Source organism: Callospermophilus lateralis, chromosome 3 (assembly GCF_048772815.1).
Source record: "Callospermophilus lateralis isolate mCalLat2 chromosome 3, mCalLat2.hap1, whole genome shotgun sequence".
NCBI lineage: Eukaryota > Metazoa > Chordata > Mammalia > Rodentia > Sciuridae > Callospermophilus > Callospermophilus lateralis.
Genome location: NC_135307.1, coordinates 150,265,981 through 150,338,069, shown reverse-complemented (window position 1 = coordinate 150,338,069; position 72,089 = coordinate 150,265,981). Strand labels below are relative to the sequence as shown.

The 72,089-nt window shown below is 38.8% G+C and overlaps 2 pseudogenes; both read right to left on the bottom strand.

Moving 5' to 3' along the window:
* Positions 1-39,885: 39,885 nt before the first annotated feature.
* On the bottom strand, positions 39,886-41,381 carry LOC143395667 (calcium/calmodulin-dependent protein kinase type II subunit gamma pseudogene; annotated as a pseudogene).
* A 3,982-nt stretch (positions 41,382-45,363) lies between these two features.
* LOC143394842 (mitotic-spindle organizing protein 1 pseudogene) lies at positions 45,364-51,715 on the bottom strand (annotated as a pseudogene).
* Positions 51,716-72,089: the final 20,374 nt, after the last annotated feature.

Below are 72,089 nucleotides of genomic sequence, written 5' to 3'. Positions count from 1 at the left end.
TCTCCTCAAATTCAAGAGACAAATAGACCACAACACAATAATTATGGGTGACATTAACACACCTCTCTCACCAATGGACAGATCTTCCAAACAAAAATTGAATAAAGAAACTATAGATCTCAATAACACAATTAATAACCTAAACTTAACTAACATGTATAGAATATATCAACCATCATCAAGTGGATATACTTTTTTTCTCAGCAGCACATGGATACTTCTCAAAAATAGACCATATATTATGCCATAGGGCAACTCTTAGAAATTATAAAGGAATAGAGATAATGCCATGCATCTTATTCAATCATAATGAAATGAAAATGGAAATCAATGGTAAAATAAGGAAGAAAAAATCCTACATCACTTGGAGAATGTTCAATGGGTTACAGAAGACATCAAGAAAGAAATTAAAAAATTCTTAGAGATAAATGAAAATACAGACACAACATATCGAAATCTATGGGACACAATGAAGGCAGTTCTAAGAGGAAAATTCATTGCTTGGAGTTGATTCCTCAAAAACAAACAAACAAAAAAACCCACAAATAAATAATCTCACACTTCATCTTAAAGCCCTAGAAAAAGAAGAGCAAAACAATAGCAAATGCAGTAGAAGGCAAGAAATAATTAATATCAGAGCTGAAAACAATGAAATTGAAATAAAAGAAATAATTGAAAAAAATTGACAAAATTAAAAGTTAGTTCTTTAAAAAAATAATTAAGATTGAGAGACCCTTAGCCATGCTAATGAAGAGAAGAAGAGAGAGAACTCAAAATACTAGCATATGGGATGAAAAAGGCAATATCACAACAGACACTACAGAAATACAGAAGATAACTAGAAATTATTTTGAAATCTTTACTCCAATAAAATAGAAGATAGTGAAGGCATCAATAAATTTCTTAAGTCATATGATCTGCCTAGATTGAGTCAGGAGTATATACACAACTTAAACAGACCAATATCAATTGAGGAAATAAAGAAGCCATCAACCAACCAAGAAAAGCCCAGGACCAGATGGGTATACAGCAGAGTTTTACAAAACCTTTAAAGAAGAACTAATAGCAATAGTGTTCAAGATATTTCAGGGAATAAAAAAAGAGGGAGTACTTCCAAATTCATTCTACGAGGCCAGCATCACCCTGATTCCTAAACCAGTCAAAGACACTTCAATGAAAGAAAACTACAGACCAATATCTCTAATGAACATAGATGCAAAAAATCCTCAATAAAATTCTGGCAAATTGGATACAAAAACATATCAACAAGATGGTGCACCATGATCAAGTAGGATTCATCCCTGGGATGCAAGGCTGGTTCAATATATGGAAATAAATAAATATAATTCACCATATCAATAGACCTAAAGATAAGAACCATATGATCATCTTGATAGATGCAGAAAAAGCATTCAACAAAGTACAGCTTCTATTTATGTTCAAAACACTAGAAAAACCAGGGATAACAGGAACTTACCTCAACATTGTAAAAGATATTTATGCTAAGCCTCAGGCTAGCATCATTGTAAATGGAGAAAAATTGAAGGCATTTCCTCTAAAATCTGGAACAAGACAGGGATGCCCTCTCTCACCACTTCTATTCAAATAGTTCTCGAAACACTGGCCAGAGCAATTAGACAGATGAAAGAAATCAAAGGCATAAAGATAGGAAAAGATGAACTTAAATTGGCACTATTTGTGGATGACATGATCCTATACCTAGAAGACCCAAAAGTTTCTACCAAGAAACTTCTAGAGCTAGTAAATGAAATCCTCTGAAATGGAAATGAGGACAAACACCCCATTCACAATATCCTCAAAAAAAAAATACTTGGGAATCAATCTAACAAAAGAGGTGAAAGATTTATATAATGAAAACTACAGAACCCTAAAGAGAGAAATAGAAGAAGACCTTAGAAGATGGAAAGATATACCTTGTTCATGGATAGGCAGAATTAATATCATTGGAGACCCAACATGGTGGCGGGCGGGGAGGCAGCGCTTTCAGTACCTCCTCAATAACGGGGTCAGAGAGATGTATTAATATGTTCAGATTCTACCCAGTGAGAAACTTCTAGCAGAATTCCACTGAAGTGAGACCTGCTGGTGAATTTGTAGGATTATTGGAGGTGACAGTTTGCCCCAAATGAGTGAATCTCTGCCATGCGGCGCAGAGGTCCAGACCCACCACCTGCCGCTGCTGCGCAGTGAACAGCACAGTAGGAGGCGGTTAACCAGGCGTGGCATAGGGACCCTATGAAGAGGTCTCTAACCAAGCCTTCATGAAACAGCAAACAGGAACCGAAACCAACTGAGACTGGGTCAGACGAGAGACAGGCTAGACCCACTCCTCCCTTCGGACACTCCAGCAAGGAGCCTGGGGCCTGCCATAGCATAGAGGTGATGTCACCAGAATTCGACCAACGGGATTCCTTCCCAGTGGAATCAGCTTTAGCAGGTGTGTGACTCCCACCCCCACCAGATACATACAGTCGGGAAAACTCAAAAATCTCGACCCAGAGCTCTGTGGGCATGACTGTAGGGGCAAGGGAAATGGAGGAGACTCCCGACCCCCAATTCCCACTACCGCCAGCGGTGTGGGTGGACTGTAGGGGCCGAGGAAAGCAGAGGTGACCCCCACCCCAACTCCCCCTACCGCCAGCGCCGTGGGCGTGTCTGTAGGGGCCAAGGGAAGCATAGGGGACTCCTGACCCCCAACTCCTCCTACTGCCAGTGGCATTGATGTGACTGTAGGGGCCGAGGGAAGCAGAGGGGATTCTCGATCCCCAACTCCCCTTACCACCAGCAGCGACACCCAAGGTCTTAGCCACCAGTTCCTGGGGGCATGCCCACCAAAGGAGTCCAGAAAAATTAAACTGTTGGTTCCCAGATCACCACTCCACAGCACTGGGGCTTGGATGAATGACAGAGACAGTGCTCAGTCGTTTGGGAAATAGGGCATGCAGTGGGGCTGCAAGTGTAATCAGATCCTTGGAGAGCGCCTCCGGTGAGTGGGGGGTCTAGCTGGCTGACAGGAGGAAGGGGGGAGGGGCAGGAGAAGAGAAATGGCTCTGGACTAACAGGATTGAGAGACTCCCAGGAGCCACCTTACAGGGATTTCTGTCAGCACATAGAGGGCAGAAGCTCGGATTGGAGGGCACAGCTCCGCCTACTGGAAGAGAAGAAAATGGATCTCTAAGACTTCATTTTTTAAAAAATATTTCTATTTTATTAGTTTTTTTCTCTCCCCTTTTCCTTACTTCTTTCTTTCCCTTTTCAAGTTTTAATGTTCTCTCCATTCTTCTCTATTCTATCTCTCTCTCCCTCTTTCTTTTTAAGAGCTCCTTCCTTCCCCTTTCCCCCAACTTTCATCCCAAGCATTACGTCTTCCATTATGTGTAACTGTCTAAATGCAAATAGGTGATTGTTTTGAGGCTGTCTATAGGGCTCCTAAATACCGAGCTATTACCAAACACCCTGATCCAATCACCTATTAATATCCCCCTTCAGTAGAGCAATCTTCCTAAGTAGCCAAGACATACTAACCTTCATACCATCATAACACCTAACCTAAACATAAAGTCCTAAGACCAAACAACAAATCACTATATGCATACAGAATCCGTAAGCCTTTTATGAATTGAAGGAATCAGCTTTAAAGTACAATAAAGCCCAACATTTCTAGGCATAGTCTCCCACCACAAAGGAGAGACCACAGAGATATACAAAATGAAAACAAATTTATAGGAAAAAAACAGAAACACAGCAGTTAAACAGAGTTGGAAAGTAACGTGAACACCATGAAAAAACAAGGGAAAAAATGATTACAAACAATGCAGGACAACTTAAATTTACAGGAGAACCTAGAGGCATCAGAAAAATGGACAGAGAAAGAACTCAAGGCATACCTGAATCAGATGGAATGGAATCTTAGAGAAGTCATTAAACAGCAAGTCCAAACAATGAAAGAATACTTTGAAAACGAATTGCATAAGCAAATTCAAATAGTAAAGAATGAACTCTACCAGGAGATAGAGATTTAAAAAAAATTAAAAGTAATCCTAGAAATGCAGGAAACCATAAACTAAATTAAAACTCAAACGAGAATATTACAAATAGACTAGATCAATTAGAAGTCAGAATATCAGATAATAAAGACAAAGTTTATCAACTCGAAAAGAATATAGTCAATGCAGAAAGGATGGTGAGAAATCACGAGCAATCCATTCAAGAGATATGGGATGTCATAAATAAAACCAAACTTGAGAGTCATTGGGATAGAAGAAACTATAGAACTCAAAAACACAATCAATAACCTAGACTTAACCAACATATATAGAATATATCAACCATCATCAAGTGGATACATGTTCTTCTCAGCAGCACATGGATCCTTCTCAAAGATAGACCATACATTATGCCATAGGAAAACTATTAGTAAATACAAAGGTGTGGAGATAATACCATGCAACTTATCTGATCATAATGGAATAAAACTGGAAATCAATGATAAAAGAAGGAAGGAAAAATCCTGCATCACCTGGAAAATGAACAATATGTTACTGAATGATCAATGGGTTACAGAAGACATAAAGAAGGAAATCAAAAAATTCTTGGAGATGAATAAAAATACAGACACAACATATCAGAATCTATGGGGCACAATGAGAGCAGTTTTAAGAGGGAAATTCATTTCTTGGAATTCATTCCTCAAAAAAAGAGAAAACCAACAAATAAATGAACTCAAACTTCATCTCAAAACCCTAGAAAAGGAAGAGCAAAACAACAGCAAATGTAGTAGAAGGCAAGAAATAATTAAAATCAGAGCAGAAATCAATGAAATTGAAACAAAAAAAAATATTGAAAAAATTGATAAAACAAAAAGTTGGTTCTTTGAAAAAATAAATAAGATCAAAAGACCCTTAGCCATGCTAACAAAGAGAAGAAGAGAGAGCGCTCAAATTACTAACATACAGGATGAAAAAGGCAATATCACACCAGACACTACAGAAATACAGAAGATAATTAGAAATTATTTTGAAACCCTATATTCCAATAAAAGAGAAGATAGTGAAGATATCAATAAATTTCTTAAGTCATATGATTTTCCCAGATTGAATCAGGAAGATACACACAATTTAAACAGACCAATAACAAAGGAGGAAATTGAAGAAACCATCAAAAGACTACCAATCAAGAAAAGCCCTGGACCGGATGGATATACAGCAGAGTTTTACAAAACCTTCAAAGAAGAATTAATACCAATACTTTTCAAGTTATTTCAAGAAATAGAAAAAGAAGGAGCTCTTCCAAATTCATTCTATGAGGCCAACATCACCCTGATTCCGAAACCAGACAAAGACACTTCAAAGAAAGAAAGAACAATATCTCTAATGAACTTAGGTGCAAAAATCCTCAATAAAATCCTGGTGAATCGAATACAAAAGCATATAAAAAAATTGTGCACCATGATCAAGTAGGATTCATCCCTGGGATGCAAGGCTGGTTCAATATACGGAAATCAATAAATGTTATTCACCACATCAATAGACTTAAAGATAAGAACCACATGATCATCTTGATACATGCAGAAAAAGCATTTGACAAAGTACAGCAACCCTTTATGTTCAAAACACTAGAAAGACTAGGGATAACAGGAACTTACCTCAACATTGTAAAAGCTATATATGCTAAGCCTCAGGCTAGCATCATTCTAAATGGAAAAAAAATGAAGGCATTCCCTCTAAAATCTGGAACAAGACAGGAATGACCTCTCTCACCACTTTATTCAATTTAGTTCTCGAAATACTAGCCAGAGCAATTAGACAAACAAAAGAAATTAAAGGCATAAAAATAGGAAAAGAAGAACTTAAATTATCACTCTTTGCAGGTGATATGATACTATATCTAACAGACCCAAAAGGGTCTACAAAGAAACTACTAGAGCTAATAAATAAATTCAGCAAAGTGGCAGGATATAAAATCAGCATGCATAAATCAAAGGCATTTCTGTATATCAGCGACAAATCTTCTGAAATGGAAATGAGGAAAACCACCCCATTCACAATATCCTCATAAAAAATAAAATAAAATACTTGGGAATCAACCTAACAAAAGAGGTGAAAGACTTATACAATGAAAACTACAGAACCCTAAAGAGAGAAATAGAAGATGATCTTAGAAGATGGAAAAATATACCCTGTTCATGGATAGGCAGAACTAAAATCATCAAAATGGCGATATTACCCAAAGTTCTCATAGGTTTAATGCAATGCCAATCAAAATCCCAATGGCATTTCTTGTAGAAATAGATAAAGCAATCATGAAATTCATATGGAAAAACAAAAGACCCAGAATAGCAAAAGCAATTCTAAGTAGGAAGTGTGAATCAGGCAGTATAGAGAAACCAGATTTCAAACTATACTACAGAGCAATAGTAACAAAAAAAGCATGGTACTGGTACCAAAACAGGCGGGTGGACCAATGGTACAGAATAGAGGATACAGAGACCAATCCACAAAATTACAACTTTCTTATATTTGATAAAGGGTCTAAAAGCATGCAATGGAAGAAGGATAGCATCTTCAACAAATGGTGCTGGAAAAACTGGAAATCCATATGCAACAAAATGAAACTGAATCCCTTTCTCTCACCATGCACAAAAGTTAACTCAAAATGGATCAAGGAGCTTGATATCAAATCAGAGACTCTGCATCTGATAGAAGAAAAAGTTGGCTCCGATCTACATATTGTGGGGTCTGGCTCCAAATTCCTTAATAGGATGCCCATAGCACAAGATTTAATAACTAGAATCAACAAATGGGTCTTACTCAAACTAAAAAGTTTTTTCTCAGCAAGAGAAACAATAAGAGAGGTAAATAGGGAGCCTACATCCTGGGAACAATTTTTTACCCCTCACACTTCAGATAGAGCCCTAATATCCAGAGTATACAAAGAACTAAAAATTAAACAATAAGATAACAAGTAACCCAATCAACAAATGGGCCAAGGACCTGAACAGACACTTCTCAGAGAAGAACATACAATCAATCAACTAGAACATGAAAAAATGCTCACCATCTCTAGCAGTCAGAGAAATGCAAATCAAAACCACCCTAAGATACCATCTCACTCCAGTAAGATTGGCAGCCATTAGGAAGTCAAACAACAACAAGTGCTGGTGAGGATGTGGGGAAAAGGGTACACTTGTACATTGCTGGTGGGACTGCAAATTGGTGTGGCCAATTTGGAAAGCAGTATGGAGATTCCTGGGAAAGCTGGGAATGGAACCACCATTTGACCCAGCTATTGCCCTTCTTGGTCTATGCTCTGAAGACCTTAAAAGAGCGTACTATAGGGATACTGCCACATCGATGTTCATAGCAGCACAATTCACAATAGCTAGACTGTGGAACCAACCTAGACGCCCTTCAATAGATGAATGGATAAAAAAAATGTGGCATTTATACACAATGGAGTATTATGCAGCACTAAAAATGACTAAATCTTGGAATTTGCTGGGAAATGGATGGCATTAGAGCAGATTATGCTAAGTGAAGCTAGCCAATCCTTAAAAAGCAAATGCCAAATGTTTTCTTTGATATAAGGAGAGCAACTAAGAACAGAGCAGGGAGAAAGAGCATGAGGAAAAGATTAACATTAAACAGAGAAAAGAGGTGGGAGGGAAAGGGAGAGAGAAGGGAAATTGCATGGAAATGGAAGGAGACCCTCATTGTTATACAAAATTACATGTAAGAGGTTGTGAGGGGAAAGGGAAAAAAAACAAGGGAGAGAATTGAATTACAGTAGATGGGGTAGAGAGAGAAGATGGGAGGAGAGGGGAGGGGGGATAGTAGAGGACAGGAAAGGTAGCAGAATACAACAGTCACTAATACGGCATTATGTAAAAACGTGGATGTGTAACCGATATGATTCTGCAATCTGTATTTGGGGTAAAAATGGGAGTTCACAACCCACTTGAATCAAATATATGAAACATGATATGTCAAGAGCTTTGTAATGGTTTGTACAACCAATAAAAAAGAAGTAATATCATTAAAATTGCCATATTACCAAAAGTACTCTATAGGTTTAATGCAATGCCAATCAAAATCCCAACTGCATTCCTTGCAGAAATAGAGAAAGCAATCATGAAATTCATCTGTAAAAATAAAAGCCTCAGAATAACTAAAGCCTTTCTAAGCAGGAAGAATGAAATATGTGGTATCCCTATACCAACTCTTAAACTATACCATAGAGCAATAGTAACAAAAACAGCATGGTAAGTGGTACCAAAACAGGCGGGTAGACAAATGGTACAGAATAGAGTACACAGAGACCAATCCACAAAATTGAAACTACCTTATATTAGACAAAGGCTCTAAAAGCATGCAATGGAGAAAGGACAGCATCTTCAACAAATGGTGCTGAAAGAACTGGAAATCCATATGCAACAAAATAAAATTGAATCCCTATCTCTCACCATGCACAAAAGTTAACTCAAAATGAGTCAAGGAGCTAGGAATCAAACCAGAGACTATGCATCTAATAGAAGAAAAAGTTGGCCCTAATCTCCATCTCATGGGGTCTGGCTCCAAATTCCTTAATAGGATACCTATAGCACAAGAGTTAAAATCAAGAATCAACAAATGGGATGTATTCAAACTAAAAAGTTTTTTTTCTCAGCAAGAGAAATAATAAGTGAGGTAAACAGGGAGCCTACATCCTGGGAACAAATTTTTACACCTCACACTTCAGATAGACCTCTAATCTCCAGAATATACAAAGAACTCAAAAAATTAAACAACAAGAAAACAAATAACCCGGGGCTGAGGATATGGCTCAAGTGGTAGCGCACTTGCCTGGCATGCTTGTGGCTTGGGTTCGATCCTCAGCACCACATACAAACAAAGATGTTGTGTCCACTGATAACTAAAAAATAAATATTAAAATTCTCTGTCTCTCTCTGTTTCTCTCTCTCTGTCACTCTCTTTTAAAAAAAAAGAAAACAAATAACCCAATCAACAAATGGGCCAAGGACCTGAACAGACACTTCTCAGAGAAGAACATACAATCAATCAACAATTACATGAAAAAATGCTCACCATCTCTAGCAATCAGAGAAATGCAAATTAAAACCACTCTAAGATACCATCTCACTCCAGTAAGATTGGCAGCCATTAGGAAGTCAAACAACAACAAGTGCTGGCGAGGATGTGGGGAAAAAGGTACACTTGTACATTGCTGGTGGAACTGCAAATTGGTGCAGCCAATTTGGAAAGCTGGGAATGGAATCACCATTTGACCCAGCTATTCCCCTTCTCGGACTGTACCCAAAAGACCTAAAAAGAGCATGCTACAGGGACACAGCTACCTCAATGTTCATAGCAGCACAGTTCACAATAGCTAGACATTGGAACCAACCCAGATGCCCTTCTATAGATTAATGGATAAAAAAATGTGTCATTTATACACAATGGAATATTACTCAGCACTAAAAAATAACAAAATTATGGCATTTGCAGAAAAATGGATGGCATTAGAACCGATTATGCTAAGTAAAGTTAGCCAATCCCTAAAAAGCAAATGCTGAATGTCTTCTTTGATATAAGGGGGGTGACTCAAAACAGAGTAGGGAGGAAGAGCATGAGAAGAAGATTACCACTAAACAGGGTAGAGAGGTGGAAGGGAATGGGACGGGGAAGGGGAATTGCATGGAAGATGGAAGGAGACCCTCATTGTTATACAAAATTACATATATGATGGTGTGAGGGGGAAGAATAAAAAAGAGAGAGAAATGTGTCACAGTAGATTAGATAGAAAGAGGTGATGGGAACAGAGAGGAGGGAAGGGGAGATAGGAAGGGCAGCAAAATACAACAGTCACTGTATGTATAAACATGGCTGTATAACCAATGTGATCCTGCAATCTGTACATGTGAAAAAATGAGAATTCATACCACATTTGAATCAAATGTATGATATGTCAAGATCATTGTATTGTCTTGAGCAACTAATAAAAAAAAAGAAACAATCTGGGAAGTAAACAGAGAGCCTACATCCTGGGAGCAAATTTTTTTTTTTAAAGAGAGAGTGAGAGAGGAGAGAGAGAGAGAGGGAGAGAGAGAGAGAGAGAGAGAGAGAGAGAGAGAGAGAGAGAGAGAGAGAGAATTTTAATATTTATTTTTTAGTTATCGGCAGACACAATATCTTTGTTTGTACGTGGTGCTGAGAATCGAACCTGGGCCGCACGCATGCCAGGTGAGCGCGCTACCACTTGAGCCACATCCCCAGCCCCCTGGGAGCAAATTTTTGCCCCTCATACATCAGATAGAGCACTAAACCTAGGGTATATAAAAAACTCAAAAAGCTAAGCACCAAAAAAACCAAATAACCCAATCAATAAATGGGCCAATGACCTGAAGAGACACTTCTCAGAAGAGAATATACAATCAATCAACAAATCTATAAACAAATGTTTATCATCTCTAGCAATTAGAGAAATGCAAAACAAAACTACTGTAAAGTACCATCTCATTCCAGTCAGAATGGCAGCTATTATGAAGACAAACAATAATAAATGTTGGCAAGGATTTGGGAAAAAGGTACACTCATACATTGCTGGTGGGACTGCAATTTGGTGCAACCATTATGGAAAGCAGTATGAAGATTACTTGGAAAACTGGGAATGGAACTCCCACTTGACCCATCTATCCCTCTTCTCATTCTATACCCAGAGGACTTAAAAACAGCAGGGACACAGTCACATCAATGTTTATATAAGCACAATTCACAGTAGCTAAACTTTGGAGCCAACCTAGATGCCCTTCAGTAGATGAATGCATAAAAAATGTGGCATATATTCACATGGAATTTTACTCAGCAATAAAAGAGAATAAAATCATGGCATTTGCAGATAAATGAATGGTGTTGGACAAGATAATGCTACATGATGTTAGCCAATTCCCAAAAAACAATGCTGAATGTTTTCTCTGATATAAGGAGGTTGATTCATAGTGGTGCAGGGAGGAGGATCATGGGAGGAATAGACAAACTCTAGATAGAACAGAGGAGTGGGAGGAAAAAGGAAGGGTCAGGGGGTGAGCAAGGATGGTGGAATGTGATAGACATCATAATCCAAAGTACATGTATGAAGACACTTGCTGCCACTGTTTGCCAACCCGTCCTCCATCTGATGGAAAAGCACTGCCCTGTCTGCCCACCTAGGATGTGACATTGCCTGCATCCTAGCACAGGGGTGGGCACCTTGTCTGTCCATAATAACTCAATATTCCAAATTCTTGTTGGTGGCTGATTTGTTGAGATGGCCTGAGTAAACTACTACATGAATGGTGATCCTCATAACTCTGATTGGCCTGTGGGCAGGGAACATTTTGTGGAATGACCTTCTTCCACTCTGTGAGCAGGTGCAGTCCCAGTGTGATGTGTCCACACAGCTAAGTTTGGGACATGCTCTGGAATCCTTGGTATGTGACTTCCAGGTAGCTTAGCAAATGTTCACTCAGCTACAGGTTTTGGAAATATGATGCAATTTGGGAGAACACAGAAGGCCACCTGCCATCCCTGATCATCTGGGGGTCAAGGGAAAGACCTTACAAACTCCATCACATAAAATAAATAAATAAAATAAAGGTATTGTGTCTATCTCCAAGTGAAAGAAAAAGAGAGAGATAAGGGCTTAGGGTATGTTTGAGAATGTAAGGGCATGTTTAGTGATTAAAGTGGTGGATGTAGTTTGGGCTGCATTTGGTATTAGCATTGGTTTGGCAATAGTATGGAATTCTGTCAGATAATCTGCTGCATCAATTGGTAATGCATATTTACTCTTCCATTCTTTTTTTATTGGTTTCTTTATTTTTATGTTGAGCTGTTCTAGAATTCTAGAAGAAAAGCCCTACAAAACGGTATATAATTTTGTAAATGTGTTCTTAAACTTCTTTTATTAAGGCATTGTTCATGGTATTTGATCAGTTTTCATCAGGAATATAATATAAACTCTTTTTTCTAGTACAGCTTTGGTTATTGCATCAGTGTAAAGATGGCTTCACTAATTGAATTAAGAAAGATTTACTTCTTTTCAGGTTTTGTAAGTGTTTGGAGGAATTAGGTTTAATTATTTTAAAATATTTGATAGTGATCTACAATGAATCTATGTGGTCTAGAAATGTACATTAATAGAGGTTTGGGTTAATGATTAAAATCCCAATCTTGTTATTGTTCTATTAAGACTTTCTGTTCCTTAAGTATTTGATCTTGGTTGACTGGATTTCTAGAAAATTCTCTACATCTCCAGGGTTATCTTATTTATTGAAATGCAATATTGCATATTATTGTTTCACTCTTTATTTTTTTCTGCTTTAAAATCTTTCTCATATTTGTGAAGAGGGATTATTTCAAAACAATTATTTCTGGTCCATCTTATGCAATTATAGGAGCATTGATGACTGCTCTGTTGACTGGCTTGGCTACTCACTTGTCTATATTTGTTGTCTGTGTTTTAGTCTTTCTCCACATGTTCCAGATTTGATCTAATTGTTCTTTCTACTCTACTGCTTATTGTTGATACTTGTTACAGCTCAAATCTGAAATGTTCCCCAAAGTCCATGTGTTAAAGTGGTAGTCCCTGGCATGCAGTACTGGGAGGTAGTGGAATCTTTAAGCGGAGTGGCCTAGTGAGACAAAGTTAGTTCATTGGGGACATCCCTTTAAGAGGATATTAGGATTCCCACAACACCTGCCTCTCTTTCTTTGCTTCCTGGCAACTCTGTAGTGAACAGCATTTTTCTGTTATGGGACCCTGCTCTTCTGACCATGCTACTCTAAAACCTTAGCCCCAGAGCAACAGGACCAAACAACCAAGGATTGAAAGCTCTGAAACTGAGCCAAAAGAAACCTCTTCTCTTTCGAAGTGGCTTTACTCAGATATTTTGTCAAAGTGATGCAAACCTGACTAACACACTTCTTACTGCTATTGCCTTCTCCCTTTGCTTGTGGAGTCCTTGGATATTAACAGATATGATTTTTTGTACTATTAAGTTATGCTTTCAAAGAATATTGGAGTTATTTGTTGTAACTGTTTTGATTTGTGGCATATGTTGTACACTTTCTGATTTGTGATTTTAGTCAAGAGATTTCACTTTTCTCCAAGTAAATCCATCTATGAATTTGTGAATTGTGTTGTTCTTTTAAAGAAAACTCTTTGCCCAATTGATTTTGTATGTATATACTTTGTTTCACTTATTTATGCTCTAATCTTTATTATTACCTTCCTCCTGATAAGTTAACATATACTCAGATATTTTTATAGATTTTGAGGTGTAATTTTTCTAAACTTTGAGATTAACTTTCATCTCTAACCTTCCATCTCAGCAGTTTTTTTCTGCATGACATATATTTTGATATGTAGTGTTTTTATTGGTCTCTAGATATGTATCATTTCCCATGCAACTTATTTTTTGACACAATATTATTTAAGAATTTATATTTTATTAAGGGAAGAAAATGTTAATTACTGTGATTCAATCATCACATATATACATGTGTTGAAATATTACAATGTTATTCAACTATGGCCTATTAAGAAATATTTTACAATATTATGAGAAATGGAAATGCTGAGAAAATGCATTTGATAATTATACAACATTTACATGTATTAAATTACCATACTGTAACTCATGAATTTGTACAATAAAAAGAATTCAATCCAACATTGGGTGTATCCACAAGACACTATTTTATTTTTACTGTAAATGGATTAAGAGGAGATTTGTGGAATGGAAACAGGGGAGCAGGGCAGGGAGATGAGAAAGCATAGTGCATCAGATTTTGATGCTCAGCTGCACAAGGGCAATGCACAGGCCTAGAAGGCTAGTGAAAGTGGCAGCAACATCAGTTCCTGGGTAGTCAGTAGATCAGGATCCTGAACACATTCAAATGTGCAATCTATTTTCTAACAAGCAGAGAAGGTAAATACACCAACTTCCTGTGTAAAAACACAACAAATCAATTGGTAAAGACATTCTACAGTCTATACCTAGCTTGCAGACATATCACCCACATACCAGTGCCCACTGGTAGAGTCTGGAAGAAGAACCTGAAGGGGCCCATGCTGGATGGGAGCTGAAGCAAGACTTGTACAACTCATTCAAACACCCATAGGCCTAGGGCCCTCACAAATCCCATAGAAAAAATTGGGAAAAGATATCAAGACAGTACATCAGAAGATCACACTGCAGGAGCAAACATGAAGTGGCTCATGGAGTCACCCTGAAGTTCTCAGGCCTTACAGGATGGTTCTAGCCAGCCCTCATATTTTTACCAAGATTTAGAAAAAAAAAATCTCGGTAGAACCTTCAATACAGACTTATTACATTCCATGGGTGTATTATATGTGTACCAAAAATAAAATAATGACTACAGAAAAATTGAAACCAGGAACTTTCCCCCAAATGGATGATGTTTAGGAGACCATACAACTTGCCTCTAATATGTGTCACATGTTGGTCTCCTAGATTGGGGATTATAAGGCTCCTGAATGTGCTGGTCTGTGTACTTAGGAAGACCCTAAAAGCCCCATGCAAAGGTGGAAGGGACTAATGGTCATGACTGTTTTGTACTGCACATTAGTGAGTTTTTTCCCCCAAAAAGCAGCTTGAGAAAAGTCTAAGTGTTTCTGCAAGTGAACACTTGAACGTAGAAGAGCCAAATTGAGGGTCAAAGTGGGAATGGTGAAAGGATCAAGTCTGCCCGGATCATCAAAATCTGGTGCAAAAATTTGTGCGGAGATTTCAGTAAACTAAAATTTTCTGCAAGGTGCTCAAAAGTTCCCAAATGCCTCTGCTTGGGTCTACTTTAGAAGGGAACAAAATAGAGAGTGCCCAGAGTGTGCTCTAAGCAGAGGAATTACTCAGCCAAGACCAGAACACCTTCAATTCAAAGCGTTTGAGCAGCTTGCACAAAGTCCGAGTTTACTGGAAACACTGCAAAAATTTTTGCACTGGATTTCATTAATACTGAACAGAACTGATCCATTCACCATCCTACTTTGTCCCCCAAATTTGGATCTCCTAGGTTTAAGCATTCACTTGTAGGAACACTCTTAATTTTAAGATTTCGTTTTGCCCTATAGGGATGAATGCAGTTGGAACTGGAAATCAAACACAGTTTAAGACAGCTGCTTGAAACTTCACACACTCAATAAGTCCTCAGTGTGCACTGTATGTTTTATTCCCTGTTGAAGTAGCCCTAAGCAGAGGCATTTCTCAGCAAAGGCATTATTGGGAGCATTTGAACAGTTGCCTGAAAAGTGCAAATTTACTGGAATCTCTGCATAAATTTTTGCAATGGATTTTGTTGATACTGGGCAGGACTGATCTTTTCACCAGTCCCACTTTGGCACCCAAATTTGGTTCTCCTAGGTTCCAGCGTTCGAATGCAGAAACACTTGTTATTTTCAATTTCAATTCCTTTTGCCTATAGGGAGGAATACAGTTGGAAATGGAAATAAAACACGGTTTGTGCTAGCTGCTTTAAACATCACCCAGTCAATTAGTTCTCAGTGGGCACTCTGTTTAATTCCCTGTTGAAGTATTACTAAGCAAAAGCATTTCTCAGGCAAGGCAAGAACACCTTCATTTGAAAGCGTTTAAGAAGCTTGCACAAAACTCAGAGTTTACTGAAAATTCTGCAAATATTTTTCACCAGATTTTGTTAATACTCAGCAGGAAAAATCCATACACCAGTCCTACTTATTCCTACAAATTTGGTTCTTCAAGGTTGAAGCATTCACTTACAGGAACACTTTTAATTTTTAGGTTTCAGTTTGTTTTACTCTATAGAGATGAATGCAGTTGAAACTGGAAATCACACACGGTTTGTGCTAGCTGCTTGAAACATCACCCAGTCAATTGCTTCTCAGTGGGCACTCTCTGTTTTTTTCCCTGTTGAAGTAGCCCTAAGCAGGGGCATTTCCCAGACAAGGCAAAAACACTTTCATTTGAAAGCTTTTGAGAAGGTTGCAGAAAACTCCAAGTTTATAGGAAACTCTGCAAATGTTTTTAACCAGATTTTGTTGATACCTGACAGAAATGATACTTCCTGCACTCCCAATCTCCCCCCAAATTTGGTTCTCCCTGGTTAATTCAATCAGTTGCAGGAAAACTGTAAATTTTTAGGTTTTACATTGTTTTGTTCTATAGGGATGAATTTTTTTTTAGTTGCTTTAGACTATACCCACTGAATTAGTTCTCAGTGGGCACTGTCTGTTTTGTTCCCTGTTGAAGTAGCCCTAAGTAGAGGCAATTCTCAGGAACAGCAGGGACAACTTCATTGGAAAGTGTCTGAGAAGCTTGCCCAAAATTGAGGTTACTGAAGTCTGCCAATATTTTTTTCCATGGTTTTTGTTGATACTTGGCAAGAATGATCCTTATGCCAGTATCACTTTGCTCCCCAAATTTCATTTTTTATGATGAAGCATTCTCATGCAGGAACACTTCAAATTTTTAGGTTTCACTTGGTTTTGTCCTAAAGGGATAGGTTAGTTCTAGCTGCTTGAAACTTCACCCACTGAATTAGTTACCAGTGGGCACTCTTTGTTTTGTTCTCTCTGGAAAATTCCTAAGAAGGGGCATTTTTTTAGCCAAAGCCAAAACAACTACATTGGAAAATGTTTGAGAAGCTTGAAAACTACAATTTTACAGAAAACTTGGCCAATATATTTTCTCTGGATGTTGCTGATTATTCACAGGAATGATTATGATACCATTCTCACTTAACCCTACTAATTTGGTTCTTCTAGGTCCAAGTGTTTGCTTTCAGGAACTCTTTTAAATTCTAGGTTTCACTTTGTATTGGCCTATTGAGATGAATGCAGTTGGAAGTGGAAATCAAATACAGTTTGTGCTAGGTGCCTGAAACTTCACCCACTGAATTAGTTCTCAATGGGCACTCATTGTTTTATTCCCTGTTGAAGTAGCCCTAAGTAGAGGCATTTTTCAGCCAGGGCAGAAACACCTTTAATTGAAAGCATTTAAGAAGCTTGCACAAAAATCTGAGTTGACTGAAATCTGTGCATATATTGTTTCAGCGGATTTTGTTGATACTTTGTAGGAATGATCAATATATGAGTCCTATTTACCCCTAAATTTTTTTCCCAGGTTGATGCATTGGCTTGAGATTACACTTCACCCACTGAATTAGTTCTCAGTGGGCACTCTCTATTTTGTTCTCATTGTAAAATCCCTAAGAAAGGGCATTTCTCACCCAAGGCCAAAACACTTTCATTGGAAAGTGTTGGAGGAGCTTGAAGAAAACTGCAATTTTACAGAAAACTTGGCCAATATATTTTCTCTGCATATTGTTGATAATTGGCAGGGATGATTATGACATCAGTCCCACTTAACTCTACTAATTTGGTTCTCCTATGTTCAAGTGTTCGCTTGCAGAAACTTTTTAAAATTCTAGGTTTCACTTTGTTTTGGTCTAATTGGATGAATGCATTTTGAACTGGAAATCAAAAAGGGTTTGTGCAAGCTGCCTGAAACTTCACCCACTGAATTAGTTTTCTGGACACTCGCTGTTTTGTTCCCTGTTGAAGTGTCCCTAAGCAGAGGCTTTTCTCAGCCAAGGCAGGAACACCTTTATTTGAAAGTGTTTTAGAAGCTTGCATAAAAATCCAAGTTGACTGAAAAGTCTGCATATATTTTTTTTCCAGAAGATTTTGTTGATTATTGGTGGGAACAACTGATTCATGGGTCCTACTTAGTCCTTAAAATTTGGTTCTCCCAGGTTGTTGCATTTGAAGTTATAGGGATGAATGCTGTTGGAACTGGAAATCACACATGGTTTGTGCTAGCTGCTTGAAACATCACCCAGTGAAGTAGTTCTCAGTGGGCATGCTCTGTTTTGTTTCCTGTTGAAGTAGCTCTATGTAGGGGCATTCCTCAGCCAAGGCAAAAACACCTTCATGTGAAAGCTTTTTTGAAGGTTGCAGAAAACTCCAAGTTTATAGGAAAATCTGGAAATATTTTTTTAACCAGATGTTGTTAACATAGGCAGTAATAATAGTTAAAGCACTCCCAATCTGCCCCCAAACTTGGTTCTCCTAGGTTAAAGTGTTCACTTGCAGAAAAACTTTAAATTTTTAGGTTTCACATTGTTTTGTCCATTGGGATGGGTTTGTCCTAGTTTCTTGAGACTATACCCACTAAATAGTTTCTCAGTGAGCACTGTGTGTTTTGTTCCCTGTTGAAAAATCGCTAAGCAGAGGCAATGTTCAGTCAAGGCAGGAATATCTTCATTTGAAAGCATTTGAGAAGCTTGCCCCAAACTTTGAGGTTACTTAAAACTCTGTCAATATTTTTTTCAATGGGTTTTCATGATAGTTGGCACGAATGATCCCCCAAAAGTTCCAGTCCCACTTTGACCCCCAAATTCAGTTTTCCTAGGTTGAAGCATTCATATGCAGGAACACTTTAAATTTTTAGATTTCACTTTGATTTGGCCTATTGGGATTAATACAGTTGGAACTTGAAATCAAACACAGTTTGTGCTAGGTGCCTGAAACTTCACCCACTGAATGAGTTCTCAGTGGGCACTCACTTTTGTGTTCCCTGTTGAAGTAGCCCTAAGTAGAGGCATTCCTGAGCCAATGCAGGAACACCTTTATTTGAAAACGTTTTAGAAGCTTGCACAAAAATCCGAGTTGACTGAAAAGTCTGCAATTTTTTTTTAGCGGATTTTGTTGATTCTTGGCAGGGATGATAGGTACATAAGTCCTACTTAGCCCTAAAAATTTGGTTCTCCCTGGTTGATGCTTTTGCTTGCAGGAACACTTTTAATTTTTAGGTTTCAGTTCATTTTACCTATAGGGATGAATGCAGTTGGAACAGGAAATCACACATGATTTGCACTTGCTACTGGAAACATCACTCTGTCAATTAGTTCTCAGTGGGCACGCTCTGTTTTGCTCCCTGTTGAAGTAGCCCTAAGTAGGAGCATTTCTCAGTCAAGGCAAAAACACCTTCATTTGAAAGCTTTTGAGAAGGTGGCAGAAAACTCCAAGTATATAAAAAACTCTGCAAATATATTTTTAACCAGATGTTGTTGGTATTGATAGGAATAATACTTACAGCACTACAAATCTGCCCCCCAAATTGGGTTGTCCTAAGTTGAAGCGTTCACCTTCAGAAAAACTTTAAATCTTAGGGTTTCACTTTGTTTTGTCCTGTAGGGATGGGTTTGTCCTAGTTTCTTTCTTTTTTATTTTTTTATTTTTATTTTTTAAATTTTATTGTTGGTTGTTCAAAACATTACGTAGTTCTTGATATATCATATTTCACACTTTGATTCAAGTGGGTTATGAACTCCCATTTTTACCCCATATACAGATTGCAGAATCACATCGGTTACACATCCATTGATTTACATATTGCCATACCACTGTCTCTTGTATTCTGCTGCCTTTCCTATCCTCTACTATCCCCCCTCATCCCCTCCCCTCCCCTCTTCTCTCTCTACCCCCTCTACTGTAATTCATTTCTCCCCCTTGTATTTTTTCCCTTTCCCCTCACTTCCTCTTGTATGTAATTTTGTATACCCCTGAGGGTCTCCTTCCACTTCCATACAATTTCCATCCTCTCTCCCTTTACTTCCCACCTCTCATCCCTGTTTAATGTTAATCTTCTTCTCATGCTTTTCCTCCCTACTCTGTTCTTAGTTACTCTCCTTATATCAAAGAAGACATTTGGCATTTGTTTTTAAGGGATTGGCTATCTTCACGTAGCATAATCTGCTCTAATGCCATCCATTTCCCTGCAAATTCTATGATTTTGTCATTTTTTAATGCAGAATAATACTCCATTGTGTATAAATGCCACATTTTTTTAATCCATTCGTCTATTGAAGGGCATCTAGGTTGGTTCCACAGTCTTGCTATTGTGAATTGTGCTGCTATGAACATCGATGTAGCAGTGTCCCTGTAGTATGCTCTTTTTAGGTCTTTAGGGAATAGACCGAGAAGGGGAATAGCTGGGTCAAATGGTGGTTCCATTCCCAGCTTTCCAAGAAATCTCCATACTGCTTTCCAAATTGACTGCACCAATTTGCAGTCCCACCATCAATGTACAAGGGAACCCTTTTCCCCACATCCTCACCAGCACTTGTTGTTGTTTGACTTCCTAATGGCTGCCAATCTTACTGGAGTGAGATGGTATCTTAGGGTGGTTTTGATTTGCATTTCTCTGACTGCTAGAGTTGGTGAGCATTTTTTCATGTACTTGTTGATTGATTGTATGTCTTCCTCTGAGAAGTGTCTGTTCAGGTCCTTGGCCCATTTGTTGATTGGGTTATTTGTTATCTTATTGTTTAATTTTTTCAGTTCTTTGTATACTCTGGATATTAGGGCTCTGTCTGAAGTGTGAGGAGTAAAGATTTGATCCCAGGATGTAGGCTCCCTATTTACCTCTCTTATTGTTTCTTTTGCTGAGAAAAAAACTTTTTAGTTTGAGTAAGTCCCATTTGTTGATTCTAGTTATTAACTCTTGTGCTATGGGTGTCCTATTGAGGAATTTGGAGCCCAACCCCACAGTATGTAGATCATAGCCAACTTTTTTTTCTATCAGATGCCATGTCTCTGATTTGATATCAAGCTCCTTGATCCATTTTGAGTTAACTTTTGGGCATGGTGAGAGAAAGGGATTCAGTTTCATTTTGTTGCATATGGATTTCCAGTTTTCCCAGCACCATTTGTTGAAGATGCTATCCTTCCTCCATTGCATGCTTTTAGCCCCTTTATCAAATATAAGATAGTTGTAGTTTTGTGGATTTGTTTCTGTGTCCTCTATTCTGTACCATTGGTCCACCCGCCTGTTTTGGTACCAGTACCATGCTGTTTTTGTTACTATTACTCTGTAGTATTGTTTGAAGTCTGGTATCTCTATACCACCTGATTCACACTTCCTGTTTAGCATTGTTTTTGCTATTCTGGGTCTTTTATTTTTCCATATGAATTTCATGATTGCTTTCTCTATTTCTACAAGAAATGCCATTGGGATCTTGATTGGCATTGCATTAAACCTATGAGAACTTTTGGTAATATCGCCATTTTGATGATGTTAGTTCTGCCTATCCATGAACAGGGTATATTTTTCCATCTTCTAAGATCTTCTATTTCTCTCTTTAGGGTTCTGTAGTTTTCATTGTATAAGTCTTTCATCTCTTTTGTTAGGTTGATTCCCAAGTATTTTTTTTTCCTTAGGATATTGTGAATGGAGTGGTTGTCCTCATTTCCATTTCAGAGGATTTGTTGCTGATATACAGAAATGCCTTTAATTTATGCATGTTGATTTTATATCCTGCCACTTTGCTGAATTCATTTATTAGCTCTAATAGTTTTTTTTAGACCCCTGTGGGTCTGCAAGGTATAGAATCATGTCACCTGCAAATAGTGATAATTTGAGTTCTTCTTTTCCTATTTATGCTGTTTATTTCTTTCATCTGTCTAATTGCTCTGGCCAGTGTTTCGAGAACTATGTTGAACAGAAGTGGTGAGAGAGGGCATCCCTGTCTTGTTCCAGATTTTAGAGGGAATGCCTTCAATTTTTCTCCTTTCAGAATGATGCTAGCCTGAGGCTTAGCATAGATTGCTTTTACAATATTGAGGTATGTTCCTGTTATCCCTAGTTTTTCTAGAGTTTTGAACATAAAGGGATGCTGTACTTTGTCAAATGCTTTTTCTGTATCTATCGAGATTATCATATGGTTCTTATTTTTAAGCCTATTGATGTGGTGAATAACATTTATTGATTTCCGTATATTGAACCAGCCTTGCATCCCAGGGATGAATCCTACCTGATCATGGTGCACAACTTTTTGATATGTTTTTTTATCTGATTCGCCAGAATTTTATTGAGGATTTTTGCATCTAAGTTCATTAGAGATATTGGTCTGTAGTTTTCTTTCTTTTAGTTTCTTTGTCTGGTTTAGGAATCAGGGTGATGTTGGCCTCGTAGAATGAATTTGGAAGTTCTCTCTCTTTTTCTATTTCCTGAAATAGCTTGAAAAGTATTGGTATTAGTTCCTCTTTAAAGGTTTTGTAAAATTCTGCTGTATACCCATCCGGTCCTGGGGTTTTCTTAGTTGGTAGTCTTTTGATGGTTTCTTCTATTCCCTCAATTGATTTTGGTCTGTTTAGGTTGTGTATATCCTCCTGACTCAATCTGGGCAGATCATATGAGTTAAGAAATTTATCGATGCCTTCACTATCTTCTATTTTATTGGAGTATAAGGATTCAAAATAATTTCTTATTATCTTCTGTATTTCTGAAATGTCTGTTGTGATATTGCCTTTTTCATCCCGTATGCTAGTAATTTGAGTTCTCTCTCTTCTTCTCTTCGTTAGCATGCCTAAGGTCTGTCAATTTTATTTATTTTTTCAAAGAATCAACTTTTAGTTTTGTCAATTTTTTCAATTGTTTTTTTGTTTTGATTTCATTAATTTCAGCTCTGATTTTAATTATTTCTTGCCTTCTATTTCTTTTGTTGTTGTTTTGCTCATCTTTTTCTAGGATTTTGAGATGAAGTATTAGATAATTTATTTGTTGGTTTTTTCTTTTTTTAAGAATTGAACTCCAAGCAATGAATTTTCCTCTTAGAACTGCTTTCAATGTGTCCCATAGATTCCGATATGTTGTGTCTGTGTTTTCATTTATCTCTAAGAATTTTTAAATTTCCTCCTTGATGTCTTCTATAACCCATTGATCATTCAGTAACCTATTGTTCATTCTCCAAGGGATGCATGATTTTTCCTTAGTTCTTTTATCGTTGATTTTCAGTTTCATTCCATTATGATCAGATAAGATGCATGGTATTACTCTACTCCTTTATATTGTCTAAGAGTTGTCCTGTGACATAATATATGATCTATTTTTGAGAAGGATCCATGTGCTGCTGAGAAAAAAGTGTAACTGCTTGATGTTGGGTGGTATATTCTATATATGTCAATTAAGTCTAGGTTATTAATTGTGTTATTGAGTTCTATAGTTTCTTTATTCAACTTTTGTTTGGAAGATCTGTCCAGTGGTGAGAGAGGTGTGTTGAAGTCTCCCATGATTATTTTATGGTGGTCTATTAGACTCTTGAACTTGAGAAGAGTTTGTTTGATGAACATAGCTGCACCATTGTTTGGGGCATATATATTTATGATTATTATGTCTTGTTGGTGTATGGTTTCCTTGAGCAGTATGTAGTGTCCCTCTTTATCCCTTTTGATTAACTTTGGCTTGAAATCTATTTTATTTGATATGAGTATGGACACTCCTGCTTGTTTTCGAAGTTCATATGAGTGATATGATTTTTCCCAACCTTTCACCTTCAGTCTATGTATGTCTTTTCCTATCAAATGCGTCTCCTGAAGGCAGCATATTGTTGGGTCTTGTTTTGTGATCCATTCTACTAGCCTGTGTCTCTTAATTGGTGAGTTTAAGCCATTAACATTTAGGGTTATTATTGAGATATGGGTTGTTCTTCCAGTCATGTTTGTTTATTTATGTTACTAAACATGGTTTGTTTTCCTCTTTGATTATTTTTCCCCCCTTTACTGTACTACCTCCTGCTGTTGGTTTTCATTGATATTTTCCATTTCCTCTTCCTGTAATATTTTGCCAAAGTTATTCTGAAGAGATGGTTTTCTAGCTGCAAATTCTTTTAACTTTTGTTTATCATGGAAGGTTTTAATTTCATCTTCCATCCTGAAGCTTAATTTCGCTGGATACACAATTCTTGGTTGGAACCCATTTTCTTTCAGTGTTTGAAATATGTTATTCCAGGATCTTCTAGCTTTCAGAGTCTGTGTTGAAAGATCAGCTGTTATCCTGATTGGTTTACCCCTAAATGTAATCTGCTTCCTTTCTCTTGTAGCTTTTAAAATTCTCTCCTTATTCTGCATATTGGGCATCTTCATTATAATGTGTCTAGGTGTGGATCTCTTATGATTTTGCACACTTGGCATACTGTAGGCTTCTAGGATTTGGGATTCTGTCTCATTCTTCAAGTCTGGGAAGTTTTCTCATATTATTTCATTGAATAGATTGCTCATTCCTTTGGTTTGGACCTCTATACCTTCCTGTATCCCAATGACTCTTAAGTTTGGTCTCTTTATGTTATCCCATATTTCTTGGATGTTCTGCTCATGGTTTCTTAACAGTCTTGCTGAGCTGTCTATGTTCTTTTCAAGTTGAAATACTTTGTCTTCATTGTCTGATGTTCTATCTTCTAAGTGTTCTACTCTGCTGGTAGTATTCTCAATTGAGTTTTTAAGTTGGTTTATTGCTTCCTACATTTCTAGGATTTCTGTTTGTTTTTTATAACCTCTATCTCCCTATATAGTTGATCTTTTGCTTCTTGGATTTGTTTATGTAATTCATTGTTGAAGTGATCTTTCATTGTCTGATTTTGCTGTCTAGTCTTCCTTGAGACTCCAGATCATCTGAAGCATATATATCCTGAATTCTTTATCTGACATTCCATCTGCTGCAGCTATTACCTCTTCTAAAGTTGAGTTGACCTGCATTGCTTGTGGTCCTTTCTTTCCTTGTCTTTTCATACTGCTCGCGTTTCTTTCTGCTTGGTGAAACTGTTGTGTTATTGAATTTTCCCCCTATATTTTTATATTGCTGTTGTATAGTTGAAAAGTCTCCCTTGCAGGGGCGGGCGTCGGCTGTGCTCCTCCTCCAATTGGGGTGATCTGTCTACCACGCTGATGGGCCGCTGGGCCTGTTTTGCCGGTCTGTTGCAGGTCTGCCTACCTTGCAGGCACGGGCATCGGCTCTGCTCTGCCCTTACTCCAATTGGGGTGACGTGTCTACCATGCCAGTAGGCTGCTAGGCCTGTTCCGCCGGTTGGTTGGAGGTCTGCCTACCTTGTGGGCGCGGGCAGCGGCTCTGCTCTGCCCCTACTTCAATTGGGGTGACGTGACTTCCATGCTGGCGGGTCGCTGGGCCTGTTCCAGGTTCGGGAGGCGCCTCTGCTCTGCCCCTATTCCAATTGGGGTTACGTGACTACCATGCTGGCAGGCCGCTGGGCCTGTTCTGCCAGTCGGTCGCAGGTCTGCCTACCTTGCGGGCACGGGCGGCGGCTCTGCTCTCTGTCCTAGTTTCTTGAGACTGAAATATTTCTCAGTGGGCACTGTGTTTTTTTTTCCCTGTTGAAGTATCCCTAACCAGAGGCAATGCTCAGTCAAGGCGGGGACACCTTCATTTGAAAGCGTTTGAGAAGCTTGCCCAAAACTCTGAGTTTACTGAAAATTCCCAAAATATTTTTTCAATGCATTTTGTAGATACTTGGCAGGAATGATCCTTAAACCATTCCCACTTTGCCCCCCAAATTCAGTTTTTCTAGTTTGAAGCATTCAAATGCAGAAACACTTTAAATGTTTAGGTTTCACTTCATTTTGCCCTAAAGGGATGGATTAGTTCTAGCTGCTTGAAACTTCACCCACTTAATTAGTTCTCAGTGGACACTCTTTGTTTTCTTCTCATTGTAAAACTCCTAAGAAGGGCATTTCTCAGCCAAGGTCAAAACACCTTCATTTGAAAGCCTTTGAGGAGCTTGAAGAAAACTGCAGTTTTACAGAAAATTCAGCCAACATATTTTCTGTGCATTTTGTTGATAATTGTCAGGAATTGTCAGCCAACATATTTTCTGTGCATTTTGTTGATAATTGTCAGGAATGATTATGACACAAGTCCCACTTAACCATACTAATTTGGTTCTGCTAGGTTCAAGCATTCGCTTTCAGGAAGTGTTTTAAATTCTAGGTTTAACTTTTTTTGGTCTGTTGGGATTAATGCAGTTGTAAGTGGAAATCAAACACAGTTGTGAGAGCTGCATAAATCTTCACCCAGTGAATTAGTCCTCTGGGAACTTGCTGTTTTGTTCCTTGTTAAAGTAGCCCTAAGCAAAGGCTTTTTTTCAGCCAATGCAGGAAGACCTTTATTTGAAAGCATTTTAGAGGCTTGCACAAAAATCTGAGTTGACTGGGAAGTCTGCAAATACTTTTCAGTGGATTTTGTTGATACTTGGCAGTAATGATCAATACATGAGTCCTACTTAGCCCCAAAACTTTGGTTCTCCTCGGTTGATGAATTCAGTTGCAGGAACACTTTTAATTTTTAGGTTTCAGTTCATTTTACCATATAGGGATAATGCATTTGGAACTGGAAATCACACACAGTTTTTGCTAGCTGCTTGAAACATCACTCCATCAATTAGTTCTCAGTGGGCACTCTCTGTTTTGTTTTCTGTTAAAGTAGACCTAAGCAGGGGCATTTCTCAGATAAGGCAAAAACATCTTCATTTAAAAGCTTTTGATATAGTTTCAGCAAACTCAAAGTTTATAGGAAACTCTTCAAATAGTTTTTAACCAGATTTTGATGATACTTGACATGAGTGATACATACAGCACTCCCAATTTTCCTCCAAAGTTTGTTTCTCTTAGTTTGAAATGGTTGATTGCAGCAAAACTTAAATTTTTTAGGTTTCACATTGTTTTTTTCCTAGAGGTATGGGTTTGTACTTTTTTCTCGAGGCTGTATTCACTGAATTAGTTATCAGTGGGAACTGTCTGTTTTTTTCCCTGTTGAAGTAGCCCTAAGCAGAGGCAATTCTCAGCCAAGGCAGGAGCACCTTCATTTGAAAGAGTTTGAGACTCTGGCCCAAAACTTTGAGTTTACTGAATACTCTGCAAATATTTTTTAAATGGGTTTTGTTGATACTTGGTAGAATTGATCTTTACACCAGTCCCACTTTGCCCCCCAAATTTGATTTTTCTTCATTGAAGCATTTGCATGCAGCAATACATTAAATTTTTAGGTTTCACATCATTTTGCCCTAAAGGTATGGGTTAGTTCTAGGTGCTTGAAAGTTCACCTCTGAATAAGTTCTCAGTGAGCACTCTCTCTTTTGTTCTCATTGTAAAATCCCTAAAAAAGGGCATTTCTCAGCCAAGGCCAAGACATATTCTTTGGAAAGCCTTTGAGAATCTGGCAGAAAACTGCCATTTTACAGAAAACTCAGCAAATATATTTTCTCTGCATTTTGTTGATAATTCGCAATCATGATTATGATAACAGTCCCACATAACCCTACTAATTTTGTTCTCCTAAATTCAAACGTTTCCTTGGAGGAACTCCTTTAAATTCTAGGTTTTACTTTCTTTTGGCCTATTGGGATGAATGCAGTTGGAAGGGGAAATCAAACACGGTTGGTGGTAGCTTCCTGAAACTTCAACCACTGAATTAATTCTGAGTGGACACTCGCTATCTTGTTCCCTGTTGAAGTAGCCCTAAGCAGGGGCATTTCACTTCATTTTTCCCTGACAGGATGGGTTAGTTCTAGCTACTTGAAACTTCACCCAATGCATTAGTTCTCAGTGGGCACTCTCTGTTTTTTTCTCATTGTAATGTAAAACTCCTAATCAGGGACATTTCTCAGCCAACTCCAAAACACCATCTTTGGAAAGCGTTTGAGAAGCTTGTAGAAAATTGCAATTTTATGGAAAACTCAGCCAATATATTTTCTTATGATTTTCTTGGTAACTGGCAAAAATGATTATGACTCCAGTCCCACTTAACCCTTCTAAATGGGTTCTCCTAGGTTCAAGCATTCGTTTGCATTAACTCTTTTAAATTCTAGGTTTCACATTGTTTTGGTCTATTTGGATGAATATAGTTTTACCTATAGGGGTGAATGCAGTTGGAACAGGAAATCACACATGATTTGTACTTGCTACTTGAAACTTCACCCAGTCAATTAACTCTCAGTGGGCACTCTCTGTTCTCATTGTAAAATCTCTAAGAAGGGGCATTTCTCAGCCAAGGCTAAAACACCTTCATTTGAAAGTGTTTGAGAAGCTTGTAGAAAACTGCAATTTTATGGAACTATCAGTCAATATATTTTCTCTGGATTTTGTTGATAATTGGCAGGAATGATTATGACACCAGTCCCACTTAACCATATTAATTTGGTTCTCCTAGGTTCAAGCATTCACTTGCAGGAACTCTTCTAAATTTTAGGCTTCACTTGTTTTAGCCTTATGGGATGAATGCAGTTGGAAGTAAAAAAAAATCAAACATGGTTTGTGCTAGCTGCCTGAAACTTCACCCACTAATTTGTTCTCAGTGGGAACTCACTGTTTTGTTCCCTGTTGAAGTTGCCTAAGCAGAGGCATTTCTCAGCCAAGGCAGGAACACCTTCATTTGAAAGCTTTTTAGAAACTTGCAATAAAATTTGACTTGTCAGAAAACACTGCAAATATGTTTTCAGTGGAATGGTTGATACTTCAAAGGAATGATTGATGAATGAATCCTACTAAGCCCTAAAAAGTTCATTCTTTCAGGTTGATAAGTTTCCTTGCAGGAACACTTTTAAGTTTTAGGTATCATATTTTTTGTCCTATACAGAATGGTTTGTCCTAGTTACTTGAGACTATACCCACTGAATTAGTTCTCAGTGGGCACTCTCTGTTTTGTTCCAAGTTGAAGTAGCCTTAAGCAGAGGCAATTCTCAGCTAAGGCAGAAACACCTCCATTTGAAAGCATTTGAGAATCTTGTACAATAGTCCAAGTTTACTGAAAATTCTGCAAATATTTTTTCAATGGATTTTGTTCATCCTTGGCAGGATGGATACTTACAGGACTCCCACATTGCCACCCAAATTTGGTTTTTCTAGGTTGAAGCCTTCACATTCAGGAACAGTTTAAATTATTAGGTTTCACTTCATTTTGCCATTTAGGGATGGGTTAGTTCTAGCTGCTTAAAACTTTACCCACTGAATTAGTTCTCAGTGGGCACTCTCTGAATTGTTCTCATTGTAAAATCATTCAAAAGTTCAGTAACAGGTTATAGTTAGGTTCAGGGTTTGGTTAGCATTGGAGTTATGGTTAAATTTGGTCAAATTACTTTGATGCTGGGTGGAATTCATCTTTTCCCTAGCCCCACTTGGCTCCCCTAGTTTGTATCTTCTAGTTCCAAAGGTTCTCTAAAAGGTTAGGGTTAGGTTTATGTTTAATGTATTGGTTAGGATTAAAAGTGGTTGGATTATTTGTATGCTGGGCAGTGTTCATTCATTACCCATCCTTAAGAGCTTCTCCAAGTTTTGGTCCTCTAGTTTCAATGGTTCACTGTCAGGAAAAGTTTGAATCTTCATGTTTCAATTCATTTTGCCTTATAGGGATGAATGGAAATGGAGGTGGTAATCAAACAGGATTTGTGATAGCTCTTTGTAACTTCACACACTAAGTTCTCCGTGTTCTCTCTCTGGTACTTTCCTTGTTTATGTTTCACTAATCTGAAGTACAAAGAGACAGCTTTATCTGTGAGCATTAAAGAACAACCAGGGGACTACTCTAAACTGAAATAGCTCCATAAAAATTTTGGATGGATTTCTTTGATACTGGGTAGGATTCATATTTTACCTAGCCCCAGTAGGCTCACCATGTTTGGGTCTTCTAGGTTCAAAGTTGGCTAAGAGTTTATGGTTAGGTTTAGTGTTAGTGTTAGGGTTAGGTTTATCATTAGGGTTAGAGTTGAAGTTGGCCAGATTACTTTGATACCTGGCAGGATTAATCCTTTACCTAGCCTTACTAGGTTCCCCAAGTTTGGATCTTCTAGGTTTGATGGTTCTCTGGTAGGAAGAGTTTGAATTTTCATTATTCACTTCATTTTGCTCTATAGAAATTAATTAAAATAGACGTGGAAATCAAACAGAATTTGTGCTAGCAGCTTAAAAGTTCACACAATCCACCAGTTCCCAGTACACACTTTCTGGTTTGTTCTTTGTTGAAGTAGCCCTAAGCTGAAGAATTCAGCAACGACTTTATGTGGGAGCATGTTAGGAGAAACGTTGGAAATAGCCATGTACTGAAATAGCTTCAAAATTATTTTGGTTGGATTTCTTTGATACTGAGCAGGATTCATCTTTTACCTATACCAACTCTGCTCCTCAAGTTTGGATCTTTTTGGTTCAAAGGTTTGCTTATAAGTTAGAGTTAGGTTTGGAATTTGATTAGCATTAGAGTTATGGTTAAATTTGGTCAGATTACTTTGATACTGGGGAGGATTCATCTTTTTCCTAGCCCCAATGGGCTCCCTAAGTTCATATCTTCTAATTTCAAAGGTTTGCTTTCAGGTCAGGTTTATGTTTATGTTTAATGTATTGTTTAGCATTAAATGTGGTGGAATTATTTGGACACTCAGCAGTATTCATTCATTACCCATCCTTAAGAGGCCCCCCAAGTTTGTGTCCTTTAGGTTCAATGGTTCCCTGGCAGGAACAGGTTGAATCTTCATGTTTCACTTTATTTTACCATACAGGGATAAATGGAAATGAAGGTGAAATAAAACAGGATTTGTCCTACCTGCTTGAATCTTCATGCACACAATCAGTTCCAGTTGTGCTCATTCTGGTTTGTTCCTTGTTGAAATTGCCTTAAGCTGAAGTAGAAAGAGACAGCTTTATCTGCAAGCACTTTTGGAGCAAGCAGGGAATAGATTGTAATGAAATATCTGCAAAAAAATGTGTGGTCAGATTTCTTGGAAACTGGGAAGTATTAGTCTTTTACCTAGCCACACTAGGTTTCCTAAGCTTGGGTCGTCTAGGTTCATTGGTTCTCTGCCAGGAACAATTTCAGTTTTCATTTTTCACTTCATTTTGCCCTCTAGGAATGAATGGAAATAGATGTGGACATAAAACATGATTTGTGCTTGCTTCTTGAACTTCACACATTCAATCAGTTCTCAGTGCACACTCTTTGGTTTGTTTCTTGTTGAAGTTGCTCTAGGCTGAAGTAGAAAGAGACAGTTTTATCTGTGAGCACTTTAGGAGCAAGAAGGGGAATAAAGTGTACAGAAATATCTGCAAATTTGTTTGGGTCAGATTTCTTTGATACTGCAGAATTCATATTTTACCTAGACCTACTAGGCTTCCCAAGCTTGGATCTTCTAGATTCAAAGGTTTCATAAGAGATTGGGGTTAGGTTTAGAGGTAGAGTTAAGTTTATGGTCAGCATTAGGATTAGGGTTAAATTTTGTCAGATTAATTTATATGGGCAGGATTCATACTTTACCTCGCCTTAGTAGGTTCACCAAGTTTGTGTTTTCTAGGTTCAATGGTTTGCTGCCAGGAACAGTTTCAGTTTTATTTTCCCTTCTTTTTGCCCTATAGGAATGAATGAAAATAGACATGGAAATAAAACAGGATCTGTGCTAACTGCTGGAAAGTTCACACACTCAATCGGTTCTCAGTGCCCCCTCTATGATTGGTCTAAGCTGAAGTAGAAAGAGACAGCTTTATCTTTAAGTGCTTTAGGAGAAAGTAGGGGAATACCTATCTACTGAAATAGCTTCAAAAATTTTTTATTGGATTTCTTTGAAGCTGGGCAAGATTCATTTTTACCTAGCTCCATTAAGGTCCTCATATTTGGGTCTTCTATGTTCAAAGCTTCACTAAAAGTTTATGGTTACGGTTAGGGTTAGCATTAGAGTTAGGGTTAAATTTGATCTCTTACTTAGCCCTATTAGGCTCCCCAATTTTGGGTCTTGTAAGAACAAAGGTTCGCTAACATGTTAGGATTAGGGTTAGGGTTAGGGTTAGGGATATGTTTAGTGTTAGAGTAAGGGTTAAAATTGATCAGATTAGTTTAATACTTGCAGGATTCATCTTTTACCTAACATTAGTAGGTTCCCAAAGTTTGGAGCTTCTAGGTTCAATGGTTCACTGGCAGGAACATTCTGAATGTTCATGTTTTATGTTATTTGCCCTATAGGGATGTATGAAAATAGAGGTGGAAATCAAACAGAATTTGTGCTAGCAGCTTGAGACTTCATACACTAAATCAGTTCTCAGTGCTCACTCTCCAGTTTGTTTCTTGTTGAAGTGGCCCTAAGCTGAAGCAGGGAGAAACAACTGTATTTGGGAGCACTTTAGGAAAAAAAACAGGGAAATACCCATGTACTGAAAAAGCTCTAAAAACTTTTGGTCGCATTTTTTTGAAACTGAGCAGTATTCATCTTTTACCTATCCCAAGTATGCTCCTCAAATTTAGTTATTCAATGTTCAAATATTTGCTAACAGGTTAGGGTTAGGTTTATGTTTAGTGTTAAGTTTAGGGGTATGGTTAGCGGTAGGGTTAGGTTTAATTTGGCCAGATAACTTTGATACGAGGCAGGATTTATCTTTTACCTAACCCTACTAGGCTAACCCTACTAGTTTGAATATTAAAGGTTCAAAGGTTCACTAACAGGTTACTGTTAGGGTTAGTGCTAGAGTTACTGTTAGCATTAGCGGTATGGTTAAATTTGGCCCTACTATTTTGATACTGGGCAGGACTCATTTCTTACCCAATCTTCCTAGGTTCCCCAAGTTTGGGTATTCTATGTTCAATTGTTTCCTGGCATAAACAGTTTGAATTGTCAGTTGTCATTTCATTTTGCCCTATAGGGATGTATGGAAATGGAGGTGGAAATCAAAAAGGATTTGTGCTAGCTGCTTGAAATTTCTCACTCTCAATCAGTTCTCAGTGCACATTCTCTGTTTTGTTTTTTGTTGAAGTTGAACTAAGCTGAGGAAAAAGTGACTTCTTTATCTGTGAGTGCTTTAGGAGCAAGCAGGGGAATACTCATGTACTGAAATAGCTCCAAAAATTTTTGTCAGATTTCTTTGAGATGGGAAGCATTCATCATTTCCCTAACCCCACTAGGCTTCTCAAGTTTTATACTTCTATGAACAAAAGTTTACTACCAGGTTAGGGTTAGGGTTATGGTTAGCATTAGGGTTAGGAAATTAAATTTGTCAGATTACTTTGATACTGTTCAGGATTCACTTTTTACCTATTCTTACTAGGTTCCCCATGTTTGGGACTTCTAGGTTCAATGGTTTGCTGGAAGGTACAGTTTGAATTTTCATGCTTTACTTCATTTTTCTCTATAGGGTTGTCATGAAATGCATATGAAATTCAAACAGGATTTGTGCAAGCAGTTTTAAAGGTCACACACTTAATCAGTGTTCAGTGCACACTGTCTGGATTTTTTTCATTGAAGTTGCCCTAAGCTGCCATAGAAAAAACTTCTTTTTCTGTGAGTGCTCTAGGAGCAACCAGAAGAATACCCATGTACTGACATAGCCCTCAAAATTTTTGGTCAGATTTCTTTGACACTTGGCAAGATTTATAATTTACCTAGCCCATTATGCTCCCCAAATTTGGGTTATCTAGGTTCAAAAGTTCACTAACAGGTTACAGTTAGGGATAGGGTTAGTGTTAGCATTAGGTTTAGAGTTAAATTTGAGGAGATTACTTTGATTCTGGGCAGGATTCATTCTTTACCAAGTCTCACTTTTTTTGCCAAGTTTGGGTCTTCTAGGTTCAATGTTTCACTGGCAAGAAGAGTTTGAATTTTCCTGTTTAATTTTATTTGCACAGCAGGGATGAATGTAAATGAAGGTGGAAATCAAACAGAATTTGTGATTGCTGCTTGAGTCTTCACACACTCAAACAGTTCTCAGTGTGCTCTCTCTGGTACTTTCTTTGTTGAAGTTGCCCTAAGCTGAAGTACAAAGAGACAGCTTTATCTATGAGCATTTAAGGAACAACCAGGGGACTACACAGAACTGAAATAGCTCCAAAATTTTTTTGGTTGGATTTCTTTGTTACTGTGTAGGTTTCATCTTTTATGTAGCCCCATGCTCATCAAGTTTGGGTCTTCTAGGTTCAAAGGTTGGCTAAAATTTTAAGATTAGGTTTAGTGTTAGGGTTAGCGTTATGGTTGTCATTAGGGTTAGGATTAAATTTAGTCAGATTACTTTGATACTGGGGAGGATTAATCCTTTACCTAGCCTTAGTAGGTTCCCCAAGATTGAGTCTTCTAGGTTCAATGGTTCATTGGTAGGAACAGTTTGAATTTACATTTTCCCCATTCATTTTGCTCTATAGAAATGTATGAAAATAGTCACAGAAATCAAACAGAATGTGTTTTAGCTGCTTAAAAGTTTACACTCTCCATAAGTTCCCAGTGCACACTCTATGGTTTGTTCCTTGTTGAAGTAGCCCTAAGCTGAAGCAGGCAACAACAACTTTATATGAAAGCACTTTAGGAGAAAACTTGAAAATAGCCGTGTACTGAAATAGCTTCAAAATTCTTTTGGTTGGATTTCTTTGATACTGAGCAGGATTCATCTTTTACCTAGACCGACTGTGCTCCTTAAGTTTGGATGTTTTTGGTTCAAAAGTTTGGTAACAGGTTATAGTTATGTTCAGGGTTTGGGTAGTATTAGAGTTATGGTTAAATTTGCTCAAATTACTTTGATACTGGGGAGGATTCATCTTTTTCCTAGCCTCAGTAGGCTCCCCAAGTTCATAACTTCTAGTTCCAAATGTTTGCTAAAAGGTTAGATTGAGGCTTATGTTTAATGTATTGGTTAGGGTAAAATGTAGTGGTATTATTTGGACACTGGGCAGTGTTCATTCATTATCCATCCTTGAGAGGTTTCCCAATTTTGGGTCCTCTAGGCTCAACAGTTTGCTGGCAGGAGCAGTTTGAATCTTCATGTTTTAATTCATTTTGCCCTATAGGGATGAATGGAAATGGAGGTGGAAATCAAACAAAATTTGTGCTATCGGCTTGAAACGTCAGGCACAGAATCAGTTCTCAGTGCTCTAATTCTGGTTTGTTTCTTGTTAAAATTGCCTTAAGCTGAAGTAGAAAGAGACAGCTTTATCTGTAGGCACTTTAGGAGCAAGCAGGGCAATAAATTGTAATGAAATATCTACAAAAATTTTGTGATCAGATTTCTTTGATACTGGGCAGAATTCATCATTTATCTAACTGTACTAGGCTTCCCAAGTTTGGGCCTTCTAGGTTCAATGATTTGCTGCCAGAAACAGTTTGAATATTAATTTTTCACTTCATTTTGCCCTCTAGGAATAAATGAAAGTGGACGTGGACATAAAACAGGATTTGTGCTAGCTGCTGGAAACCTCAATCACTCAATCAGTTCTTTGTGTACTTATTCTTGTTTGTTCTTTGTTGAAATTGCCTTAAGCTGAGGTCAAAAAAGACAGCTTTGTCTCTGAGTGCTTTAGGAGCAAGCAGGGGAATAAACTGTACTGAAATAGCTGCAAAAATTTTATGGTCAGATTTTTTTGACTGGGCAGAATTCATCTTTTACCTAGCCCTACAATGCTTTCTAATTTTCAATCTTCTAGGCTCAAAAGTTTGCTAACAGGTTGGGGTTAAGTTTAGGTCTAAGGTTTAGTTTATTGTCAGCATTAGGATTTGGGTTAAATTTGGTCAGATGACTTTGATACTGGGCAGGATTCACCTTTACCTAGCCATACTAGGATAACAAAGTTTGGGTCTTCTAGGTTCAATGGTTCACTGCCAGGAACAGTTTGAGTTTTCATTTTTCACTTGATTTTTACCTATAGAAATGAATGGAAATAGACGTAGAAATAAAACAAGATTTGTGGTAGCTGCTTGAAACTTAACACACTCAATCTGTTCTCAGTGCACCTCTTCGGTTTGTTCCTTGTTGAAGTTGCTCTAAGCTGAAGTAGAAAGAGACAGCTTCATCTGTGAGCACCGTAGGAGCACACAGGTAAAGTGTTGAGAAATTGCTGCAAATTTTTTTTTTGTTAGATTTTTTTTTACTGGACAGAATTCATCTTTTACCTAGCCCTACTAGGTCCAAAGTTTGGGTCTTCTAGGCTCAAAGGTGTCCTAACAGGTTGAGGTTAGTTTTAGGATTAGGGTTAAGTTTCTTGTCAGCATTAGGATTAGGGTTAAATTTAGTGAGATTACTTTGAATCTATACAGGATTCATACTTGACCTAGCCTTAGTAGGTTTGCCAAGTTTGGATCTTCTAGGTTCAATGGTTCACTGCCAGAAACAGTTGGAGTTTTCATTTTTCACTTCATTTTGCCCTCTAGGAGTGAATGGTAATAGATGTGGAAATAAATCAGGATTTGTGCTAGCTGCTGGAAAGTTCACACACTCAGTAAGTTCTCAGTGGCCCCTCTATGTTTTTTTTACTTGTTGAAATTGATCTAAGCTGAAGTAGAAAGAGACAGCTTTATCTCTGAGCACTTTAGGAGCAAGAAGAGGAATATCCATGTACTGAAATAGCTCCAAAATTTTTTGATTGGATTTCTTTGAAACTGGGCAAGATTCATTTTTACCTACCCCATTTACTCCTCATATTTGGTTCTACTACATTCAAAGGTTTACTAGAAGTTTATGGTTAGGATTAGAGTTAGGGTTAAATTTGGTCAGATTACTTTGATACTCAGTAGGATTGATCCTTTACCCAGCTTTACTAGGTTCCCTAAGATTAAGTTTTCTACGTTCAATGGTTCCATGGTAGGAACAGTTTGAATTTTCATTTTAAACTTCTTTTTGCACTATATAAATGAATGAAAATAGACATGGAAATCTAACAGTATTTGTGCTAGCTGCTTAAAAGTTCATACACTCAATCAGTTCTCAGTGTGCCCTCTCTGGTTTGTTCCTTGTTGAAATAGACCTAAGCTGAAACAGGAAGGAAAGACTTTATGTGGAAGCACTTTAGGAGAAAAGAGGGAAATAGCCATGTAGTGAAGTAGTTCCAAAAATTTTTTTAAAAGAGAGAGTGAGAGAGGAGAGAGAGAGAGAGAGAGAGAGAGAGAGAGAGAGAGAGAGAATTTTTTAATATTTATTTTTTAGTTATCGGTGGACACAACATCTTTGTTTGTACATGGTGCTGAGAATCGAACCCGGGCCGCACGCATGCCAGGTGAGCGCGCTACCACTTGAGCCACATCCCCAGCCCCCCAAAATTTTTTGGGTTGGATTTTTTTGATACTGAACAGGATTCATATTTCATTTAGACCAACTGTGCTCCTCAAGTTTGGGTCTCCTTGGTTCAAAGGTTAGCTAACTGGCTAGAGTTAGGTTCAGGGGTTTGGGTTAAGTTTAGGATTGTGGTTAACATTATAGTGAGGGTTAAATTTGGTCACATTACATTGATACTGGGCAGGATTCGTCTTTTCCATAGCCCCTCTAGGCTACCCAAGTTCCTATCTTCTAGGTACCAAGGTTCACTAACAGGTGAGGTTTGGGTATATGGTTAAATAAGGAGGGATTATTTGGACACTCTCAGTATTCATCCATTACCCATCCTTAAGAGGTTCCTCAATTTTGGGTTCTCTAGGTTCAATGGTTAGCTGGCAGGAACACTTTGAATTTTGATATTTCACTTCATTTTGCCCTATAGCGAAGAATGGAAATGGAGGTGGAAATCAAACTAGAGTTTTGCTACCTGCTTGAAACTACACACACTCAATCAGTTCTCAGTACACTGAGAAATTGCCTTAAGCTGAACTACAAAGAGACAGCTTTATCTGTGAGTGCTTTAGGAGCAAACAGGGGAACAAAATGTACTGAAATAGCAGCGAAAATTTTGTGGTCAGATTTCTTTGATACTGGATCAAATTCATTTTGTCCCAGTCCCACTAGGCTTCCCAAGTTTGGGTCTTCTAGGTTCAAAGGTTTTCTAACAGTTTAGGTTTAGATTTAGGATTAGGGTTAAATTTATAGTCACCTTTAGGGTTAGGGTTAAATTTGGTCAGATTAATTTGATACTGGGCAGGATTAATACTTTACCTAGCCTTACTATGTTAATCAAGTTTGGGTCTTCTAGGTTCAATAGTTCACTTCCTGGAACAGTGTGAGTTTTCGTTTGACTTAATTTTGCCCTATAGTAATGTATGAAAATAGACGGGACATAAAACAGAATTTGTGCTAACTTCTTGAAACTACACACACAGAATTATTTCTCTCTCTTTTTTTCTGTTTCAAGGTTATTTTATTAAATATCTTCAGTTCAAGGTTTCATTGTAACAAAGCTATGAAGGGTCTACCAACATTCAGAACAAACACTATTTTTAAATTATTTCTATGTCATGCAAAAATTCTGCATCAAATGCCTTCCATTTCCTGTTTAAAAGATTATTTTAATAGTCTATTGTCTATAGATGCTGAAATTAGCCCCAGAAGAGGAGTAAGAATGCTAAGAAGTGGGGCTGGAACAGCCATATGAAGCTATGGGTCTCAATGAACTCTAAGACCATTTGTCTTCAAGCCAGCAAAACCAAATCCTGTGGTGAAGGTATCTGCGAGCTGGCACTGCAGGCTGCAGGGCAGGGTGGTGGGTAGGGCCCAGGGGCTGGGGCATGCATGAGGCGCTAGAGGAGCCTTGCTAAATCCAAGCATCAGCACCTGTGAGTTTGCTCTCCTCAGCTGGCTCCAAAGTAAACCTGTAGCTTTGCCTCTTTTCCCAGATCCTGTGCCTCCTGAAGTTAGTCCAGGGAGCTGGAGTCTACCCACCTTTCCCCCCAAAGTGTAGATATTTGTGCAGATAAATATGCACAGTTGTTTTGGGAGAAACCCAAGGCTATGACCAATTGCTCCTCCATTATCTTCTCATATTGGCTTAGGGTAGATCTTTTCCTCCTGGAATGGAACTCCTTGGGCAGAGAGAGACAATGAATGTAGGAGTCTTTGCTCTGAACACCTTTTTTGGGTACATGCAGGTGAGGGGGGGTGATGCCCATGCAGATTGTCCAGCAGTAAATCTATACTTCAGTTGGTCAGTAGAGGCCTCTTTCAAGAGGATGCTTCTTGCCAGAGCACTCAGGTCAATCTCAAAGACAGGGAAAGAGATGGACATGCAGCAAGAGTAGAGTAAGAAGGGAGGCAACCCTGAGGGCAGCCTGAATGCATAGAAACAACCACCACCTCTTATCCCACTTCCTCACTCCTCCCATCCCACAGGGGCACTTCACAGAGGGCCCAGGTCCAGATGAGGGTCAGCATGGGGGACCACCACCATGAAAAGGCAAGACAAAGATGGTCCAGAAACAAAACTGCCAAAAGCAACAAAGGGAGCCCTGACCAGGGCCTGGGTCCCTCCTTGCTAAGTTATCAAGAACACAAACACGAAGCAAAGCAGCAAAACCTCCCCTTCCCACCTGCAGGAATTAGGCCTCAATATCAGGGCCCAAGGGCATTGTGCATCCTATAGAAATGGATGAGTAAATAAGTGCATGTCAGACTAACACGAGGTTTCTCATCAGCTTCATAGCAGACATAATTCTGCAGCACCAATTCTCTTCCCTTCTATGCTAAATGAACAGTACAGCAAAGTCTGGGACCTCAGTACTGAGGCCACTGCTTCTCAGCTGCATCCACAGCTGGCTGAGAGTTCTGCATTCTCTCTCAAGTAGGTCTAACAGCCATGGTGTTTTCATCAGCTTCTTTCTAGGTGCTTATGCAGTTTCCGAAGAAGCCCACTCATAGACCTGGGGTAAGCAGGCCACCTCAGGGGCCATAATCACATCATGGCCCCCAAAGCTCTGTCAGAGTCCCTGCCTGGTCCCCCTGGGTCCGTGGGGGTTCTGAGGCTAAGCTCACCTCTTCAGGACTGGTGGGTGAGCCCAACGTTCATTCCAGGATGGGCATCACACAAACTCCTGTCTTCTTGCAAGCCCAAGGGCTGTAGGTGGTTTTGAAATGCTTCATGGTACAGATTCCATTTTTTTTAAACAATCTTTTTTTTTTCTTAAATGTAAAAAAACACCTCGGTACAGCAGAGACAGACACGAAGGGCGGGCGGGAGGGCTGCATGCAGGGGCGTGCATTGGCTGCTGCCGCTTTGTAATTTAATTGTTTTAAACCTCAAAGGAACAGGACTGCCGCTGTCACTCAGGCCCTCCAGAGCCACTGGCTGCGAAGGTTCGACCTCCAGCTGGAATCTCCTAATCCCCCTGTGGCTGAAGCTCACTGCAATGGTGCGGCAGGGTCCCCTGAGCAGTGATAGTGGACATTGAGCCACTTGCTATCCCGGCGGTGCCAGACCCGGGTCTCCTCTGACTGGCTGGTACGGGGCGACCCTGCCCGTCGATGTACTGGGTGAGACGGATGTAGGCGATGCAAGCTGCGTCCTCCCCAATCACGTGGACATGTGGGTTTAGGATGGTGGTATGGATGGGCTTGCTGTTCTTGGACAGGAGATTCTCAAAGTAAAACTTATGGAAATCCATCCCCTCCACGAGGTTACCGAGGGCCTCATGCTCAAATGAAGTGAGACCTGGGTCACAAATCTTCGTGTAGGCCTCAAAGTCCCCATTGTTGATGGCTTCAATCAGCTGTTCTGTGATCTTAATGATCTCCTGTTTTCGCACTTTGAGGTCCTCATCTTCTGTAGTGGTGTTGCAGCTCTCTGTGGAGCCCTTGATCCCATCTGTAGCATCGTGCACCACGGTGGTTTGTGGCTCCATGGCCGTCTGCAAGGGTGGGGCTCTTGGGCTGGGCTTACGAGACTGTTTTTGTTGTTGCTCTGTGGCTTGACACCTCCATTCGACTTCTTGTTCAATAGGCTTTTGGCAGCTGAGAAGTTCCTGGAGACAAGCATGGTCGTGAGGATGGCACCCTTCAGTTTTCTCCGGGCATTGAATTTGCGCAAACACTCCACAGTCTCTTGGCGGTGCATCATGGAGGCTACCGTGGATCATTGACAGACCCATGGGTGCTTCAGAGCCTGGTCAGCTGTGATGCGTTTTGCTGGGTTTATGGTCAGCATCTGGTTGATCAAGTTCTTGGCTTCAGGAGTCACTGTGTCCCATTCTGGTGATGGGAAATCTTAGGCTCCAGCCTTGATCTGCTGATACAGCTTGTGCTGATCCTCATCCCACAAGGGAGGGTAGCCCACCAGGAGGATATACAGGATGACCCCGCAGGCCCAGATATCCACAGGTTTTCCACAGGGATCTTTCCTCAAGACCTCAGGGGACAAGTAACCTGGGGTGCCAGCAAAACCAAACCAAGCCTGCTGCTCTCCTTGCACTTCGATGGCGAGGCCAAAATCAGTCAGCTTGATGGCAGCACCCTTGCATTTACTTGCCAGCAGCAAGTTCTCAGGCTTCAGGTCCCGATGGACAATGTCATGCTGGTGGATGTGGTTAACACTCTCCAGAATCTGATGTATACAGTGGCTGGCATCTGCTTCACTGTAGTATTCTCTAGCCACAATGTCTTCAAACAGCTCCCCGCCAGTAACCAGGTCAAACATGAGGTAGTGAAACCCTTCTTCAGAAATACAGTCATGGAGGTGCACAATATTTGGATGTTTCAAAAGTCGGCATATCCGAGCCTCACGTTCTAGTTTTTGGTGATCTCGGGCTGACAACTTCTTGGTGTTGATGATTTTTGCTGCATACTCCTGCGTGGAGGTTTTCTTCACACACCTGCAGACCACAGAGAAAGCACCCCTCAGGCTGTACATCAGGAGTTGGTGGGCGATGCTCCAAACACACACCTGCTGCATCTCACTGATAGCCCTGCAGTCTTACCAAGCTCCTCGAAGAGCTGGTAGTCGTCAGTGAAGCGAGTACAGGTGGCGGTGGTGGCCATGCTGGCTACCTGGCGGGCGGGCGGACAAGGCGGTACAGCCCGCACCGACGTTGGTGCACAGTCACCCAGAATCATTTCTCAATGCACACTCTCTGGTGTTTTCCTTGTTGAAGTTGCTCTAAGCTGAAGTAGAAAGAGATAGCTTTATCTGTCAGTGCTTTAGGAGCAAGCAGGGGAAATCTTGTGTACTGTAATAGTTCCAAAATTTTCAGTTGGATTTCTTTGACACTGGGCAAGATTCGTATTTTACCTAGCCCTATTAGTCTCCTCACATTTGGGTCTTCTAAGTTCAAAACTTCACTAAAAGTTTAGGGTTAGGGTTAGGATTAGGGGAATGTTTAGCATTAGAGTTAGGGTTAAATTTTGTCTTTTGCCTAACCCTCTTAGGCTCCCAGTATTGGGTCTTCTAAGAACAAATGTCCTCTAACAGGGTAGGATCAGGGTTAGGATTAGGGTTGTGGTTAGCATTAGAGTAAGGATTACAATTTGTCAGGTTACTATGATACTTGCAGAATTCATTGTTTACATAGCCTTATTAGGATCCCTAAGTTTGCGGCTTCTAGGTTCAATGCTTCTGTGGCAGGATCAGTCTGAATATTCACGTTTCACATCATTTTGCTTTATAGAGATGCATGAAAATGGAGGTGGAAATCAAACAGGATTTGTTCTAGCAGCTTGATAATTCAAACGCTCAATCAGTTCTCAGTGTTCCCTCTCTGGTTTGTTCTTTGTTGAAGTAGCCCTGAGCTGAAGCAGGCAGAAACAAACTGTATTTGGGAGCACTTGAGGAGAAAAGAGCAGAATACCCATGTACTGAAATAGCTCCAAAAACTTTTCATCAAATTTCTTTGACACTGGGAAAGATTCATTTTTACCTAGCCATATTAAGCTCCTCACAGTTGGGTCTTCTACCTTCAGAGGTATGCTAAAAGTTTAGGCTTAGGGTTAGGGTCAGGGTCATGTTTAGCATTAGATTTAGGGTTAAATTTGGTCTCTTAGCAAGTCCTATTAGGCTCCCCAATTTTAGGTCGTGTAAGAATAAAGGTTCAATAACATGTTAGCATTAGGGTTAGGGTAAGGGATATGGTTAGCATCAAAGGAAGGGTTAAAATTGGTCAGGTTACTTTGATACTTGCAGGATTCATCTTTTACATAGCCATAGTAGGTTCCCTAAGTCTGGGGTTTCTAGATTCAATGGTTCACTGGCAATAACATTCTGAATTTTCATGTTTCACGTCATTTTGCTCTATAGGGATGCATGAAAATGGAGGTGGGATTTAATCAGAATTTGTGCTAGCAGCTTGAAACTTAACACACTCAATAAGTTCTCAGTGTACACTCTCAGGTTTGTTCCTTGTTGAAGTGGCCCTAAGCTGAAGCATGCAGAAACAACTGTATTTGGGAATGCTTTAGGAAAACAACAACAACAACAAAACAGGGTAATACCCATTTACTGAAATGGCTCCAATATTCTTGGTCAAAATTTTTTTTTTTTGAATTTTTAATTTTAATTAAATATTTAAAAACTGGTATTTGACTCAATTATTGCAAAACATGCATATTTGGAACATGTCTATACATTTCACAATGATAATAATCCACTTTGTAAAAAAGTTCTTATTTGAGTATAGAAAAATATCATTTCTCACTTATTTGAATTGCCAACTTTGTTTTAAAGCCTGAGGCAATGTTAATATAGCTATCTCCTCTCACTACCAGGGGAAGAGTATTCCATTTATACTTCAAGCCTAATTTAAGCTGTAAATTACATAACCTGTCTTTAAATAGCCTTCAATCACACATGATAAGCATCTTAACATCTATAAAATGACCACCTAAAGAAATACAATTGAATTCATAGAAAGATGTATTAAATCAAAAGTACATGCCAATACTACCAATATGGTTTTATTTTTGTCATTGTCAACATGTACAGCATTGGAATTGTATCATTTTATTTTATTTCTTAAATATTACTGAAGTATGCATTAAAAAGATACTAATATATTTAAAGCCAGCAGCAGTGACACACACCTAATCCCAACTATCTGGGAGGCTGAGGCAAGAAGATCACAAATTCAAGGTCAGCCTGAACAATATCACCAGACGCAGTCTCAAATAAATATATATAAATAAAAAGGGTTGGGGATGTGATTTAGTGGAATGCATCAGGGTTCAATCCCCAGTATCACCAAAAAACATTTAAGAAATATGACACATAAGAAGGCCTCTGTAAATATAATCCTTTCTCAATATTTTTTCCTATTTTGCTTCATACGTAAATAACTTAATCTATATTATCAACTCTTATGGCCTAGAACTGCATACACATTTTGGAGTTGCGAATAAATGTTCTCTTTGATTTATAAATAACATGCAGTATTTGTAGTGTTTAGTTTCATTCAAATGCTTATCACAAATTCTTATTGTCTCCCAACTTGTTCTGCTAATAGACCTTTTCAGTTTACTGGTAAAGATGCCATGAATTAAAAGTCATAACGGTCAAATAAATATAAAAAAAAAAGCAGAGAAAGTGGCTACCTAAATATCACTAAATCTTATTAAAACCACTTCAGCTTGTATAAACAACAAAAAAAATTAGTGAAGAATGAATACCATTCATTTAAAAGGTATCTAACAAAATCTAAAATTTAGTCAACAATGAAATTAAATCCATATTAGCCTTGCAAAAAAATTCCACTGAAATTCTGTTACAGAAACAGAACCAATAACATCCTAAATTTTCTAAAATTTATTTTTGAATTATCATTTTGATGAGTTAAAACTTTAAGGGTAAATAATGACATACAAAATGATTTTATAAAGGCAAACTTATAATTCCTGATACACATTTCATTAGTTTTTGTTTAATGACTAGAAATCCTTATTTCTTCAGAAAATATTACATATTCATTGAAACACACCACTTATCTAGTGATTTATTACATATCTACATATTTATTAGATAAGAATTCCAATTACTTTTATGTAATAAAAGTAAAAAGGAACTTTGCATGTTGGCTATGTTTCACTTTATACATTATTTTTAGGCCTTTATAGGATATAAAACTTAGAAAAACATTCAACTAATAATCTTATTTGATGTAAATAACTCAAACTACAAACAATACTAAGCTAAGCACTGTTATTACTTTTAAAATCTAAGTTTCTAGAAGTTTTATTTTTCAGTCAATACAAAATGATCTAGTTCACACTATTAACTGCCCAAAAACTGTTTAAAAAACTAAATATTCTTTGTTAAAGAGAAGATTACAAGAAATGTTTTCTATGTTCTCATTTTAAAAAACAAGATTCTGGTATACATGGGGAATTTAAATACAAATTCTTACATGGTGGCTAAAATCTTGTCAACTTTCAGCCTGATACAACATAAATCAACAGTTATTATGCATAAACAATTCAAAATTAAAGTTTATAATGGAAATGTCAACAAGTCATAACTACGACACATCAATACTGATGGGTTCCACTATACTTCCACCAGGCACAGCAGATGTGCACATCTGACAGACAGACTGCTTAGAAAATTAAAGCTATCAGAGCTATAAATAAGGAATACATAAATATAAACATAGCAATGCCAAAACATTAGGGCCATTAAATAAAAAAGATGCGATGCAAACACATTTGATAGTTCTCTCTGTAAGCCACTTTCCACTGATTTATAAAGCTATGGTTTTATAATTCTTTTTAAAAGGAAAATTTTTCTACACTGCTGCATGCAGTAATTTCACTGTACATTCTTGACTAAAATGCAATCTTCAAATCCTCTTGAGGAATTTGACATATCTCATCAGGATCTCTCCAGAAAGTCAGCTTGTCATATTTTCAGCAGCCTTAAACTTTTGTTTCTCTCCATTTTCCAATTCCAAAGCCACTTAAACATTCTGAAGTATTTGTTCCAGTGTTTGTTTGTCTTAAAATCTGTATTAGGCTTCTAGGGCTTTAGTGCTTCAGTAGCCTTGCGGAGTTCCTTAATAACAGATGATAAAGCTTCTGGATTAATTCCTTGTTCACAAAGCCGTACACAAATAGACAGTGTTTCCATATCTAAGCCAGTATTCAAAATTCTTGAAATCTCAAGCAGAACATCCATGGTCTCCCTCACCGCATTCAGATTCGCCGCCGCGGTCGCCGACGACCCGGCGCCGCTGCCACTCGCCGGTCAAAATTTTTTGATACTGAGCAGTATTCATCTTTTTCCTACCCAATTATGCTCCTTAAGTTTGGGTATTCAAAGTTCAAATGTGAGCTAACAGGTTAGGGTTAGCTTTATGGTTATTGTTAAGTTTATGATTACGGTTTGTTTTCAAGTTAGGTATAAATTTGGTCAGATTACTTTGACATGAAGTAGGATTTATCATTTATGTAACACAACAAGGCTCCCCAAGTTTGGATATTCAAGGCTCAAAGGTTCACTAACAGGTTACTGTTAGGGTTAGGGTTAGGATTGTGGTTAGCATTAGTGGTAGGTTTAAATTTGGTCTTAGTATTTTGATACTGGGCAAGATTCATCTTTTACTCAGTATTACTAGGTTCCCCAAGTTTGGGTATTCTATGTTCAAAGGTTTCCTGGCACGAACCTAGCTTCGTTAGGCTTCCCCTATTTGGGTTATCTAGCTCAAAGTTTCGCTAACAGGTTAGTGTTTAGGTTAGGGTTACAGTTAGGGTTATCATTAGGTTTAGAGTGTAATTTGATCAGATTACTTTGATTCTGGGCAAGATTCAACATTTGCTGAGCCTTACTAGGTTCACCAAGTTTGGATCTTCTAGGTTCAATGGTTCGGTGGCCAAAAAATTTGAATTTTTATTTTTAATTTCATTTGCCCCAGTGGGTTGAATGAAAATGAAGGTAGAAATCAAACAGTATTTGTGCTAGCTGCTTGAAACTTCACACACTCAATCAGTTCTCAGTACACACTCTCTGGTTTGTTCCTTGTTGAAGTTGCTCTAAGCTGAAGTAGAAAGGGACAACTTTATCTGTGAGTGTTCTAGGGGTAAGACTGGGAAAACTTCAAAATAACTTCAAAATTTTTGGTTGGATTTCTTTGACACTGGGCAAGATTCATCTTTAACCTAGTCCCATTAGCATCCTCACATTTGGGTCTTCTACATTCAAAGATTCGCTAAAATTTAGGGTTAAGGTTAGGATTAGAGGTAAGTTTAGCAATAGAGTTAGGGTTAAATTTGATCTTTTACCTAACCCTATTAGGCCTCTGAATTTTGGGTCTTCTAAGAACAAATGTTCACTAACAGAGTAGGATTAGGGTTAGTGTTAGGTTTATGGTTAGTGTTAGAGTAAGGGTTAAAATTTGTCAGATTACTATGACACTTGCAGGATTCATCATTTACCTTGTTTTATTAGGTTACCTAAGTTGCAGCTTCAAGTTTCAATGGTTCTCTTGCAGAATCCATTTGAATTTTCATGTTTTAAATTATTTTGTTTATAGGGATACATGAAAATGGAGGTGGAAATTGGACAGGATTTGTTCTAGCAGCTTGAAATTTCACAACTCAATCAGTTCTCAGTGTGTCCTCTCTGGTTTGTTCTTTGTTGAAATAGCCCTGAGCTGAAGCAGGCAGAAACAACTGTATTTGGGAGCAGTTTAGGATAAAAGAGCAGAATACAAATGTACTTAAACAGGTCCAAAAATTTTTGGTTGGATTGCTTTGACACTGGCAATATTTATTTTTACCTTGCCTCATTAATCTCCTCACATTTTGGTCTTCTATGTTCAAAATGTCACTAAAAGTTTAGGCTTAGGGTTAGGCTTCCCCATGTCTACCATTAGGTTTAGGGTTCATTTGGTTCTCTTAGCTAGCCTTATTAGGCTCCTCAATTTTGGGTCTTTTAAGAACAAATGTTTGCTTACAGGTTAGATTTAGGTTTAGGGTTAGGGTTATGCTTAGCGTTAGAGTAAGGGTTAAAAATGGTCAGATTACTTGACATTTGCAGGATTCATCTTTTACTTGTCCTTAGTAGGTTCCCTAAGATTGGGGTCTCTAGCTTCAATGGTTCACTGGCAGTAACATTCTGAATTTTCATGTTACATGAAATTTTGCCCTATAGGGATGCTTGAAAATGGAGGTGGATATCGAACAGAATTTGTCCTAGCAGCTTGAGACTTCACACAATCAATCAGTTCTTAGTGCATCCTCTCAGGTATGTTCCTTGTTGAAGTGGCCCTAAGCTGAAGCAGGCAGAAACAACTGTATTTGGGAGCACTTTAGGAGAAAACAGGGAAATACCCATGAACTGAAATAGCTCCAAAAATTGTTGGTCATTTTTTTTTGGATACTGAGAATTATTCATCTTTTCCCTAGCCTCTCTAGGCTCTTTAAGTTTGTATCTTCTAGGTTCAAATATTAGCTAACAGGTCAGGGTTAGGTTTATGTTTAGTGCTAATGTTAGGGCTATGGATAGTGGTAGGGCTTGGGTTATATTTAGTCAGATTACTTTGATATTGGGCAGGATTAATGCTTTATGAAGCCTTAGTAGGTACCCCAAGATTGGATGTTCTAGGTTCTAGGTTCAATGGTAGGAACAGTTTGAATTTTCATTTTTCACTTCATTTTGCCCTATAGAAATTAATGGAAATAGATGTTGAAGTCAAACAAAATTTGTGCAAGGTGCTTGAAAGTTCATGAACTCAATCAGTTCTCAGGGCACACTCTCTGGTTTGTTCCTTGTTGAAGTAGCCCTAAGGTGAAGCAGACATTAACAACTTTATGTGGGAGCACATTAGGAGAAAACACGGAAATAGGCATATATACTCAAATACCTCCAAAAATTTTTGGTCAGATTTCTTTGATACCAAGCAGAATTCATCTTTTACCAAGACACACTGTGCTCCTCATGTTTGGATCTCCTTAGTTCAGATGTTTGCTAACAGATTACAGTTAGGTTCAGGGTTTGTGTTAATTTTATGTTTATGATTAGGTTTAAAGTTAGAGTTAAATCTGGTCAGATTACTTTGATACTGAGCAGGAATCATCTTTTCCCTGGCCCCACTAGGGTCCCATAGTTTATATCTTCTAGGTTCACAGTTTTGCTAACAGGTGAGGGTTAGGTTTATGGTCAGTGTTATGGTTAGGGCTAAATGTGGTGGGATTATTTAGACAAAGGGCAGTTTTTATCCATTATCGATCTTTAAGAGGTTCCCTAAGTTTGGGTCCTCTAGATTCAATGGTTTGCTGGCAGGAACAGTTTTAATCTTTATGTTTCTTTTCATTTTGACCTATAGGGAGAAATGGAAATGGAGGTGTAATTCAAACAGGATTTGTGCTACCTGCTTGAAACTACACACACTCAATCAGTGTGTGCTCTCTCTGGTTTCTTCCTTTTTGAAGTTGCTCTAATCTGAAGTAGAGACAGCTTTATCTGGGAGAGCTTTAGAAAAAAGCAGGGAAATACTTATGTAATTAAATAACTCCAAAAATTTTTTAGCTGTGTTTCTTTGACACTAGGCAAGATTCATCTTTTATTTAGCCCCATTAGGCTCCTAATGTTTGGGTCCTCTATGTTAAAAGGTTTGCTAAAAATTTAGGATTAGGGCTATGGTTAAGGTAGGTTTAGAGTTAGGGTTAAATTTTTTTTTACCTAGCCACATTAGGCTCTCCAATTTTGGTTCTCTTTAGAACAAAAGTTCGCTAACATGTTAGGATTAGGTATAGGGTTAGGGTTATGGTTAACATTAAGGTAAGGGTTAAAATTGGTCAGAATACATTGATACTTTCAGGATTTATCTTTTACCTAGCCCCATTAAACTCCTCAAGTTTGGGACTCCTCAAGTTTGCATCTTCTAGGTTAAATAATTCGCTCCAAGCAACAATTTGAGTTTTCATTTTTCACTTCATTTTGCCCTATAGGAATAAATTGAAATAGATGTGCAAATCAAACAGGATTTGTGCTAGCTGTTTGAAACTTCCCACACTCAATCAGTTCTCAGTGTACACTCTCTGGTTGTTCCTTGTTCTAATCTGAAGTAGAAAGAGACAGCTTTATCTGTGAGCACTTCATGAGCATGGGAATACCCATGTACTGAAATAGCCCCAAATATCTTTGTTTGAATTTCTTTGACACTGGGAAAGGTTCATCTTTTACCTATGCCCATTAGACTCCTCACGTCTGGGACTTCTATGTTCAAAGGTTGGCTAAAAGTTTAGGGATAGGGTTAGGGTTAAGGTTATGTTTAGCATTAGAGTTAGAGTTAAATTTGGTTTTCTACCTAGCCCCATTAGGCTTTCCAATTTTGTGTCTTCTAAGAACTGAGTTTTGCTATCAGGTTAGGATTAGGGTTAGGGTTAGGGTTATGGTTAGCATTAGAGTAACAGTTAAAATTGGTCAGATTACTTTGATACTTCCAGGATTCATCTTTTACCTACCCTTAGTAGGTTACCTAAGTTTGGTGCTTCTAGGTTCAATGGTTTGCTGGCAGGAACAGTTTTCATGTTTCAGGTCATTTTACCCTATAGGATGCATGACAATGAAGGTGGAAACTGAACAGTATTTGTGCTAACAGCTTTAAACTTCACACACTTAATCAGTTTTCAGTGCCCACTCTCTGGTTTGTTCCTTGTTGAAGTAGCCCTAAGCCAAAGCAGACAGAAACAACTGTATTTGGGAGCACTTTGGGAGAAAACAGGGAAATACCCATGTACTGAAATAGCTCCAAAAATTTGGGGTCAGATTTTCTTTGATACTGAGCAGGATTCATCTTGTACCTAGCGAGACTATGCTCCTCAGTTTTGGATATTCTAGGTTGAAATGTTCACTAACAGGTTAGGGTTAGTTTAATGGTTATTGTTAATTTTAGGGGTATGGTTAGTTGTAGAGTTAGGGTTAAATTTGGTTGTATTACTTTAATACAGGGAAGGATTTATCTTTTGCATAACCCACTAGGCTCCCTATGTTTCAAAAATCAAGATTCAAAGGTTTGCTAGCAGGTTAGGGTTAGGGTTTGCATATTCAAAGTTCAAAGGTTTGCTATTAGGTTAATGTTAGGGTTATTGTTAGGATTAGGGTAATGGTTAGCATTAGGGGTAGGGTTAAATTTAGTCAGATTGTTTTGATACTGGGCAAGATTTATAGTTTACATAGCCTTACTAGGATCCCAAGTTTGGGGCTTTTAGGTTCAATGGTTCGCTGCCAGAAACAGTTTGAGTTTTCATTTTTCACTTCATCTTTTCCTATAGGAATGAATGGAAATAGATGTGGAAATAAAACAGAATTTGTGTTAGCTTCTTAAAACATCACACACTCAATCAGTGCTCAGAACACACTCTATTTTTGGTTCCTTGTTGACTTTGCCCTGTGGTGAAGTAGAAACAGACAACTTTATTTGTGAGTGATTTAGGAGCAAGCAGGTGAATTCCCTGAACTGTAATAGCCCCAAGATTTTTATGGTTGGTTTTATTTGATACTGGGCAGGATTCATCTTTTACCAAGTTCTGCTATGCTCTGAAAATTGGGTCTGCTAGAAACAAAGGTTCGCTAACAGGTTAGGGTTAGATTTAAGAATAGGTTTAGAATTAGGGTAAGGGCTTTGGTTAGCTTTAAGGTTAGGGTTAATTTGATCAGATCACATTGATACTGTGGAGGATTCATCTGTTACCTAGACCCACTAGGCTCCCCATGATTGGGTAGTCTAGGTTCAAAGGTTCAATAACAGGTTGGGGTTAGGTTTAGGTTTAGGGTTAGGGGTAGGTTACATTTTGTCAGATTTCTTTCACAGTTGGCAGGATTCATCTTTTGCCTAGCAGCACTAGGCTCCAAAGTTTAGGTCTTTTGGAATCAAAGGTTCACTAAAAGGTAAGGGTTAGGGTTAAGGTTAGGGTTAAGGTTAAGGTTATGATTAGCGTTAGGGTTAATTTTTAATTTGATCAAATTTCTTGGAAACTGGGTAGGATTCATCCTTTACCTAGGCTTACTATTGTTACCTAAGTTTGGATTATTCATTTCCTTGCCCCAGGGGACTACCCAAGTTTGCTTCTTCTAGATTCAAAGGTTCACTAAAAGTTTAGTGTTAGGGTTTGTGTTAGTGTTTGGTTTAGGATTAGAATTATGGTTAGCATAAGGGTTAGGGTTAAATTTGTTCAGATTACTTTGATACTGGGCAGAATTAATTCTTTACCGAGCCTCACTAGGTTCCCCAAGATTGTGTCTCCTTGGTTCCATGTTTTTCGGGCAGGAATAGTTTGAGTTTTCCGGGTTCATTTCATTTTTGCCTATAAGGATGTTTGAAAATAGTGGTGTAAATCCAACAGCATTTGTGCTAGTTGCTTGAAAGTTCAAACACTTAATCTGTTTTCAGTGCACAGTCTCTGGTATGTTTTTGTTGAAGTTGCCCTAATCTGAATTAGAAAGAGACAGCTTTATCTGTGAGTGCTTTTGGAGTAAGCGGGGAAATACACATGTACTGAAATATCTCCAAAGCATTTTGGTCAAATTTCTTTGACACTGGTAGGATTCATCTATACCCAGCCCAACTAGGCTCACTAAGTTTGAATCTTCTGAATACAAAGATTCTCTAACAAGTTAGTGTTAGGTTAGATGAGGGTTAGCATTAGGGTTATGTTTAGCATAAGGGTTAGTATTGAATTTTGTCCAATTCCTATGATATTAGGTGGGATTAATCATTTTTCTAGTCTTACCAAGTTTATTAAGTTTGGGTCATCTAAGTTGACTGGTTTCCTGGCAGAAACAGGTTAATTTTTCAAGTTTTACTTCATTTTGCCTTATAGTAATGAATGGAAATAGATGTGGATATCAAAAGGATTTGTGCTAGCTTCTTGAGATTTAAACACTCTATGAGTTCTCTGTGCAAACTCTGTGGTTTGTTTCTTGTTGAAGTTGCCCTAAGCTGAAATAGAAAGAGAAAACTTTATTTTTGAGCACTTTAGGAGCAAGAAGGGAAATACCCATGTACTGAAATATCTCCAAAATATTTTGTCATATTTCTTTGACACTGGAGAGGATTCATCTTTTACCTAGCCCTACTAGCCTCACCAAATTTGGATCTTCTAATAAGAAAGTTTTGCTAACAGGTTAGGGTTAGTGTTAAGTTTAGGATTATGGTTATCATTAGATTTAGGGTTAAATTAGGTCAGATTACTTTGATATTTGTCAGGATTCATTATTTACATAGCCTTACTAGTTTTTCCAAGTTTAGGTTTTCCAGGTTCATCGGTTCACTTGCAGGAACAGTTTGAATTTTTATTTTCACTTCAGTTTGACCTGTAGTGATGAATGGAAATGGGGGTGCAAATCAAACTGCTTGAAACTTCACACACCCAATCTGTTCTCAGTGTGCACCCTCTAGCTTGTTGCATGGTGAAATATCACTAAGGTGAAGGAGGAAAGAACTAACTTTATCTGGGAGCTTGTTAGGAGAAAACAGGGAAATAACCATTTGTAAAATAACTCCAAAATATTTTCGTCATATTTCTTTTATACTGACACGATGCATCTTTTACTAATCCAACTACGCCCCTCACATTTGGGTCTTCTGGTGTCAAAGGATTGCTAAAAGGTTAGGGTTAGGTTTTGGTTAGGGTTAGGGTACGGTCATGGTTAGTGTTAGGGTTAGGATTTTATTTGATCATATTACTTTGATACTGGGTAAGATTCATAATTTAACTAGCCTCACTACACTCCCTAGTTTGGATCCTCTATGTTCATAGGTTCAATAAAAGATAGGGGTTCGAGGCAGACCACGTGACCCAGAGAGGGGGCACAGCCACCCGCCTGTGTGGTAGACTGACCACTCCAACTGGAGTAGGGGATCAGCCGCCCGCCTGCTGTGTAGACAGACCATGCCAACTGGAGGAGGGGCCCAGCCACCCACCCGTGCGGTCACCAGACTGAGCTCTGGACAAACATAAGGTCTCCCCAACACCCCCCACCTCATCAAACACCTTATCAGAAAAACTGATGGAACTCATCTTGGAAAATCCCACCAACCCTTAAAACCCATCAACTGGTGGGCATGGCTACCAGCTCAGTTCTGCAGCGGATCAGGCACCTGGTTTACATCTCAGAGAATAAGAGTAGAGAGGCCACAGGTGGAAGCTCAAGTCCTCTCACACTGACTACCACCACCACCCTGAACCCAGAGACTCAAGCTAGGAATAGACAACGCCACCTACTGGAAGAAAAGAAAGCATAGTTCTAAGAGATATATTTTTTCTTTTTTTCTCTTCTCTCTCTCTTTTCATCCATTCATCCAGTCTCCTCTACCCTTCCCCCTCTGGTCATCGCAACCTCAACATATGTGAATCCAAGAATTGTGCATGAAAAAGTCTTTAACAACTGAATCACCAGAATAATATAATATAGAGGAATTGCATATGCCCCACCTCCCTCCCCCCTTTAATTTCTTTTTTTCTCTTACTTTCTTTTTCACCCTCTCTTTTTTCTCTTTCTTTCCTTGCTTTTTGTTTTTCTCATTCTTACTCCCTCTATCCCAATTGCAACCCCCTAAATTTTACTATTTATAAGTAGGATAATCTTATAAATACAGATAGGAGTTTCAATCTATACATTCTTCCATAAATTACCCATCTATTGGTTAGAGCTCTCCAAAGTTACTAAGTTAGATTTACCACATACCCTCACTCCTTTCCCCCTAAACATAACATCTTACACCTGAAATTCAGTTTCCTTAATGCTACCAGAAACGGTATGCCTTTCATGAAACTAATGACTATATTTGTAAATGATAATTGAAACCAACATTTGTAGACATAGAGGCTAGCTATAAAAGTAGTAATAAGGAAAACGTGTGCTTAGATGATGTACTATTGATATTGGGAACTGTTAACATTGTCTTTCTCCACAAAAAAGAGACTTTGGAACTATACAAGAGCAATATAAATATATCAGGGGAAAATCAATAACACAACAGTTTCAGAAAGCAGAAAGAAACGTGAGCAGTATGAAAAGACAAGGAAAGAAAGGACCACAAGCAATGCAGGTCAACTCAACTTTAGAAGAGGTAATAGCTGCAGCAGATGGAATGTCAGATAAAGAATTCAAGATATACATGCTTCAGATATTCTGGAGTCTCAAGGAAGACATTAGACAGCAAAATCAGACAATGAAACATCACTTTGACAATGAATTACATAAACAAATCCAAGAAGCAAAAGATCAACTATACAGGGAGATAGAGGTTATAAAAAAACAAACAAGCAGAAATTCTGGAAATGCAGGAAGCTATAAATCAAATTAAAAACTCAAATGAGAGTATTATCAGCAGAGTATAACACTTAGAAGATAGAACATCAGACAATGAAGACAAAGTATTTCAACTTGAAAAGAACATAGACAGGTCAGTGAGACTGTTAAGAAACCATGAGCAGAACATCCAAGAAATATGGGATAACATAAAGAGACCAAACTTAAGAGTTATTGGGATACAGGAAGGTATAGAGGTCCAAACCAAAGGAATGAGCAATCTATTCAATGAAATAATATGAGAAAACTTCCCAGACTTGAAGAATGAAACAGAATTCTAAATCCTAGAAGCCTACAGGATGCTGAATGTTCAAAATCATAAGAGATCCACACCAAGACACATTATAATGAAGATGCCCCATATACAGAATAAGGAGAGAATTTTAAAAGCTACAAGAGAAAGGAAGCAAATTACATTTAGGGGTAAACCAATCAGGATAGCAGCTGATCTTTCAACACAGACTCTGAAAGCTAGAAGATCCTGGAACAACATATTTCAAACACTGAAAGAAAAGGGGTTCCAACCAAGAATCATGTATCCAGCAAAATAAAGCTTCAGGATGGAAGATGAAATTAAAACCTTCCATGATAAACAAAAGTTAAAAGAATTTGCAGCTATAAAACAAGCTCTTTAAAACATCCTTGGCAAAACATTTCAGGAAGAGGAAATGAAAAATAACAATGAAAACCAACAGCGGGAGGTAGTACAGTAAAGGAAAAAATAATAAAAGAGGAAAAACAAATCATGTTAAGTAACATAAATAAATAAATATGGCTGGAAGTACAAACTATATCTCAATAGTAACCCTAAATATTAATGGCTTAAACTCACCAATCAAGAGGCTAGTAGAATGGATCAAAAAAAAAAAAAAAAGATCCAAAAATATGCTGCCTACAGGAGATGCATTTGATAGGAAAAGATATACATAGGCTGAAGGTGAAAGGTTGGGAAAAATCATATCAGAAGCAAGCAGGAGTGTCCATACTCATATCAAATAAAATAGACTTCAAGCCAAAGTTAATCAAAAAGGATAAAGAGGGACACTACATACTGGTCAAGCGAACCATACACCAACAAGACATAACAATCATAAATATATATGCCCCAAACAATGGTGCAGTTATGTTCATCAAACAAACTCTTCTCAAGTTCAAGAGTCAAATAGACCACAATACAATAATTGTGGGAGACTTCAACACACGTCTCTCACCACTGGACATATCTTTCAAACAAAAGTTGAATGAAAAAACTATAGAACTCAATAATACAATTGATAACCTAGACTTAATTGACATATATAGAATATACCACCCAACATCAATCAGTTACACTTTTTCTCAGCAGCACATGGATCCTTCTCAAAAATAGACCATATTTAATGTCACAGGGCAACTCTTAGAAATTATAAAGGAGTAGAGATAATAACAGGCATCCTATCTGATCATAATGGAATGAAACTGGAAATCAACAATAATTGAACGAAGGAAAAATCCTGCATCACTTGGAGAATGAACAATATATTACAGAATGATCAATGGGTTACAGAAGACATCAAGGAGGAAATTTAAAAATTCTTAGAGATAAATGAAAACACAGACACAACATATTGGAATCTATGGGACACAATGAAACAGGTCTAAGAGGAAAATTTATTGCTTGGAGTTCATTCCTTAAAAAAAGAAAAAACCAACAAATGAATGATCTCACACTTCATCTCAAAACCCTAGAAAAAGAAGAGCAAAACAACAGCAAAAGTAGTAGAAGGCAAGAAATAATTAAAATCAGAGCTGAAATAAATGAAATTGAAACAAAAGAAACAATTGAAAAACTTGACAAAACTAAAAGCTGATTCTTTGAAACAATAAATAAAATAAATAGACCTTTAGCCATGCTAATGAAGAGAAGAAGAGAGGGAACTCAAATTACTAGCACATGGGCTGAAAAAGGCAATATCACAACAGACACTACAGAAAAACAGAAGATAATTAGAAATTATTTTGAATCCTTATACTCCAATAAAATAGAAGATAGTGAAGGCATCGATAAATTTCTTAACTCATATGATCTGCCCAGATTGAGTCAGGAGGATATACACAACCTAAACAGACCAATATCAATTGAGGAAATAGAAGTCATCAAACGACTACCAACTAAGAAAAGCCCAGGACACGATGGGTATACAGCAGAGTTTTACAAAACCTTTAAAGAAGATCTAATACCAAAATTTTTCAAGCTATTTAAGGAAACAGAAAAAGAGGGAGAACTTCCAAATTCATTCTATGAGTCCAACATCACCCTGATTCCTAAACCAGACAAAGATACTTCAAAGAAAGAAAACTACAGACCAATATCTCTAATGAACATAGATGCAAAAATCCTCAATAAAATGCTGGCAAATCAGATACAGAAACATATCAAAAAGATCATGCATCATGATCAAGTAGGATTCATCCCTGGGATGCAAGGCTGGTTCAATATACGAAAATCAATAAATGTTATTCACCACATCAATAGACTTAAAAATAAGAAACATATGATCATCTTGATATATGCAGAAAAAGCATAAGAGAAAGTACAACATCCCTTTATGTTCAAAACACTAGAAAGACTAGGGATAACAGGAACATACCTCAATATTGTAAAAGCTATCTATGCAAAGCCTCAGGCTAGCATCATTCTGAACAGAGAAAAATTGAAGGCATTCCCTCTAAAATCTGGAACAAGACAGAGATGCCCTCTCTCACCACTTCTGTTCAACATAGTTCTTGAAACACTGGCCAGAGCAATTAGACAGATGAAAGAAATTAAAGGCATAAAGATAGGAAAAGAAGAACTTAAATTATCACAATTTGCAGATGACATGATCCTATACCTAGCAGACCCAAAAGGTTCTACCAAGAAACTTCTAGAGCTAGTAAATGAATTCAGCAAAGTGGCAGGATATAAAATCAACACACATAAATCAAAGGCATTCCTGTATATCAGTGACAAATCCTCTGAAATGGTAATGAGAACACCCCCCCCATTCACAATATCATCAAAAAAATAAAATACTTGGGAATCAACCTAATAAAAGAGGTGAAAGTACTATACAACAAAAACTACAGAACCCTAAAGAGAGAAATAGAAGAAGACCTAAGAAGCTGGAAAGATATACCTTTTTTATGGATAGGCAGAACTAATATCATTAAAATGGCCATATTACCAAAAGTACTCTATAGGTTTAATGCAATGCCATTCAAAATCCCAACGGCATTCCTTGCAGAAATAGAAAAAGCAATCATTAAATTCATCTGGAAAAATAAAAGACCCAGAATAGCAAAAGCAATTCTAAACAGGAAGAGTGAAACTGGTGGTATAGCGATACCAGATTTTAAACTATACTACAGAGCAATAGTAACAAAAAACAGCATGGTACTGGTACCAAAACAGGCAGGTAGACCAATGGTACAAAATAGAGGACAAGGACACAGAGAACAGTCCACAAAATTACAACTACCTTATATTAGACAAAGGTGCCAAAAGAGTGCAATTGAGAAAGGATAGCATCTTCAACAAATGGTGCTGGGAGAACTGGAAATCCATATGCAACAAAATGAATCTGAATCCCTTTCTCTCGCCATGCACAAAAGTTAACTCAAAATGTGTCAAGGAGCTTGATATCAAAACAGAGACTCTGCATCTGATATAAGAAAAAATTGACTCCAGTCTACATACTGTGAGGTCAGGCTCCAAATTCCTTAATAGGGCACTCCTAGCAAAAGAGCTAAAAACAAGAATCAACAAATGGAACTTACTCAAACTAAAAAGTTTATTCTCAGCAAGAGAAACAATAAGAGAGGTAAATAGGAAGCCTACATCCAGGGAACAAATTTTTACTCCTCACACTTCACATAGAGCCCTAATATCCAGAGTATACAAAGAACTCAAGAAATTAAACAAGGGGCTGGGGATGTGGCTCAAGCGGTAGCGCGCTTGCCTGGCATGCGTGCAGCCCAGGTTCGATACTCAGCACCACATACACTCAAAGATGTTGTGCCCGCCAAAAACTAAAAAATAAATATTAAAAAAAAAATTCTCTCTCTCTCTCTCTCTCTCTCTCTCTCTCTCTCTCTCTCTTTCCCTCTCTCTGTCTCTTACTCTCTCTTAAAAAAATAAACAATAATTAAACAAATAACCCAATCAATTAATGGGTCAAGGATCTGAACAGACACTTCTCAGAGAAGGACATACAATCAATCAACAAGTACATGAAAAAATGCTCACCAACTCTAGCAGTCAGAGAAATTAAAATCAAAACCACCCTAAGATACCATCTCACTCCAGTAAGATTGGCAGCCATTATGAAGTCAAACAACAACAAGTGCTGGCGAGGATGTGGGGAAAAGGGTACACTTGTACATTGCTGGTGGGACTGCAAATTGGTGCAGAGAATTTGGAAAGCAGTATGGAGATTCCTTCAAAATCTGGGAATGGAACCACCATTTGACCCAGCTATTCCCCTTCTCAGACTATTCCCTAAAGACCTTAAAAGAGCATACTATAGGGATATTGCTACATCGATGTTCATAGCAGCACAATTCACAATAGCTAGACTGTGGAACCAACCTAGATGCCCTTCAATAGATGATTGGTAAAAAATGTGGCATTTATACACAATGGAGTATTACTCAGCACTAAAAAATGACAAAATAATGGCATTTTCAGGGAAATGGATGGCACTAGAGCAGATTATGCTAAGTGAAGCTACCCAATCCCTAAAAAACAAATGCCAAATGTCATCTTTGATATAAGGAGAGCAACTAAGAACAGAGCAGGGAGGAAGATCATGAGAAGAAGATCACCATTAAACAGGGATGAGAGGGGGAGGGAAATGGAGAGAGAAGGGAAATTGCATGGTAAAGGAAGGAGACCCTCATTGTTATACAAAATTACACATAAGAGGAAGTGAGGGGAAAAGGGAAAAAAAAACAAGAGAGAGAAATGAATTACAGTAGATGGGGTAGAGAGAGAAGATGGGAGGGGAGGGGAGGGGAGGGGAGGGGAGGGTGGATATTAGAGGATAGGAAAGGCACCAGAATACCACATACACTAGTATGGCAGTATGTAAAAAAGTGGATGTGTAACTGATGTGAATCTGCAATATGTATATGGGGTAAAAATGAGAGTTCATAATCCACATGAATCAAATGTATGAAATATGATATGTCAAGAGCTTTGTAATGAAACAGCCACCCCGCCCGCCTGGTTCTTAGCCACGAGGCTGCAGCTGCCCGGCTTTACAAGCGCCCCCGGCGGCCCTGCTCGGCGAGAAGGGTCCCTGCCCGGCCGACAGACAGCTTCCGCCATCCCAGCTACCCTGGCGGCCCCGCTCTTGCCCTGCAAACAGCCACCCCGCCCGCCTGGGTCTTAGCCACGCGGCTGCAGCCACCCGGCTTTACAAGAGCCCCCAGCAGCCCTGCTCGGCGAGAAGGGTCCCCACCAGGCCGGCAGAGAGCTCCAGCCATCCCGCTCTTGCTCTGCAAACAGCCACCCCGCCCGCCTGGTTCTTAGCCACGAGGCTGCAGCCGCCCGGCTTTACAAGCGCCCCCGGCGGCCCTGCACGTCGAGAAGCGTCCCTGCCCAGCCGGCAGACAGCTCCCAGCATCCCAGCACTCCTGGCGGCCCGCCCGCTCTGCGAAGGGTCACCCCGCCCGGCTCTTAGCCACGCGGGCGCCGTCTGCCTGGCTCTGCGGGCGCCCCCGCCGGCCCAGCGCAGCCAGAAGGGTCCCCGCCTGGCCCGACAGAAGGCCCGTGCCCTTCCGGCTCTGCTAACGGCCCTGCCCACCCGGGAAAGGGCTCCCCCCCTTGAGAGGACGGGAAGGAAATCTAACCAAGCCTCTATGAATTAGCGAACTGGGATCTAAAACCAGAGATTGTGTCAGACCAGACACAAGCCAGTTCCACCTCTCCCTTCGGTCACTCCTGCAAGGAGACAGGGGCCCGCCGTAGCAGAGAGGGGAAGTCACCAAAGATCGGCCAAAGAGATTCCTTCCCAGCGGATTCTAAATTAGCAGGAGCGGCGCGGGAGCTGGCCGGAGCTGGCGGGAACCGTGGCAGCCGCACGGGAACCGGCGGGAGCCGAGGCGGCGCTGACGCAGGAGCCGGCGGGAGCCGCGCGGCCCGGGTCTCCCAGCTACCGCTCCCACCAGTGCTGACAACTGAGGTCTCTTGCACCAGATACGGGGGCGTGGCTACCAGAAGGTAAGCAAATTTGCTGGGGGTTCTCAGCCCCAAGCTCTACAAACTTAGGGCCTGAGGGAGGCAAACAAGGAGAGTGTGCCCAGGCACTAATGAAACAGCTGCTCCACGTGTGTGCAAGGTAGGCGGAACTGTGACCACCGACAAAACAGGCCCAGTGGACCGCCAGACACATCGCTCCAGTTGGGGGAGGGGCAGAGCCGCCAGGCGCCTGCAAGGTAGGCGGACCCACTACCCACCAGCAAAACAGGCACAGCAATACACAGAGCAGCAGAACCACCCCCCAAGCCTACAAGGTAGGCAGACCTGCGACCCACCGGCAGGTCAGGCCCAAAAACCTGCGGAGGGGCACAGCTGCCCCACATGCCTGCTAGGTAGGCTGAACTGTGACTACCAACAGAACAGGCCCAGCGGCCGGCCAGACACATCGCCCCACCCCGGTTGGGGGAGGGGCAGAGCCACCGGGCGCCTGCAAGTTAGGCAGACCTGCGACTCACCAGCAGATCAGGCCCAGTGACCCGCGGAACGGCAGAGCCACCCCCGCGCCTGCAAGGTAGGCGCATTTGCCACCCACCGGCAGGTCAGGCCCAGCAACTCTCGGAGGGACACAGCTGCTCCACGTGCGTGCAAGGTAGGTGGAACCGTGACCACCGACAAAATAGGCCCAGTGGCCCGCCAGATACATCGCCCCAGTCGGGGGAGGGGCAGAGCCGCCACCAGCGCCTTTTAGGTAGACAGACCTGCAACCGACAGACAGAACAGGCCTAGTGGCCAGCGGAGGGGCAAAGCCGCTGCTCACGCCTGCAAGGTAGGCGGACCTGTGACCACCGAAAGAACAGGCCCATCGAAAGTACAGGTACAGCGGCCTCCCGGCGTGGTAGGCACATTGCCTCAATTGGAGGAGGGGCAGAGCCACCGCCAAAGCCTGCGAGGGAGACTTTGCAGCTATACAAGAGCAATATAAATATATAGGGGGAAAAATCAATAACACAACAGTTTCACCAAGCAGAAAGAAACGCGATCAGTATGAAAAGACAAGGAAAGAAAGGACCACAAGCAATGCAGGTCAACTCAACTTTAGAAGAGGTAATATCTGCAGCAGATGGAATGTCAGATAAAGAATTCAGGATATACATGCTTCAGATGATCTGGAGTCTCAAGGAAGACATTAGACAGCAAAATCAGACAATGAAAGACCACTTCGACCACTTCGACAATGAATTACATAAACAAATCCAAGAAGCAAAAGATCAATTATACAGGGAGATAGAGGTTATAAAAAACAAACAAACAGAAATCCTGGAAATGCAGGAAACAATAAACCAACTTAAAAACTCAATTGAGAATACTACCAGCAGAGTAGAACACTTAGAAGATAGAACATCAGACAATGAAGACAAAGTATTTCAACTGGAGAAGAACATAGACAGCTCAGCAAAGCTGTTAAGAAACCATGAGCAGAACATTCAAGAAATATGGGATAACATAAAGAGACCCAACTTAAGAGTCATGGGGATACAGGAAGGTATTGAGGTCCAAACCAAAGGAATGAGCAATCTATTCAACGAAATAATACGAGAAAACTTCCCAGACTTGAAGAATGAGACAGAATCCCAAATCCTAGAAGCCTACAGGACACCGAATGTGCAAAATCATAAGAGATCCACACCTAGACACATTATAATGAAGATGCCCAACATACAGAATAAGGAGAGAATTTTAAAAGCTACAAGAGAAAGGATGCAGATTACATTTAGGGGTAAACCAATCAGGATAACAGCTGATCTTTCAACACAGACTCTGAAAGCTAGAAGATCCTGGAATAACATATTTCAAACACTGAAAGAAAATGGGTTCCAACCAAGAATTGTGTATCCCGCAAAATTAAGCTTCAGGATGGAAGATGAAATTAAAACCTTCCATGATAAACAAAAGTTAAAAGAATTTGCAGCTAGAAAACCATCTCTTCAAAACATCCTCAGCGAAATATTACAGGAAGAGGAAATGGAAAATATCAATGAAAACCAGCAGCGGGAGGTAGTACAGTAAAGGCGGGGGGGAATAATCAAAGAGGAAAACAAACCATGTTTAGTAACATAAATAAACAAATATGGCTAGAAGAACAACCCAAATCTCAATAATAACCCTAAATGTTAATGGCTTAAACTCACCAATTAAGAGACACAGGCTAGTAGAATGGATCACAAAACAAGACCCAACAATATGCTGCCTTCAGGAGAGGCATTTGATAGGAAAAGACATACATAGACTGAAGGTGAAAGGTTGGGAAAAATCATATCACTCATATGGACTTCGGAAGCAAGCAGGAGTGTCCATACTCATATCAAATAAAATAGATTTCAAGCCAAAGTTAATCAAAAGGGATGAAGAGGGACACTACATACTGCTCAAGGGAACCATACACCAACAAGACATAACAATCATAAATATATATGCCCCAAACAATGGTGCAGCTATGTTCATCAAACAAACTCTTCTCAAGTTCAAGAGTCTAATAGACCACCATACAATAATCATGGGAGACTTCAACACACCTCTCTCACCACTGGACAGATCTTCCAAACAAAAGTTGAATAAGGAAACTATAGAGCTCAATAACACAATTGATAACCTAGACTTAATTGACATATATAGAATATACCACCCAACATCAAGCAGTTACACTTTTTTCTCAGCAGTAGATGGATCCTTCTCAAAAATAGATCATATATTATGTCACAGGGCAACTCTTAGACAATATAAAGGAGTAGAGATAATACCATGCATTTTATCGGATCATAATGGAATGAAATTGAAAATTAACGATAAAAGAAGTAAGGAAAAATCATGCATCACTTGGAGAATGAACAATAGGTTACTGAATGATCAATGGGTTATAGAAGACATCAAGGAGGAAATTAAAAAATTCTTAGAGGTAAATGAAAACACAGACACAACATATCGGAATCTATGGGACACATTGAAAGCGGTTCTAAGAGGAAAATTTATTGCTTGGAGTTCATTCCTTAAAAAAAGAAAAAACCAACAAATAAATGATCTAATACTTCAACTCAAAATCCTAGAAAAAGAAGAGCAAAACAACAGCAAAAGAAGTAGAAGACAAGAAATAATTAAAATCAGAGCTGAAATTAATGAAATCGAAACGAAAGAAACAATTGAAAAAATTGACAAAACTAAAAGTTGGTTCTTTGAAAAAATAAATAAAATCGACAGACTCTTAGCCACGCTAACGAAGAGAAGAAGAGAGAGAACTCAAATTACCAGCATACGGGATGAAAAAGGCAATATCACAACAGACACTTCAGAAATACAGAAGATTATCAGAAATTATTTTGAATCCTTATACTCCAATAAAATAGAAGATAGTGAAGGCATCGATAAATTTCTTAAGTCATATGATTTGCCCAGATTGAGTCAGGAGGATATTGACAACCTAAATAGACCAATATCAATTGAGGAAATAGAAGATACCATCAAAAAACTACCAACTAAGTAAAACCCAGGACCGGATGGGTATACAGCAGAGTTTTACAAAACCTTTAAAGAGGAACTAATACCAATACTTTTCAAGCTATTTCAGGAAATAGAAAAAGAGGGAGAACTTCCAAATTCATTCTATGAGGCCAACATCACCCTGATTGCTAAACCAGACAAAGACACTTCAAAGAAAGAAAACTACAGACCAATATCTCTAATGAACCTAGATGCAAAAATCTTCAATAAACTGCTGGCGAACCGGATACAAAAACATATCAAAAAAATTGTGCACCATGATCAGGTAGGATTTATCCCTGGGATGCAAGGTTGGTTCAATATACGGAAATCAATAAATATTATTCACCACATCAATAGGCTTAAAAATAAGAACCATATGATCATCTCGATAGATGCGGAAAAAGCATTCGACAAAGTACAGCATCCCTTTATGTTCAAAACTCTAGAAAAACTAGGGATTACAGGAACATACCTCAATATTGTAAAAGCAATCTATGCTAAGCCTCAGGCTAGCATCATTCTGAATGGAGAAAAACTGAAGGCATTCCCTCTAAAATCTGGAACAAGACAGGGATGCCCTCTCTCACCACTTCTGTTCAACATAGTTCTCGAATCACTGGCCAGAGCAATTAGACAGACGAAAGAAATTAAAGGCATAAAAATAGGAAAAGAAGAACTCAAATTATCACTATTTGCAGATGACATGATTCTATACCTAGCAGACCCAAAAGGGTCTACAAAGAAACTATTAGAGCTAATAAATGAATTCAGCAAAGTGGCAGGATATAAAATCAACACGCATAAATCAAAGGCATTCCTGTATATCAGCGACAAATCCTCTGAAATGGAAATGAGGACAACCACCCCATTCACAATATCCTCAAAGAAAATAAAATACTTGGGAATCAACCTAACAAAAGAGGTGAAAGACTTATACAATGAAAACTACAGAACCCTAAAGAGAGAAATAGAAGAAGATCTTAGAAGATGGAAAAATATACCCTGTTCATGGATAGGTAGAAGTAACATCATCAAAATGGCGATATTACCAAAAGTTCTCTATAGGTTTAATGCAATGCCAATCAAAATCCCAACGGCATTTCTTGTAGAAATAGAGAAAGCAATCATGAAATTCATATGGAAAAATAAAAGACCCAGAATAGCAAAAACAATTCTAAGCAGGAAGTGTGAATCAGGCGGTATAGCTATACCAGACTTCAAACTATACTACAGAGCAATAGTAACAAAAACAGCATGGTACTGGTACCAAAACAGGCGGGTGGACCAATGGTACAGAATAGAGGACACAGAAACCAATCCACAAAACTACAACTATCTTATATTTGATAAAGGGGCTAAAAGCATGCAATGGAAGAAGGATAGCATCTTCAACAAATGGTGTTGGGAAAACTGGAAATCCATATGCAACAAAATGAAACTGAATCCCTTTCTCTCGCCATGCACAAAAGTTAACTCAAAGTGGATCAAGGAACTTGATATCAAATCAGAGACATGGCGTCTGATAGAAGAAAAAGTTGGCTATGATCTACATACTGTGGGGTCGGGCTCCAAATTTCTCAATAGGACACCCATAGCACAACAGTTAATAACTAGAATCAACAAATGGGACTTACTCAAACTAAAAAGTTTTTTCTCAGCAAAAGAAACAATAAGAGAGGTAAATAGGGAGCCTACGTCCTGGGAACAAATCTTTACTCCTCACACTTCAGACAGAGCCCTAATATCCAGAATATACAAAGAACTAAAAAAATTAGACAATGACATAACGAATAACCCAATCAACAAATGGGCCAAGGACCTGAACAGAAATTTCTCAGAGGAGGACATACAATCAATCAACAAGTATATGAAAAAATGCTCACCATCTCTAGCAGTCAGAGAAATGCAAATCAAAACCACCCTAAGATACCATCTCACTCCAGTAAGATTGGCAGCCATTAGGAAGTCAAACAGCAACAAGTGCTGGCGAGGATGTGGGGAAAAGGATACTCTTGTACATTGCTGGTGGGACTGCAAATTGGTGCGGCCAATTTGGAAAGCAGTATGGAGATTCCTGGGAAAGCTCGGAATGGAACCACCATTTGATCCAGCTATTCCACTACTCGGTCTATTCCCTAAAGACCTAAAAAGAGCACACTATAGGGACACTGCTACATCCATGTTCATAGCAGCACAATTCACAATAGCAAGACTGTGGAACCAACCTAGATGCCCTTCAATAGACGAATGGATAAAAAAAATGTGGCATTTATACACAATGGAGTATTACTCTGCATTAAGAAATGACAAAATCATAGAATTTGGAGGGAAATGGATGGCATTAGAGCAGATTATGCTAAGTGAAGCTAGCCAATCCCTTAAAAACAAATGCCAAATGTCTTCTTTGATATAAGGAGAGTAACTAAGAACAGAGTAGGGACGAAGAGCATGAGAAGAAGATTAACATTAAACAGGGATGAGAGGTGGGAGGGAAAGGGAGAGAGAAGGGAAGTTGCATGTAAATGGAAGGAGACCCTCAGGGGTATACAAAATTACATACAAGAGGAAGTGAGGGGAAAGGAGGAAAAATATAAGGGGGAGAAATGAATTACAGTAGAGGGGGTAGAGAGAGAAGAGGGCAGGGGAGGGGGGAGGCGGGATAGTAGAGGATAGGAAAGGCAGCAGAATACAACAGACTCCAGAATGGCAATATGTAAATCAATGGTTGTGCAACTGATGTGATTCTGCAATCTGTATATGGGGTAAAAATGGGAGCTCATATCCCACTTGAATCAAAGTGTGAAATATGATATATCAAGAACTATGTAAAGTTTTGAACAACCTACAATAAAAATTAATTAAAAAAAAAAAACAAAGTCAGCCTCAACAACTTAGTGAGGCTCTAAGCAACTCTGTGAGACCCTGTCTCTAAATAAAATATAAAAAGGGTTGGGGATGTGACTCAGTGGTTAAGTGTCCTTGGGTTCAATATCCCCAGTACCCGCATCCCCCACAAAATTTAGTATGTACTTTTGATGTGTTAATTAGCATAAATTAAAATCTGCCATTTTCTTGTGTAAAAAAAAAAAGAGCTTTGTAATGTTTTGAAGAACTAATAATAAAAAAAGAAGAAAAAGTAGGCCCTAATCTCTGCCACATGGGGTTAGGCCCCAAGTTTCTTAATAAGACACCTAAAGCACAAGAATTAAAACCATGAATCTACAAATGGGATGAATTCAAACTAAAAAGTTTTTTCTCAACAAGAGAAATAATATGTGAAATGAATAGGGAGTGTACATCCTGTGAACAAATTTTTACCCCTCACACATTAGTTAGAGCCCTAATCTCTAGGGTATACAAAGAGGTCAAAAAGTTAAATAACAAAAAAACAAATAACCCAATCAACAAATGGGCCAAGAACCTGAACACACACTTCTCAGAATAGGATATACAATCAATCAGCAAATACACACAGAAAAAAATTCTCACCATTGCTAGCAATCAGAGAAATGCAAATTAAAACCATTCTAAGATACCATCTCACTCCAGTAAGAATGGCAGCCATGATGAATTCAAAGAACAACAAGTACTGGTGAGGATCCAGGAAAAAAGTACACTATACATTGCTGGTGGGACTGCAAATTGGTGCGGCAAATTTGGAAAGCAGTAAGGAGATTCCTTGGAAGACTGTGAATGGAACCACCATTTGACCTAGCTAGTCCTCTTCTCAGACTATACCCAAAAGACCTAAAAACGACAAACTACAGGGACACAGCCACAACAATGTTTATAGCAGCACAATTTACAATAGCTAGACTGTGGAGCCAACATAGATGTTGTGATGTGGCTTTTATACACAATACAATATTACTCAGCAGGTAATCAAACAGAATTTGTGCTAGCTGCTTGAAACTTCAGAACTCAATCAGTTTTCAGTGCACACTCCCTGGTTTTTTCCTTGTTGAAGTTGCTCCAAGCTGAAGTATAAAGAGACGTGCTGGGAACCATCAGCCAAGTAGGTATGACAATCTCCTTGCCAGCTTACTTCCATGCTGTCTGTGGAAGGACTTCTGAAAGGTGACCTTGCTCAAGGACTAGGGCAGTTTAGCATAATAGGAGAGTAGGGTGTTCCCCCTTTAGAATAGGGCAGTTTAGCATAATAGGAGAGTAGGGTGTTCCCCCTTTAGAATAGGGAGGTTTAGCATAATAGGAGATTAGGGTGTTCCCCTTTAGAATAGGGCGTATCCTGCTGCTGAGTTCCTCTTGAGTTCTTAGGGTCAGACAGTATATTTTGGGAGACAGAAGCCCATGTGGAGTGGATTTTGGGCAGAGTAGTGAATTTGGGAGAAGTGGATTTGGGCAGAGAACGTGGATCCCCCCAGAACGTGTTTGTAGATGGCCGGTGTGAGTTCGGGAATAAAGAATTGCTGTTTGAATCTACAAGCTGTGTGGAGACTCGTGATTTGTGCCCAAGAGACTGCGGCATTTGGTGGCTCATACGTGGAACATCTAAAACTTGAAGGTAAGTGAAATTACTCGCCCCTGAAGGAGAGTGAAAGAATGGGTGAGCATTTCAAAAAACAGTGTGTTCTTGTTTTGATTTATTTTGTTTTTATTTCAAGTTGCCTGTTCCTAGAACTTTCTCAGGCAAACTGGGGAAAATGGTTAACTCAAGGTTTGAAGTTGTTCACCAGCGAGGGAGAGAAATTGTTAGAGAAAAAAGGCACCCCAGTAAGACCAAGAACAGCTAGGGCGTATGTTGATACAATACAAAAATGCAGCCCATGGCTTTTAAACGAAAAGTTGTTAAATATATCAATGGGACCATCATGGTATCCTGTAGAAGGATTTTTCTTCAACAAGAAAGAGATGGCTAATTCTGTTTAGTACGCTTGTCTAAAATCTTGGTTTTTACAGACATCTGATTAATTTACAAAAATAGAGTGTTAAAATATCAACCACTAAATATGAAATCAAGTACTCTTTACTTATTAAGTTCCATAAGGTAATATATTTAATCATTATGTGTGTTTTCATAAATTGGTGAATGGAAAAATGTTTAATATTGCTTTGGTCTGTGTCTTTGCCGAAACAAGGTTACTAAGTGTTAAGATTCTATCATGTGTAATTTATATACAAAGAGTATAAGAAGTTTCAGTTGGGTTTCAATTACAGTATTATAGTACCATAAAAAACATGAAAGTATTTCATCTTATTAAAGTGGAGTAATTTGTCTAAATCAGAAATTTTATAAGGGTTGTTTCAGAATGTGAATTTATAAAAAGGGTTAATGGCTAGAAAAGAGATAAATAGATTCAAGATGTGAAAATATATTTTAATATAAAAGGTTAATAGAAAAAGAAATGTTTCTAGATGAGATAATCTCTGTGTGGTAAAGTAAAAAGTTGTGAAATGCCATTTAAAAAGATTTTGAGGAAACTAGACTTACTTTAAAAGTTTGAGAAGGGAAGAAAGAAAAAAAAAGTATTTGTACATGGCAGATTGAGACAAAGCTTCTTAATGGAGTAAAAAAGGCCTTTGGTTGAAGGGCAGCCATGTAAACTAACATTAAGCGATTTAAACAGAATCTAAGCCTCGTTTAAAAGAGTGAAGCTGTAGGTGGTGAAAAAGTACATTTAAAAGTACAGTATAGATAATAATTGTAAGACTTTAAAAGGTTAATTTGAAGGTGGTTAAGATGCCTTCATGATGGAGAAAAGATTGCGTCATTCGAAGCCTAGTTAATCTTAAAAATTGGAAAGGGGTATATATCCCCCAAAGATAAACTTAAAATAACCCTTTTTACTCTAAACTTTTTAAATTTGGATTCATCAGGATTTAGTGCTGCGGAAAGACATATGTATCCAAAAAATGTACATAAGACTAAAGTACTTTGGAAAGATATTCTAACAGGACAATGGAAAGATCCTAACCCAGTGATTTTCTGGAGTCGGGGTTCTGTTTGTTTTTCCACAGGAGAACAGCAACCGATTTGGATTCCAGAAAGACTAACTAAAACGATTTCTACAGATCGAAAAGAAGATGATTTGACTCATATCCATAACAGCTGATATCCAGAACTCCAGCTTGGCCATTCTTACATCTGCGACTGTGATTAGCCCGGATGCTTTTTTCAACATCTATTTTATTATTGCATTTTTCCACATCATAAGGTTCTATTTTTATTTTTTGAGCTCATACAAACCTAGGTTAATGGTTTTTTTTGATCAGTTTTATTTTTTGACTATAGAGTTTTTAAACATTGCAATGGAGATTTCACCTAGGTAAAGCTACAAGGCCTTTATTATTATCTTATGTGTTGTACGTTTGTTTGCACATTTGTGTTTTGTGTTGTATGTCTGTGTGTGCGTATTTCATATATGAGGAGCGCTCATGAGAAAATGGATCCGAATTTTTTTTTTATTCACGTGATTTAAATGGCCTAATTTAAATTAGGTAAACAGCTGTTAAGGATTCTTTTTAAAGATGGTTAACAGATCTGCTTGTTTACTAATTTAAATCAGGTAAACAGCTGTTAAGGATTATTTTTTAAGAAGGTTAACAGATCTGTTTGTTTACTTTCACCTTTCCTTTTCATTATGTTTAATAATTCTTTTCAGGATAATGTCTTTTTAGCATCATTGCCAGAATTCCTATCTTCATCCCAATGAATATAACTCAACAAGTATGCTCAATCAAGGAGCCAACTTACTTTGGGAGGCAACGGACTTTGGGAGGAGACGGACAGATTGATAGATTCCTCCCCTTTGAACTGCTTACAGAACTTGCCTGGACTATGTAACTACGTTTAGTGCAGCAAATTGTGGTAATGCTGGCATATCTTTGCTGATGGTGTCACCAGTGATCTTTGCTGATGGTGTCACCAATGATGCAATTTTTCCAAAGGAACTGTCAATTGGCTTGGTGTCGTGGCATTTCTGTATCCTCCTCCCTTCTGCTAGTGATGGTCTAAATTTGGGGGCCAATGGCTATATGCTGGACCGGTAGTCAGTGACGGGTATGATCCAGTTGCAGTGGTATCAACCTAAGACAGGAGGCTGACGCCTAAAGGTCAGTTTTCCAATGACGGGTAAGAGCCATATGTTGAACTGGACAACCTACCAGGCACGGTCCTTAAGCCACATTACTTGTGGTTTAATTAATCAGAAGGGGGGAGATGCTGGGAGCCATCAGCCAAGTAGGTATGACAATCTCCTTGCCAGCTTACTTCCATGCTGTCTGTGGAAGGACTTCTGAAAGGTGACCTTGCTCAAGGACTAGGGCAGTTTAGCATAATAGGAGAGTAGGGTGTTCCCCCTTTAGAATAGGGCAGTTTAGCATAATAGGAGAGTAGGGTGTTCCCCCTTTAGAATAGGGCAGTTTAGCATAATAGGAGATTAGGGTGTTCCCCCTTTAGAATAGGGCGTATCCTGCTGCTGAGTTCCTCTTGAGTTCTTAGGGTCAGACAGTATATTTTGGGAGACAGAAGCCCATGCGGAGTGGATTTGAGCAGAGAACGTGGATTCCCCTAGAACGTGTTTGTAGACGGCCGGTGTG